Source organism: Beta vulgaris, chromosome 5 (assembly GCF_026745355.1).
Source record: "Beta vulgaris subsp. vulgaris cultivar EL10 chromosome 5, EL10.2, whole genome shotgun sequence".
Lineage (NCBI taxonomy): Eukaryota > Viridiplantae > Streptophyta > Magnoliopsida > Caryophyllales > Amaranthaceae > Beta > Beta vulgaris.
The window spans coordinates 40883763-40955851 of NC_079206.1; the positions used below are offsets into that span (position 1 = coordinate 40883763).

The 72089-nt window shown below is 35.8% G+C and overlaps 6 protein-coding genes across 10 annotated transcripts; 2 read left to right on the forward strand and 4 right to left on the reverse strand.

The window, feature by feature from the left end:
• Nucleotides 1-13118: 13118 nt before the first annotated feature.
• Nucleotides 13119-14072, reverse strand: LOC130591411 (uncharacterized). Its single transcript, XM_057394725.1, has 2 exons — nt 13595-14072; nt 13119-13285 (listed from the first exon to the last, which is right to left on the reverse strand). The coding sequence occupies exons 1-2, from the start codon at nt 14070-14072 to the stop codon at nt 13119-13121; spliced, it is 645 nt and encodes a 214-aa protein (XP_057250708.1).
• A 49-nt stretch (nt 14073-14121) lies between these two features.
• Nucleotides 14122-14910, reverse strand: LOC104893741 (uncharacterized). The gene has a single exon (XM_010679873.2). The coding sequence runs from the start codon at nt 14908-14910 to the stop codon at nt 14122-14124; it is 789 nt and encodes a 262-aa protein (XP_010678175.2).
• A 528-nt stretch (nt 14911-15438) lies between these two features.
• On the reverse strand, nt 15439-25881 carry LOC104893742 (uncharacterized). The gene is made up of 3 exons (XM_048645424.1): nt 25705-25881; nt 24304-25417; nt 15439-15467 (listed from the first exon to the last, which is right to left on the reverse strand). Exons 1-3 carry the CDS (start codon nt 25879-25881, stop codon nt 15439-15441), a joined length of 1320 nt encoding a protein of 439 aa, XP_048501381.1.
• Nucleotides 25882-28814: 2933 nt separating this feature from the next.
• Nucleotides 28815-29890, forward strand: LOC130591412 (disease resistance protein RPS5-like). Its single transcript, XM_057394726.1, has one exon. It carries the CDS (start codon nt 29093-29095, stop codon nt 29888-29890), a length of 798 nt encoding a protein of 265 aa, XP_057250709.1. The 5' UTR covers nt 28815-29092.
• Nucleotides 29891-30067: 177 nt separating this feature from the next.
• Nucleotides 30068-31680, forward strand: LOC104893743 (probable disease resistance protein At4g27220). The gene is made up of 3 exons (XM_048645423.2): nt 30068-30479; nt 30562-31046; nt 31102-31680. The coding sequence occupies exons 1-3, from the start codon at nt 30068-30070 to the stop codon at nt 31678-31680; spliced, it is 1476 nt and encodes a 491-aa protein (XP_048501380.2).
• A 4990-nt stretch (nt 31681-36670) lies between these two features.
• LOC104893693 (hypothetical protein) lies at nt 36671-46387 on the reverse strand. 5 transcript variants are annotated; one of them, XM_048644536.2, is made up of 9 exons: nt 46135-46387; nt 43767-43823; nt 43530-43627; nt 43203-43270; nt 42381-42453; nt 41721-41812; nt 41513-41617; nt 40813-40912; nt 36671-37081 (listed from the first exon to the last, which is right to left on the reverse strand). In XM_048644536.2, the coding sequence occupies exons 3-9, from the start codon at nt 43611-43613 to the stop codon at nt 36923-36925; spliced, it is 681 nt and encodes a 226-aa protein (XP_048500493.1). In that variant the 5' UTR covers nt 43614-43627; nt 43767-43823; nt 46135-46387; the 3' UTR covers nt 36671-36922. The 5 variants fall into 5 exon arrangements, with proteins under 5 accessions (XP_048500493.1, XP_010678129.1, XP_010678130.1 ...); XM_010679827.3 differs by lacking the exon at nt 36671-37081 and adding an exon at nt 38301-38590 and having other exon boundaries at nt 46135-46382; XM_010679828.4 differs by lacking the exon at nt 36671-37081 and adding an exon at nt 38301-38590 and having other exon boundaries at nt 43762-43823; nt 46135-46382.
• Nucleotides 46388-72089: the final 25702 nt, after the last annotated feature.

The window sequence follows — 72089 nt, forward strand, 5'->3', positions numbered from 1 at the left end:
AAATTTTCATTACCATCCCATATCACTTTTAAAGTGGTATTAGATGGTTATTTAAATATATGAAGAAAAAGAGGTATGACTAGCATTAAGATAGACATTGGGATGAGACTATCTTTATTGTTATTATCACTATGTATTATCGCCTTGCAAAAGGGACATAGGAGTTCGAGTATGATGCTATTTGTTTCTTAATTGTCATGTTTTTTTAATTATTATTATTATTATTATTATTATTATTATTATTATTATTATTATTATTATTATTATTATTATTATAATTTAGGGTGGTATTAGATGATGGTAATTGATATTTATGATGAAAAAGAGTTATGACTAGCATTAAGATAGACATCGGGATGAAACTTTCTTTAGACATTCACTTATATATTTATTGCTATTATCACCATGTATTAGCGCCTCGCAAAAGGGTCATAAGAGTTTAGAAATCTAAAAAGGAACTCCTATACATTCATTCATTACAAAAGTAGTTGTTATTACAAATGGTAACCAAGGCTCTATCTATAGAGCTGATCTTAGTGCCTCGAAGCTAAAAGAGTACAAACTGAAACATATCATATTTTGTCTAAGTTACAACTTACAACCAGTATAAAGGTAAAGAACAAATGTGAGGAGGTTGCTCTAAGTGAGCTAGCTGCTGTAGTTTCGCATGCAGCTTGCCACTGTGCTGCTAATTACTGTCATTTGCTACTTTTTCTTTAGTCCGTCATCATCACTCATCACTACTTGTTCTTTAGTCCGTCATCTTCACACTTAATTAAACATAATTGACCTTCTTTATTACTCATTAGCGGCTTATCAAAGTTTAGCTTCAGATCTCACTGGCTAGGCCTCACACTTGATATGCTGAGGCCTTCGATATGAAAGTTATTGGGTGAGACTTGATATCCTAACTCCTTTAGAAGTTATCCTTTGCAAGCATTGTGATTAGGAATCCTAATGCTTTCCGCCCTTGAGAGTCCCCTTGATTCAGCTGTTTTTTCTTGATATGAGTGACGTACCAACTAATGAAAGTTAACAATAATCCTTGAAGGTTCACTGAAGCACTTAGGGTTTATTTCGACCGTAAAAAGAAAAAAAGTACTTAGCTAAAATACTTACTGGTACGACCAATGGTGGTCTGATCTGAATTTGTAGATTAGGCCAATTGATTAGGGTTCGAATGCCTGCATCATTATGGGACTTTTAAGGGGAAAAAATTCATTTAATTCTTACAGAGGCTGTGATTATGATATATCTTAATACAAAAATCAGTGCAACATGATTGTTATATGGAGCATTAATAATTTGCAAGTATGCAGGATACAAGTGTCGGCATCCATGTAGGAATGTCAATGATATGGCATGGGTGCTTGAGGTAAAATGAAGAGGCCAAATAACATAGTCCTTGCGTATGTTTTGGATGTTGTAATTCACACTATGGCATGCTTTTAAATGGAGCCATCACTTTAGTAGAGTATAAGATATTTGAAAAATAAATCTTCTTTGTGTGTGCCTTTATGCTTTTGTTTTTCGGTACATGAGAATGTTTGATTTGTCATGATGTGGAGTTGTTTTTATGTTGGCCTATGGTGCTTGATGTTTGTATTTCACATTATTAATCTGTAAAAACTCTCAGCTATCTATGTCCTCATAGATATAATACTGCTTCTGTGATTCTGCAGCTTTCCCTGCCCATGGTATCAGAAGGTGCCTCTCTCTCTAGCCTTGAGTCCCAGAATAATCTCAGAGGTTGCAGCATTTAAGCCTGATATCATACATGCATCATCTCCTGGAATCATGGTATTTTGGGGTACCAATGAGTGCCTTTTTTCGGACTCTGTGACTCTAGATAATCTCTCTGAATGAGTAATTGCAGAAACCCTTCTATTTTGTAGGTATTTGGTGCGCTTGCCATTGCAAAAATGTTGTCCGTTCCAATAGTGATGTCATATCATACTCATGTCCCTGTGTAAGTTCCTATTTTTTTCCTTAGTCTTTCGACGTCAGAATGCCTCGAATAGTTGGACATTTTCATAATTGGAAATTTTGATACTACTGCACGTGTGAACGGTTTTACTTGATTGTTACTATCGTTCACTCTCCTTGTTTTCCTGCTTTTCCCTTCTAATTCCTTCGTTACAACACACTATTAGCGTTTAGAGTACCAATTTACTCGGTAGGAAATATTGGTTAAAGTGTTCTTTTGTAAGATCTTTTGAACACATTCAATTATGTTATTTTCCTGAAGTGGTGGTTTGTAGTTTATACCCTGAAGTGGCTCATGCTATCAAGCCCTATTGAATTATTCAAGCAGATGATTGTTTTGACCCATGCTTGACCTTAACATTTGCTTGATTCCTATGTTTCCAGCTCGTTCAAAGAGGCTTGTTTTCTCCCATTGAACTACTAAGAAGTGTAATAGCCCTGGTTTTTAAGAGCGTTTATTTAAACGTTAAATATAATTATTAAGTTAATTATGTTTCGAAAATTCTTATTTTATTTGAAATGTGGAATGTGAATTATATTGTCGTGTTTGTAATATATTTATTTTTATGAAATTGTTATTAGTAATTCATATATTAAGTTTTATGTGAATTAGTTTAGTTGTACTCTGCCCAAAATAGAAACCCAAAACCAAACCCTTGGTCCCATTTGTTTTGTCGGTTAAGAGGACTAAACCCCAAACTCATCTCCCTCATTTTCTCTCTCCTCTCGTGTCTTATGTTCAAGGAACCCAAGTTAACAGCTCATGCTTCCTCCTTCCTCCCTCTCTTCGTGTCTTTCTGTACTCAAGCCAACAAAAAGGATGAAACTTGAGGTGCCAAACATCCATTGTTATCAAATTCAAAAACCCCCAAAATCCTCAAACCCTTCCACCTTTATCTCGACATTTCTCTTAAAACTGAAAACCCGAAACACCAAATCCTCAAATTCCTCTCTCTCGTCCTCTGCTTTTTATCTTTGTCGGAATCTGATTGCCTCGCCGGCGTTCTTGTTGCTCGTCGGAGTTTGCTCTCCGTTCGCCAACGCTATAATTCAAGTTTTCTCTCTCCTCCCTCGAAGCTCTCTCTCTCCTCGTCGTACTTTTCGTTCGAGGTTGTGCTGCGCTCGCGACGCTGTTGTTCGGTGGTGCTCCGCCACCATCGCACGTCGTCGTGCTGGTGCTAATTGTGGTCGTGGTGCAATCACTGTTCGGTTTTTCCCTCCCCTGCTCGCGTAGCTGTTGTCGGTTGATTGCTGCTGCCGTTGTTATTTGTCGCCGCTGTTATTGTGGCGGCGTTGGTGCCGTGTTGCTGCTGCACTCCTACCGTCGTGGCGCTGGTGGTTGAGTTCCCCCCCCCCCTGACGGTACTAATCCTTTTAACCTCTATATATGATTGGGTTGATCCTATTTATAATTTAGAATACAATTCCATTAATGATTATGAATTGATGGTTGAGTGTGAGAATGACTGTTGAATCAATCGTTGTAAATTAAAGGTTCAATATGAAAGTGTTGCCTTTGTTCATTCATGGTAAATGTTGTTCGTTGTGATTGAAGCCAAATTGGGTAAGTCTTAGAGATGAGTGATCATCTTAAGTGTGGTTTTGATAATTTGGAGAAAGATGTCAACTTTAAGTCCTTAACTTAATTTAACGGAATCCTTAATTTAGTGGGATTACTGATTAACGTATAATTATTTGTAGATTGTGGCAATTTAGTTATTTATGAGTTGGTTTTATTAACTATGGATTCGATTAATGAAGATGTAGTTAATAAAGTATTTTAGTTTGATAACTTTAAACGGAATAAGATAATAAAGTTGGTTTATTTGACTAGTAATTCACTAAAGTGTATTAGTGTGTGTGTTTGATTACATAATCAAAGTGAGTTAAGAATTACCTTGAAGAAGTCCCACTTAGATAATGACATTGTTTTAATGAGATAAACTCGCTATGTATGACCAGGAGTATGATCTGTACTTGGTTTTATTACTGATTATGTTAATAAGAACTCGGCTAATGGTATAACTTGGATTATATTTTGTTACTTATAATCAACCTAATGATCGATGAAACTTGAGTCGTGTGTTTTTGGTTAACTCTCGTTAGTTAATTCTAACTGAGAGACTTAGTTATTGTTGTGGAATTTGTTGACATGATTAAATTACCATTGTGTTTATGTTGGTAATTCGAATTGAAAAGCATATATGTATCGTTTTGAGATATGTATTTATAAGAGTTAGACGATTATGATTACCTATGGGGGAAATCACTAGGTTGGATACAAGTTGCTAATTACTTTAATAGTCTTGATTATTGGAGGATGATTTTGGAATGGACTATCATTCGGAATTATGAAGGAGATTGTAATGTTAGAATTGTTATACGATTGGTTAAGGATTTGAGTGCAAGATAGAAATCAGTTTATTGAGGTTTATTTACGAGTCGAGCTAGCTTTATATTCTCAATATAATTGTTGGTAGCACAATTAGTGCTTGATTTAGGTAGGTTGTGAGTTATGTTTAGTTTGTTTAGTTATATAATTTGAATTGTGATTATGAATTGGGATGCAAGTCGATGTAGCTAATATCATCGAAGTTATAGATATTAATTAAGGATTAAGGAAATTAGAATGTTAAAGGTTGATCATTTGTGAATTGGAATAAGTTACGATTACGTTTTTATAGTTTAGATTAGTCTAATTTTGGTTATTGATTATCAATGTTATTTTGAGGTGATTGATGGAGGATGGCTATGTAGACGTATAATTCAAGATGATATGGGAAATCAAGTCATAGCTTGGAGGTTTCGCATAATTGTTATAGAGTGGATGTAACCTTTATGTTCAGCAATATATATTTAAATGCTCCTGTGTTTATTGAATATTAATATATATATCTATTTTTAGTAATGCCCATGATTATAGATGATCTCTATGAGTTAGTTGTGAATTGCTATTGGATTATTATAAAAGTATTCTTTTTGTTCAGTCATTGGAGTTTTTCGAAAATACTATGTTTCTTAAAATATGATTTGGTATGATAATGAGGAAATGATTCAAATATGAGTTAAGACCAGATAAGGTCGAATATGGTGTTATGTTATGAGTATTGAGGATTCAAAGTATGAATCATAAATATCTTATTTTATAAATATGAAAGTGAGGCATGAATAGGCACCCCGAGTTAGGGCGGGTAGAGTCCCTACTGTTGCCTTCCAGGAGGGGAATTCCTGGCGTTATAGGACATGTCCGGGTAAGTCTTGCAAGCATAACATAATAAGGCTGGGTGACGACCCTCACTAGTTTGGAGACATGGTACTGCGTGGTACCCCTCTCCACTCGCGTTCATGCCAAACGATCGGATTTTGTGAAAATATAGTAACTGAGTTGAAAGGTTGATTAAATGAGAATATAGAAGTGTCATTGTTGAGAGTCATCTTATTGAATTTTGTTCTATATGATTGATGAAGTATTATGGAACGTGGAATTTGGAAATGTAATATGTTTGTTCAACAAGAATATTGCTGCTAAGTATGCTATGATTGGTGTGATTGTTGAACTTATGTTGATTGTGTGAGAGTCGTTTTCAAGTAAAAACCACCAAAGCATGTGTTACTCTTGTTTACGGGTTAGTACTCAGCTTTGCTGATGTGTATATGTTGTTTTGTCATTTCTGTGGCCTGTCACTTGGTGGGTGGCAGTATCTTAAATGTTTCAGGTTGAAGCCGTGAGTTTCCTTTTGCAAGTTGAAGCTAATACAAGTTGGAGCAGTATTATAGTTGCTATCGAAGTGAGGACGTTGACTTTGTAATGTTAGTTGTTTATATTTACAATATATTTTCACATTTAGAGTCGGTAGTGCTCCTGATTCTCTATTGTTGTTGCTCCGCGAAAGCGTTGAGGTTGTTGAGCTTTGGATTTGGAAATATTTTATAAATTGAATTTGCAACAGGTTTAATATTTTTCGCTTTAGCGTTGTCCTATTTTAAAAGAAACTCTGCCGGATTTTCTGTTGAAATTTATGGGAATAGAGTCTGAGAATCAGAGCATAGTTATAATAGTTAATTTATTTGAATAGAGTTGGGAACTGACTTCCACACTCTCCGATCTAGTTCGATGAGTGTGATGGTAATAGTCCGGGTTACCTCGACTAGAGTCTCTTTCGCTGTGCTTAATCCTTTGTAAGCTGGTCGGGAAATTCGGGCTGTTACAAGAAGTTACCTAATTTTCTAATTAATATTCAACAGAATTTTTCTCTTGTGCCTTTTTAGATTCACATTAGTCTTTCACTTGGTCCTTTGCCACATTGTTCCATTAAAAGTAGCATATTGCTTTATGTCCGAAATCAGGTAAAATTTTGATAACCTGTAGCCCTCCTAGAAAACAGCTGAATTTGTTAATATCTTTATGTCCTTTGTCACATTGGTCCTTTGTATTGTTAATATCTTTAACTACATATTAGTAAAAGTTCTAAAAAGTTTGATTTTCCTAATGTACACAATGAGACGGATCAAACAAGATCCCACATTACTATTTTTTCTCTCATATATCGGACCTTTTTTTTTAGGAGTTTCTTTACCTTTAAATAGTGTCTACATTAGAAATGGAACATCAAATAAGGAACGGAGGGAGTATTAAATAAAGTTTTAAAATGATATTTCTTTCTTTTCAAACAAAATTTTTTTTGATGTTCCTTCAGTTCTCTCCTATCCCAAATTGGTCGCAGTTTTGGTTTGGAGAGTATAAGTAGTTTTGTATATCAAATTCTGTCTGTGGAAAAGTATCTAGGGTTGCTTGTCTTTATCTAAAGTTCTGAGGTCTATGGTTTGGGTATTCTTTCCAATGGGGGTGTTAGAAAAAGCGAAGGGAATCCAAATTAAACAGGATGATACTTTCTGTGACAACCCCCCCCCCCCCTGTAAAGACAAGGACAGAAGATGTTGATTGTGTACTAGTGTTTTGTTTTTTAGTGAAACTGTTTGTGTATGATGATGATGGGTGAAACTGTAGTGGTTTTGCTTTCTATGGGTTTATTGGGTATGCTGATTGCTGACAATTTGTGGAGATTTTTCTCAGTGATGGTTGGGATAGAACAACTCAGTTGGTCTCACTTACAAGTTTGCTACTTGATCCATACTATCGGACAATCAAGGGTTTTCAGGTAAAGTGGGCACACTAAGGTTCCTGATCTTACTCTTGATACATGTGAATTGTTACGTTCTTGTCTTTTGATGTTACCAGTACAGTTCATCTTTCATGCTAACATGCAGATTTGGGAATGAGAATACTGTAGAAATTTTTAAACATGAGATATAGGAATGCCATAGAACAATAACAGCAACTCCAAACAGAAGCGACGGCATTGCAGGTGTAACGCCCCGACCTCTAAGCATCTTTATTAGGTTAATTAATCTTGATTATTAGCAGCGGAAGTCCTAGCTTTTGGTCGGTGCGTTACTGCCGTACTTTCTTGGAAAATACAGGGCAACATACTTGCATAAACATATAATACATGGAACTTAAACGTATTACATTATATTAAAGTAGAACAGAGTTAATGTTAATTAAACTAACTAACTACTTAGTTAAAAAGTTATAAGTGTTTGAGTTATTTTAATAACATTTCCTCACTGCTAAGCCATGGCGTCATCCCCATCGGTACCTAAAACAGAAAAACAAAACGTCATGAGCCGAGGCTCAGTAACATACTACTCTAACAACGTAAATTCATTTCAACTCATTTTATTTGAAAACAGGGAGAAGAGAATATCGCAAACATCATTTCATAAACATATAACTTGGTAATAGAAATCCAGCCATTTTGAGATATTATCCTTTATAATCTTACATCATTTTTAATGGTAACTTGGCAAGTACAACATCATAACATCATAATCATTAATCCGAAGCGGTCACAACAAAGGTGAACTTGCGGTGCCATAACATTAATCCGAAAGGCGGTCACAACGAAGGTGACACTTGCGATGCCATAACATATACATATCCGAAGGCGGTCAAACAAAGGTGACACTTGCGGTGCCCATCACCGAAAGGAGTCACAATAAAGGTGACACTTGCGGTGCCATATCCGAAAGGCGGTCACAACAAAGGTGACACTTGCGGTGCCCATAAAGTACTGCCAAGAACCGTCTTTCACTTTCATTTATCATGTTTCGTTATTTTTATATTTATGTGGTAAAACATGTCTTAAGCATCATGAAAACCAATTCATCATTTAGCAAAACATTTCATATCCCGCAATCCATAAACACATATCATCAAAACATTATGTAAAAGCGTCATAAAACGTAGTTGGAAGGGGAGTGCGGGTGTTAGCAGTAGACGTTACCTCGAGTCGCGATTATTATACTTGACAGCCGGGGGAGGCTTGTAATATCCCTTTTCCATTCTAATCTATTCAAGGATTAATAAAAGACGACTTATTAATATTTTATTCTAGATTTAAACTCTACGATCCATTTCCATCATGTGCCTATGAATTACTAGAGTGTTTATGAAATTAATAGTTATGAAACCTTATTATCACCATTTATTACTTAAACTATACTTGAATTAGTAACTTGATTACTAACTTATGTAAAACTATTTAATTAGTAATAACCATTACTTCTAAGATTCATGAAAATTCATGTTTAATGACTTGAAGGTATGATTATAGAACTTCCATATTTTAATTAGACTTTTAATAGTAAAGTGATATCTAACTCATTGTTAAACTCTGACTTGTATTAGTGATATTTCCTACTAGTTAGTGTCCTTGTATAAGTGACTTACTTAATTTACAACTTAAAAAGTGATACTCATTACATTAAGCTAAAAAGTAGGACTACAAGTACTCATTATTTAGAATAAAATTACTAGCATTATACTTATAGTCCAAGAGTAGTTAATTAGTACTACACTATAATACATAAACTTAAGTTATAACTATGTGAGAATGGAACTATAATCTTACTAACCAAAAACATCATTCATGTAACTAAGGTGTAGTAATAGAGACTATGTCATAATATATTTTAAACTATAATTAGGTTGTAAGATTATTTCATGAAGTGGACTTTATAATATTAAGTTAATTAATTGAGTCCAATCAACTTGATTTATACCAAGTAAGTGTTGGCCCAGTGGTGATGGGGACTGGCTTTGGTAGGACGGACTCGTGTTCGAATCCCCGCAACACCCTTGGGAGAGGAATGGAACCTAACCACCCCGAACTTGGCCTCGATCCGGATGTAGCCCGAAGGGTGAACCGGGTGCAAACACCAAAAAAAAAATAATCAACTTGATTTATTAACCACACTAAGTTTCTATATTTAAACTTGAAAGATTAAAACTACACTTATACATAACTAAGTCTACTACATACCATGTAGATTTCAAAATTTACAAAAACAAGATTATAAATTTAATTAGTTTAGTTAATTAGCCCAATACACTAATGGGTCACATTAATTAATTCATTAAGCCTATTAACTTAAAACTAACATAACTCAAGTTTTACAAAAATAAAAGGAGGGAAAGGTATGTAATATACCTTCACTTAAGTGAACTAACAAGGAGAAGACGGGCAGTGCAGTGGGGGTCGGAGCTCCGGCGAGCAGGTGGCGGTGCAGCAGCGAGACGGACGGCAGGACGGCGGCGCGGACATGGCTGGCGGCAGGTGCGGCACGGCAGCAGCCCAGACGGGGCAGAGGGTGCAGCGAGATGGGGGAGGGGAAGAGAGCAGCGAGCAGGAGAGGTTGGGGGAGTGTCGCGGGCGCGACGGCTGGAAGAGCGGTTCTACTGTGCGGAGTGGCGGCAGACTGGTGGTGGTGGTCGGAAGGTGGCCGGAAAACAGAGACTTTGGGTGGTGGTGTTGAAAGTTTTCTGATTTTTGGGTGGAGATGAATAATAAAATCAGCTTACTATTTATAGTAATTTTAGGAACAAACTCAATTAAAATAATGGTGGATTAATGGTGAAGTATACTTGGGGAGCAAGGTGTTCTAGAAGCCTTGGGGAGCAAGGTCATGGAGCTTGAGGAAGAAGATGATTATGTGGATGGTGAATTTCCTTTTTTGGAAATTTTCTAATTCTTTTACTAATACTAAAATAGTGACTTTTCCTACTTTCTTTTAATGTGTTACCAATCTAACTTAGCTTATTTTATTGAATACTCGATTTTATTTTATTTTCAAATATATTAGAGAAGTGATTAAATAAATAAATAAATTTTAAACAATTTATTTAAGCTAATTATAATGTTAATCAAGTTTGAATTTTCGGGATATTACATCCTCACCCCTTAGAATAAGTTTCGTCCTCGAAACTTGCACATATGATATAAAGATTCAAACATCAAACTTGCTCAATCACATATTTCAAAATCATGCATTTCATTCACATATCAAAACAAAAGTTTACATCAAATCATCTAAGCAAAGGGGGTATCTTGCTTGCATTTGATCTTCTACTTCCCACGTGGCCTCAGACGATGAATGGTTAGCCCACCAAATTTTAACCATATGGATTTTCTTATTCCTGAGCTTCTTTTCTCTACGATCGAGAATTTCAATCGGTTTCTCTTCATAGGACAGATCGTTCCTCAATTGTAAGGGCTCATGCCTAATTACGTGGCTTGGATCAGAAATATACTTCCTCAACATCGATATATGGAAGACGTTATGCACTCGATCCAAGTCTGTGGGTAAAGCTAATCGATAAGCCACTTCATTGACTCACTCCAGGATTTCGTACGGACCAATATACCTCGGGTTCAGCTTACCAGACTGTCCAAATCTCATGACACCCTTGCTAGGTGAAACTTTCAGAAAGACATGATCACCACCATAAATTCTAGTGGCCTTCTTCGACGATCCGCATAGCTCTTTTGTCTACTTTGCGCAGTCTTGACCTAGTTGAATAAGTCGTACTTTTTCTGTCGTTTCTTGTATCAAGTCAGGCCCAATCATTCGTGCTTCGTCGATGTCACTCCAACAAAGAGGTGTTCTACACCTTCTCCCATAAAGTGCTTCATATGGTGCCATCTTGATGCTAGCCTGATAGCTGTTGTTATAGGAAAACTCCACCAATGGCAAGTATTTCTCCCAACTTCCATGGAAATCCAACACACACCCTCTTAGCATATCTTCGAGGGTCTAAATTGTTCGCTCGGTTTGACCATCGATTGCTGGGTGAAAGGCGGTACTGAAATCGAGTTTGGTCCAAAAGCTTTCTGTAACTCCTTCCAAAATTTGCTTGAAACCTCGAGTCTCGATCAGATACAATAGAACTTGGAACACCATGTAATCTGACTATCGTGCTCACATATAACTCTGCTAGCTTGTCTAGGCTCCAATTATTTCTGATCGCCAAGAAATGTGCCGATTTAGTCAACCTGTCCACTATCACCCAAATGCTATTCATACCTCGGGATGATGGTGGTAACCCAACAATAAAATCCATAGAAATCGAATCCCATTTCCATGTTGGAACATCCAAAGGCTGCAATAATCCCGCGGGTCTCTGGTGCTCTATCTTGATCCTCTGGCACGTCAGACACCTTGTCACATATTCAGCAACTTCCTGCTTCATATTACTCCACCAAAAATTCTGTTTCAGATCTTTGTATAACTTATTTCCTCCAGGATGAATGGAAAAAGGACTGTTGTGAGCTTCATCTAGTATCTTCTTCTTTAACACCTCGTTATTAGGAACACATAATCTTCCTTGAAATCTCAGTGTCCCGTCTTCCTGGATCACAAATCCTGGTGATTTCCTTTCTTCACATCACTCTTTATTTTCTCCATCTCCGAATCTCCATTCTGAGCCTCTTTTATTTCTTCCAACCATATCGGTCGTAGCTCCAATGCATTCAGGTATGCGCCTCGATTCCTCTGAATGATTTCCACTTTCATCTTCTCTAAGTCATCGCAGATGGCTTTGGGAAGGGTTAAGGTTGGTTTAGTAGGCTTTTCGGCTTAAGGCATCGGCTACAACGTTAGCCTTTCCAGGGTGATACTGAATGTCGAGATCATAATCTTTCAGGAGCTCTAACCATCTTCGTTGTCTCAAGTTCAACTCTTTTTGGTGAAGATGTATTTAAGGCTTTTGTGGTCGGTAAAAACCTTGCACGGAACACCGTAAAGGTAGTGTCGCCATATTTTGAGAGCAAACACCACTCGCTAATTCGAGATCATGAGTAGGATAATTTTGCTCATGAGGCTTGAGCTGTCGGGAAGCATAAGCTATGACTTTCTCGTTTTGCATCAGAACGCATCCCAATCCATGCTTAGAGGCATCACTGTACACACAAATCCGTCGTTTCGGAAGGAAGTGTAAGAACAGGGGCAGAGGTGAGACGTTTCTTAACTTGGAAGGCTGATTCACATTTATCATTCCATTCAAACTTGACAGACTTCTTCACCAATCGAGTGATGGGCAGAGCTATCTTAGAGAAGTCTTGGACGAATCTTCGATAATATCCTGCTAAGCCCATAAAACTCCGAACCTCGGGGACGTTGGTAGGTCGAGGCCACTCCATTATAGCTTTTATCTTTTAGGATCAACAGAGACTCCATTTTCAGAAATGATGTGACCCAAGAAGGCTACTTCTTTCAACCAGAATTCACACTTCTTCAACTTCGCATACAACTGGTTTTCTCTTAACACCTCCAAAACTTTTCTCAAATGTTCTTCGTGCTCACTCAGGCTCCTTGAAAACACCAAGATGTCATCGATGAACACGACAAGAACTTGTCGAGGTAGGGCTTGAAGACAGGTTCATTAGGTCCATGAAAACAGCGGGGGCATTTGTCAACCCAAATGGCATCACCGACTCATAATGACCATATCGAGTCTTGAATGCGGTCTTTGAGATATCTTCGGGCTTAATACGGAGTTGATGGTATCCAGATCTCAAATCAATCTTTGAAAAAGTAGTTGCACCTCGGAGTTGGTCAAATAGGTCGTCGATGCGAGGGAGCGGGTATCTATTCTTGATGGTGATTTTGTTTAACTCCCGATAGTCGATGCACAATCTCATCGTCCCATCTTTCTTCTTCACGAATAAGACTGGTGCTCCCCATGGTGATACACTTGGCCGAATATACCCCTTCTCGAGCAATTCGTCCAACTACTTCTTCAATTCTTGCAATTCTGCTAGTCCCATACGGTAAGGTGCTTTTGAGATGGGAGCAGATCCTGGAATAAGATCAATGTTGAAGTCTATTTCCCTTTGCGGAGGCATGCCAGGTACCTCTTCTGGGAACACATCGGGATACTCACAGACTATTGGGATGTCTGATAAAGAGAGTTCGGGGGTGGTCACATCAACCACATGGTATAAGAATCCGTAACACCCCTTAGCTAGTAATTTGAAGGCCTTCGCGGTAAGATGGTTTCGGGCTTGGCTTTTCTTCTTTGATAGGAAACTTTACATCCATCTGGTCTTATAAGGAAACCTCATGATCAAGGCAGTTAATGTCGGCTTTATACTTAGACAACCAATCCATCCCAAAATCACATCAAAGTCGGTCAGTCAAACTGGACTAAGTCCACGAGGAATTCACACTTTTCTATGAGGATGGGACAATCCATATAGGATTTTACATGGAACAGATTCACCATTTGGAAGGGTGACAGACATGGATGAGAAATCAGGACATGATTTAGCTTTTAAACTCTTAGCAAATGACGTAGATATAAATGAATGAGAAGCTCCAGAGTCAAATAAAACATAAGCCGGTATAGAGTTAACAGGAAAGGTACCGGTAATGACGGTGTCATCAGCCTCAGCTTCCTCTCTTTGCATCATGAACACTCTTCCAGCTTGAGGAGGTCCTCTGGGAGGGTTTCTGCTGTTGTTGTTGCTTGTGTTGCCACCATAACCAGAATTCTGCATAACCCTTTGATCTCTCACTGGGACACGGTTGGTGACATTTTCAACTCCACGATCACCAAGAGGGCAATTCTTAAATACATGGCCTGGCCTACCACAACGGTAACATTGATCGCTTCCCCGTCGATATTCTCTTGCTAGATGGCCCAACTTATTACACGTGTTAACGAGGAACTTGTTTCTGACCATTGTTGTTCCCCATGTACCCCGTATTCTGCCTCTTGAAACCATTGCTTGGTTAGCTTCCCTGAGAGTTCCCCTTTCTCTTCCCATTCTCATATACCTCCTTTTGCAGCTTCGTTTTCCTTTCGACATTTATAGCTCTATCATATAGCTCTTGGTATGAGCTACTCATGTGTGCTGCCAACTTCACTTGGATATCAAGGTTTAGACCTCCTTCGAAGCGGTTCATCCTCTGTCGATCAGTAGTTACCAAGTCAGGAGCGAATCGAGCCAACTCATTAAACTTTACGGCATACTCCAATACAGACATGCTCCTTTGTTTCAGATGGATAAATTCAGACTCCATTTGCAGTTGCAGGGACGGGGGATAAAACTGTCTTCTCATAGCTTCTTTCAACTTTTCCCAACCAAATCCCGGTTGATCATGCATCTCCTTTGCAGTTTTCCACCATAAATCAGCTTGTCCTTTCAGATAAAAGACTACAAAGTTGACTTTCCACTTTTCAGGGCATTGAGTAGCATCAAACAACTTCTCCATGTTGTTGAGCCATTCCTCGAACTCCGAGGGGTCTGGCTTGCCATCATAGGTTGGCGGCTTGTGAGTGGAGAACTTCTTGAACATGTTAGAGCATTCCTCTTGCTCAGTTTTCGGTCGTTCCCTGTTCCCTTGCAGAATTTCCATCATCATGAGTCCCATCAAGTTCAATTGATTCCCATTTGTTTCTCCGGAGGAATCCTTGAAAATAGGGTCGTTTCGAAGTGCGTCAATTCTTGCTCTCATTTCCTCCAAATCGACGTTGTTCGCGTTTCCTTCGTTAGTGCGTTCGCCTTCACTTGATGCCATCCTCTAAAATATGAAACGTTTAACGTTGTTACGCTTTCATATCAACCAAACTTATTATCCGTCATAAAATAATGCAAAACCATCCCCCGTTCCAGCACTCCCACTCGTATTATTATTACTCATTATCTTATTTCTATTACTTATTGCTACTATCACCTTTTTATTTACAATTTATAGCTTTTCTTATACTTCCTATTTAAAGTGACGTAAAACCGTAAAGGTTTTACTTAGGGCTTCAGAACCGTTGCTCTGATACCACTCTGTAACACCCCGACCTTTAAGCATCTTTATTAGGTTAATTAATCTTGATTATTAGCAGCGGAAGTCCTAGCTTTTGGTCGGTGCGTTACTGCCGTACTTTCCATTAGGAAAATACAAGGCAACATACTTGCATAAACATATAATAACGAAAACTTAAACGTACTACATTATATAAAATAGAACAGAGTTAATGATAATTAAACTAACTAACTACTTAGGTTACAAAAGTTATAATGTTTGAGTTATTTTAATAACATTTCCTCACTGCTAAGCCATGGCGTCATCCCCATCGGTACCTAAAACAGAAAAACAAAACGTCATGAGCCGAGGCTCAGTAACATACTACTCTAACAACGTAAATTCATTTCAACTCATTTTATTTGAAAACAGGGAGAAGAGAATATCGCAAACATCATTTCATAAACATATACTTGATAATAGAAATCCAGCCATTTGAGATATTATCCTTTATAATCTTACATCATTTTTAATGGTAACTTGGCAAGTACAACATCATAACATCATAATCATTAATCCGAAAGGCGGTCACAACAAAGGTGACACTTGCGGTGCCCATAACATTAATCCGAAAGGCGGTCACAACGAAGGTGACACTTGCGATGCCCATAACATATACATATCCGAAAGGCGGTCACAACAAAGGTGACACTTGCGGTGCCCATAACATATACATATCCGAAAGGCGGTCACAACAAAGGTGACACTTGCGGTGCCCATATCCGAAAGGCGGTCACAACAAAGGTGACACTTGCGGTGCCCATATCCGAAAGGTGGTCACAACAAAGGTGACACTTGCGGTGCCCATAAAGTACTGCCAAGAACCGTCTTTCACTTTCATTTATCATGTTTCGTTATATTTATATTTATGTGGTAAAACATGTCTTAAGCATCATGAAAACCAATTCATCATCATAAACATCATTTAGCAAAACATTTCATATCCCATAATCCATAAACACATATCATCAAAACATTATGTAAAAGCGTCATAAAACGTAGTTGGAAGGGGAGTGCGGGTGTTAGCAGTAGACGTTACCTCGAGTCGCGATTATTATACTTGACAGCCGGGTGAGGCTTGTAATATCCCTTTTCCTTTCTAATCTATTCAAGGATTAATAAAAGACGACTTATTAATATTTTATTCTAGTTTTAAACTCTACGATCCATTTCCATCATGTGCCTATGAATTACTAGAGTGTTTATGAAATTAATAGTTAGGAAACCTAATTATCACCATTTATTACTTAAACTATACTTCTTGAATTTAGTAACTTGATTACTAACTTATGTAAAACTATTTAATTAGTAATAACCATTACTTCTAAGATTCATGAAAATTCATGTTTAATGACTTGAAGGTATGATTATAGAACTTCCATATTTTAATTAGACTTTTAATAGTAAAGTGATATCTAACTCATTGTTAAACTCTGACTTGTATTAGTGATATTTCATACTAGTTAGTGTCCTTGTATAAATGACTTACTTAATTTATAACTTAAAAAGTGATACTCATTTCATTAAGCTAAAAAGTAGGACTACAAGTACTCATTATTTAGAATAAACTTACTAGCATTATACTTATAGTCCAAGAGTAGTTAATCAGTACTACACTATAATACATAAACTTAAGTTATAACTATGTGAGCATGAAACTATAATCTTACTAACCAAAAACATCATTCATGTAACTAAGGTGTAGTAATAGAGACTATGTCATAATATATTTTAAACTATAATTAGGTTGTAAGATTATTTCATGAAGTGGACTTTATAATATTAAGTTAATTAATTGAGTCCAATCAACTTGATTTATACCAAGTAAGTGTTGGCCCAGTGGTGATGGGGACTGGCTTTGGTAGGACGGACTCGTGTTCGAATCCCCGCAACACCCTTGGGAGAGGAATGGAACCTAACCACCCCGAACTTGGCCTCGATCCGGATGTAGCCCGAAGGGGTGAACCGGGTGCAAACACCCAAAAAAAAAATCAACTTGATTTATTAACCACACTAAGTTTCTATATTTAAACTTGAAAGATTAAAACTACACTTATACATAACTAAGTCTACTACATACCATGTAGATTTCAAAATTTACAAAAACAAGATTATAAATTTAATTAGTTTAGTTAATTAGCCCAATACACTAATGGGTCACATTAATCATATATAATATTAAAGCAAGAAAAAATTAGCCTATGTGGCAGCTTCATAGAACTTCTGCTCTCACAATTCACCCCACATTCATAGAGCAATGAAATAGATGCCACGTGTCACATCCCATTAAAATGATTTTGTTTGATTATGATATTATTAGTTTCCAAATTTTTTAAAAATCAGTCATTGAATGCTTTAGGAAAACCTCCAATTCCCTTAAGTTGAAGATATTTCGTGATTTTGGGCTGTAAAAGAAAGATTCCTCACTGGAAGGAAATCTCCACTTTAGCAAATCTTTCAAGGTTTTTCCTTTCCTGTCAAATATTCCATTCAACTACTCTTTTTGAAGATGAAAAATATTTACAGGATGGTTTTAGATTTGATACTGAAATTGTTTGAGGAAATTTAGTTACATACAATTGAATGACTGTATTATAAATCCGTGCAAGAATATACACACATTCCTTCCTCTGTTTACTCTTTTACCTTTTTCACAGTGTTCATATATGACATAATCATCCTATTATATATCATACTTTATGAAAGAAGTATAAAACAACTCATGGGTGATGGGTTGAATGAAAAAATTGCAAATGTGAAGTAGTATATGATATCCTGATAATATGTTAGTCAGCTAATTAATTTTCTTTTTTCTTAATTCACTTTTGGTAATGAATATAATGAGATGCTAGCCGTTCAGGAGGAAATGCAAATGCAATAATAATAGTCATGAAATTTATTTTATTACCAAATAAGAAATAAAAAATATTTTGTTAAAAAAAATGTACATACCAGACTATGATCAGAGGTTACATATAACAAAAAACAATAAAAACTCAATCTTTAGTCCAAAGTGGTCTAAGGTGGGCTAATATGAATCATCATAACAAATATATCCACGACCAATACATACTAATTTTTTTTTAAAAAAACAGAGTTAGGCTGTTCTCTTTAGCATAAAACAACTGAACTGAATTAAATTAATAAACTAATAGTAATGATAATAATTTAGGAATTGAACTGAACTGAAAATAAGTTGGGGAAAACAGTCCCTTAAAGTGAGAGAAGTAAGACAAGAGACAATATATGAAACAAGAAATTAAATAAGGTAAAAAAAAGTGAAAACCAACATATAAGGGTCGGTTCACTTCAACTTATTTTGACAAAACTATGACGATATAAGTTCGAAAAAATTTAGATGATTAGGTGATCCAACGGGTTGCCAACCCTCTAATTATTGAAATTTCCTTGGCCAATAGTACATTCAGACATTAATTTTATGATTGTTCTCTCTCCAATTTATTGTATATATATTAATATTATTATTTTATTGTGTCTAAGAGGGTTAACCTTAGGATCACTCAAAATTTTCCCACGCTCTTACATTCAAATGAAACAAAAAATATAAATACATCCACTTATGAACTTAAGCTTGATATTATATATCATTTTTAAAGAAAATTACACTTTGAATTTGGCCCATTCATATAAAATTCTAAAATAAAGGATTAGCAGAGAGAGTGAAACATGGCCCATGTGCTTAAATTATAAAATATAGCTTTCTTTAATGAGCTTGAGACACTAATTGAGAAGGTGAATCAACAAAATGAGTTAATTATATATCAAGTATATACAAAGAGGGATTTATAAGTATTCAATTTTAGTTGGTCTATAAAGAGTAAAACTGTTGTTGAAAGATCAGAAGTTATCGAATTAGAAAATTGTTAATTTGCCTATGCACTTTGTTTTGACACGCTTCTTTTTTCTTTGATGTAAAAATAATATTGAAATGTAAATCATATGGAGAACTTATAAAACACACATACATTATACAAGTACTGTGTATTTATATTTGTTTACTATACAAAATTATCATTTTCTAAATTATTCTTAATATTAAAATTGTGGTGGCTTAATAATATTCTTAAAATTGTTTTTAGGAAGAAACTAATGAGTAAGGATTATTTCAAGCGGAATAAGGTATTTAGGTAAAAAAGTAAAGTGGGAAACCCCGTATGATACTCATTACGTCAGATGGAACGGGGAATAAGGTATGATACAATATACATCGAAATTGTGGTAATTTCAGGTAGCAACGGGGAATAAGGTATTTATACCCATATGGTACTTATTCCGTCAGTTGGAACAAAATTTCTTATGATGTTTCAAAAAACAGTTTTTTCGGCCATGTGTTAAAAGTCAAGGACAATCCCTATCACATGGTAGGTTTGTATCTCCCGAGACCAGTTCTTAGTCATGGCTAATTTTATGTAGCCATTTCTCAGTCACGAGTAAAAATTGCCTAATAGTACTAATTTATGAGAAAGAACATGGGAAGTCTAACACTTTAAGGCCATTTCGAGTAAAAAATGAAGACTGTAATGTGGAGAGGGTTTCTAAGACAATTGACCCCTAAGTGGTTACTGGGATAAGACCAAGTTCGTGCAAATTTTCTCCCTTTTTGAAGCAGTTGAGATCATTAATTTACCTTTGTCATCTCAACCCTTAGATGATGGCTTTGTGGGGCTACACCAAAATTGGTATATTATATTAAATCATGTCATCACTTTATTAATTTTTCAAAGAATTCCATACATAAGTTATTAGCGGTTCAATTGTATCGAAATGTGGAGAAAATATGGAATTCCAAATTTCCTCTTAAGGTTTGTTGGCTTTGCTTATGACTATGTTATACAACCTCCGTTCTTTTTCTACTGCAACAATTGAGTTTTCACGTTTGCCAATGCACTATTTTAACTATTAATATCTTTAATTACTTTTTAGTAAAATTATAAAAATTGATATTCTGAAAGTATATATCGAGACATCTAACAAGACCCCAATGACAATATTTTTCCTTACATAAAAATCATAATATATAGTGAAAGGTTATGATGGTGAATGGATAGTGTAAAAATCTCATTTTGCAATATTATAGAAATAGAACGAGGAAGTAACTTCTTAATAAATTTCGTTTTGCACTAAAAAGAAGTCTTCCAAAACATATGAGTATCATGTATATGTTAAACAACTTTATAATTAATATAAAGGTGTATATCTCTTAAACACAAAGTTTTTTATCAAGTTAACGTAAGAATCGTTTACACGTTTTCATTGTAGCTGATATATAAACATTGTTATTATACTAAATAGTCCCGTACATTATGCACGGGCCTAAAACCTAGTTAATTCATTAAGCCTATTAACTTAAAACTAACATAACTCAAGTTTTTCAAAAATAAAAGGAGGGAAAGGTATGTAATATACCTTCACTTAAGTGAACTAACAAGGAGAAGACGGGGCAGTGCAGTGGGGGTCGGAGCTCCGGCGAGCAGGTGGCGGTGCAGCAGCGAGACGGACGGCAGGACGGCGGCGCGGACGTGGCTGGCGGCAGGTGCGGCGCAGCAGCAGCCCAGGCGGGGCAGAGGGTGCAGCGAGATGGGGGACGGGAAGAGAGCAGCGAGCAGGAGAGGTTGGGGGAGTGTCGCGGGCGCGGCGGCTGGCCGGAGGTGCGGTTCTACCTGCGCAAGAGTGGCGGCAGACCGGTGGTGGTGGTCGGAAGGTGGCCGGAAAACAGAGAGTTTGGGTGGTGGTGTTGAAAGTTTTTCTGATTTTTGGGTGGAGATGAATAGTAAAATCAGCTTACTATTTATAGTAATTTTAGGAGCAAAACTCAATTAAAATAATGGTGGATTAATGGTGAAGTATACTTAGGGAGCAAGGTGTTCTAGAAGCCTTGGGGAGCAAGGTCATGGAGCTTGAGGAAGAAGATGAATTGTGTGGATGGTGAATTTCCTTTTTTTGGAAATTTTATAATTCTTTTACTAATACTAAAATAGTGTCTTTTCCTACTTTCTTTTAATGTGTTACCAATCTAACTTAGCTTATTTTATTGAATACTCGATTTTATTTTATTTTCAAATATATTAGAGAAGTGATTAAATAAATAAATAAATTTTAAACAATTTATTTAAGCTAATTATCAATGTTAATCAAGTTTGAATTTTCGGGATATTACAACAAGACCTCAATTATGAATGAAAGCTCCCACCCCATTAAAGCACATATCGACAAACCTTGCACTTTTAGTCATTAAATCAATAGAATGAATTCTACATCACGACCTATGCTACTCATACCGACTCTTTAGAGATCATAATGGTGCTGATACAACCCAACACTGAATCAGGTATTAAATGGGGGTTTTACACATGAATTGGCACTCTCATAGTCACATACAGCAAAATCTGGAAAGTGAGAAACCAATGGAAGTTCTCAAAATTCTTTCTTGAGATAGTTTTTGCTTGGTAGGTTGAGTCTTATGCAATTATAGGAAATTTTATGTGTCTCCTGTGGCTAATCTCGCCAGCTATTTCTCCAGCGAAGGTATTCAAGTGAGAATTCTAAATGATACGGGAGACTTGATGTTTTGTTCTTTTCTCTTCAAATAGTTTGTTATCGTAGTTAAGGGGTGAAAGTACTGCTTTTGCTTTGATGGGTCTACTTAGAGCGAATGTCATGCCTCATAATTTTTACCTCCATTCTTCTATGGTACAAGTACTTTGCCTCTTGAAGTTATCAAGTAAAACTTATATATGATTTGAGTGTTCCTTCTACGCCTTCATAATTTATATATGATTTTGGTAGGCAAAATTGTGTTATGATGTTTAAAGTTCCGTACATCTCTTAATAACAAATTTAAACTTGAGAAAACTCACAAGATTTTAATGTTCAAGTACTCAACAGATTATGGAATGTTCCGTTTCTGTATAGCAGATACAAAGCATGACTGGAGGGCAGGTAGTGAGCAATACAAGTTCCTTGAAAAATGTCTTGCATTAGCAAATAGACACAAGCAACCTTGGTTGATCTTTGCTAGTCATCGACCTCTCGGATATTCGTCTAATAATTGGTTTGGAGAGGAGGGGTCATTTGAAGAGCCAATGGTAGGGCGTAAATTAAGTTTTGGTGCATGGGATTCTAGAAAATCTGATGTTCTTATAACATTAAGGAATATGTTCATATGGATATATTAGTTTACCTTAATGTTAATTGTTATTTATTTGTACTATATCTTGTATTTATGAACAAAAATATTAGATGAAACTTTTATCTTCATGTAAATGATTGTCCATCAATTTAGGATAAAAAAAAGCAAAAAAAAAAATATATATTTTTTTTAAAAAAAAAAATTTAGGGGCTCAAATGCTCCGGTTTTATCTTAAAAATCGGAGCATTTATAACATAAATGCTCCTGTTTTTAAGATATAACCGGAGCATTTGTAAAAGTCTTAACTGCTCGGGCGACGTCTGCTACACCTCAAATACGGAGTATTTGTGGCCTATAAAATCGGAACATTTGAGGTTTTTTCTACTAGTGTAGTATGTGGTACCCTCATATTAAAAACTTTAATACCCTTATTTTTGTCTTTATCACACAAAAAGACAACTATTTTATGATTTATTGCTTTACTTTTCAATGGTCCCACATGTTTCCTTGATCTGTGTGCTAAAGTGAATGTAGCAACTACAAAAGACGGAGGAAGTATTTCACAGTAATTCCCAAACTAAGCATAATATATAGGAAAATTGGATTTTAATAATCCAACCTTTAACAGGTCTTCTTAAAATAGTCCCACTATTCACTTTTTTTTAACAACTCAAACTTTAGGACCCAGCCACTTTTATTGAACCTCATTAAATGATGACCTGAAACAAAAGGTTACCATTACTTCATAGCAGGTAAAATAACGGTAATATTTAGGCTTTCTCTTTTATTTCTCTTTTCTTTCTCTTTCCTTTATATTATTTTCCTAAAAGAGTCTTATTTCCCCCATTGCTCTCTCTTCTTCTCACATTTTCTTCACAGAAAAATCCCCCATTGCTCTATCTTCTTCTCACATTTTCTTCACAAAAAAAATTTGGAGCATGAAAGGGGTAAATTACTCATGTTCTTCAACAAACTCGATGAGTGAAAGGATGAAGTGAAAATGTGGGGTTGCTGCTGTTGTGCGAATTGTGAAGAAAGGTTCAAATTGTGGGAGGCAGTTCCTTGGATGCCCTAAGTGGTCTGATCAATGTTGTGATTTTTTCAAGTGGGTGACTGAGCCAAATATGGATGACAGAAATGATATTAGGGACCTCCAATTTCAAATTCTAGAGAGGGATACGACCATTGCTGAGTTGGAGTACCAGAAGATATTACTTGATGAAAAAATAAAAAAAATCGCAGATGAAGAAGGAAAGCCTGGAAGAAGATGTGCAGGAGATGAAGACTGAACTTAGTGAATTGCGTGTGGAGGTGCTGAGGTGCAATAGGAATGAGAAGAACTTCTCTATGGCTTTGATGTATTCTTGGATTTTATTTGTCATTTTGATATGTTATTTGAAGTATTTATGTTTGAATAGGCTAGCTAGGTTTGATGCAAAATTATGATTGTGTTAGAATGCAAATTAAGGGTTTGGGTAGAAGTGATGCAAAATTGTAAGTGTGCTAGTGAAGTGTAAGTTGTTAAGTATTGTGGTAATGGAAAAAAATTTGTCTCAAAAACATTTCATTGTTCAACCCCAAATTGGGTATCAAATAGAACCATCACAATTTATTGTATCATTACAAAACAACAACATTTTACTTGTCATTACAAAAAGAGCAACAGTAATTGAACTTGGCAAAAAATGATGTGAAGAAGGAATCCATTTATGCTGCTGTGTTGCTTGGTCAAATGTGGAAGCTTGAGATGCTTCCTTGAGGTCCATTTATGTTACTGTGTTGCTTGGTCAACTGTGGAAGCTTGAGATAGCTTCAAAAAACACATAATACAACAGTTAATTAGTTTAAGTACAATGAAATACATAATACACAAACTGAAAATAAAAGAAAGTGAAAAAATGTAGGACTCAAATTATTGATTGATGCAATCCTAGCATGAGGGACACCTCCCCTGCCTCCATTACCTCCCCTCCTTCCTCCTCTGCCTCTCCCACCCCCTCTAGAACCTCTTCCACCTCTAATCATTCTCCCACCTCTTCCTAATCTTGATGGTTGTGCTGTAGAATCCAAGTGTGCAGCATCTGATGTTGAAGCAGTGCTTGGTCCATCATTTTTTGGTCTCCCCTTAGCCTTTTTTGGTGGACGCACAACACCTGAAGCAGTGTCTCTATTGGGGCACCTTCGTTTGTTATGGCCCTTGGTATGGGAGAGACTGCATGTCATCTCCATACCATGCCTAGTAAGCTTACCAGGCTTTTTAGGGTCTTCAAATGGGTCCTTTCTCTTGTTCAACCTAGGTCTGCCAGGTCCAATTTTAATTGGAGGTGGGCTGATATTGCTTTCTATCCTAGGCCAGTGTTTCTCACCTTCCACAGGAGGTATGGAACCAGCATATTCCCTTAAATAGACCTCTCTCTTGTAACAGCCATGCACAAAGTCCTCAGCTTCTTTGTGAACAAAATAGATGCAAGCTATGGCATGCCTGCAAGGGATGCCTAACATATCCCATTTTCTGCATGTACAAGTCTTGGATTCCAAATCCACATTCAACTTATCAAGGTAATACTGCACATTGAACAAAGTATCTGTTGATGGCAACACATCACAATTAGCAGCCTTAATTTTCTCCACATCTAACTTGGCTTGGATCCTAGAACAAAGCACTGAAGTACACTTGGTCATTTCTTGTCTTTTCAAGACTAATCTTTGCATTAAAGCAACTCTTATATCCTCTAACATATATATGAGATGCTTTGTCCTAGCATTTATGATGTAACCGTTAAAAGTCTCAGCCATATTACTAGTTATGGCATCTGTCTTCACACTAGTATCTAAGAAAGCCCTACAGAAGCATTTAGGGTTGTATGCCTTGAATGCAGTAGTTGCATCTGGGTTTAACTTAGCCAATTCCTCTAGTCCATCATTGTAGTCAGCAACATTATATGCCTTAGCTATTTTCCAAAACAACAGTTTCATCTCATCCCCTCTAAAGGACTTGTGCCATAGAGCAAACATGTGCCTTGCACAATGTCTATGCTCTGCATCTGGCAGTACACTTGCAACTCCATTCAAGATGGCCTTCCAAAAAAAAGAAACAACACTAATTATACACTAAAATAGATTACTAAACATGGTAAGTAATTACAACAACATATAACATCAATAACATCAGTAGAAGCAGTAACCAGCACTAATTAAGTAGCACTACACTATACTAGCACTAATTACAACAACATATAACATCAATAACATCAATAGTAGCACTAACCAGCACTAATTAATTACCACTAACAATATCAGCAGCAACAAAAAAATAAGTAGAAAACTACCACATACCTGATGCTCATCTGAGATTATGGTCAAACCAGTTCCACTTCCAAGTTGAAGATATTGTTGAAGGTTGGTGAAAAACCATTCCCAGGAACTAGGTAGAATAATGTAACTTGGTCAGTGTAATTACCACACTTTCTACCTAACTCAATTAGATCCCAAATACATATTTCATCTGGATCGATGGGGAAAGTCCTACCCATTCCTTCCATATACACTAAATACCCATTTCTATCTTTGACAAAACGCCCACCATGCTAGAATCTCAAAGTACAATCATCCATTTTTTAACCTCAAAACAATGAATTGAAAAGTTCACCTACCACAAATAGTTACATGTCATTGCATCATCAAGGAACAAAAATAAGTTCAAATTCACATTCCAACAAAATTATGCCCTACATTTTTTACAAGTTCAAATTCGTCACTTTTCATGTTCAAATTGCCAGGCTTAACATCATCAAGGATTCAAATTTTCAGGCTAAATATCATCAAGGTTCAAATTTTTAGGTTGAAATTACACCAGCTTCAAATTTTTAGGTTGAAATCATGTTTAGGGTTTCACATTTTCAAGTTCAATCAATAATTTCCTAACTTTACAAATTTCCTAAACTTGCAAAATAAAGATCGAATTTTTAGTTCCAAAAATAAGCGCTTTCAGTACTGCAATAATTAGAGATGAGTTTTTTACCTGTAATTCGTACTTTGTTGGTTCTTGAATTTACTTCACTTGGCACAGTCAGAGAGAAAGAGAGCAGTGCCATGGAAGACGAAGGAGGTGGAAGCATTAATGGCAAGTTTTAGGAGAGAAATTGTTGCTCCCCCCAAAAAATAAAAGTCAATTAAATACATTGACTTTGTTTTCCGGTCACCAGTAACCAGGTTCAATAAAAGTGGCTGGGTCCTAAAGTTTGAGTTGTTAAAAAAAAGTGAATAGCGAGATTGTTTTAAGAAGACCGGTTAAAGGTTGGATTATTAAAATCCAATTTTCCTAATATATATCTTTTACCTGAAAACAAATTCACACAATAGTCGCATATTAGATGGTAGACACGAGTCTACCATCTAAATGGTGCGCATTATTTATACGGCGTCGTTTCATGTTATAATACAATGAACAAAGTAACATCCTAATGAACAAACTAAACAACATGAAGATGAAAGTAGAACAAAAGAACAACTCATGAGACTCAATGAACATCTAAATCAACAATGAACAACAAGAAAAAAAAGATGATAAGAGGAAATATCTTATGAACAACGACTCAACCTAATGAACAGTTTGAAAACACAATGAACAAAGAAATATTTGCAATAAACAAACTATGAAACATAAAGATAAAGGTCAACAAAGGGGAATCGTCGAGATCGATGTTCGTTGAAGAATAGTTGATGTACATTAGTTTCATATGTTCATTAGAAAACAAATAATATACATTAATTTCACGCGTTTTATGTTTTTTGAGCTGTGTTTGTGATAAACACTAGTCCACCATCTACCAATTTCACAACAGTAGAGAAGGGAAAAGAGAAGCTATCAGTTTATAAACATTAGGGTGGAAATTTCTATTCCATGCGTATGAGTCACCGAGTCAGTGTCACAGGGCCCTTCCTAAACTGATCTGAAATAGAAGAATGACCAAGAAAAACAAGAGCTGACTTGAGAGCTTACTGTTGCTAAAGTCTACTCTATTGCAAAGCCTCATAACTCAGATTAAACAAACAGCTGAAAAAACCTATCTTATTCATCATTATGCTGAAATTGAAGTGTAATATTTTTGTTGCTGCAAAAGGTATAATTACTTCTGTGATTCCCTTTCATTTGCTACTCCTATCTTCTTCTTAACTTCTCATATAGTTGGATGATTTCTGACTCTCTTAGTTGTGTGTATATTATGATTTGTACCATGTTTTTTTTAACCATATAATCTGATAATCTCCAAGCAATATTGAAATGCTTATTGTTTGTTGGAACTTGGAATCACATATTGTCCTGTTTGGCAAATAGAGTTTAGAATTTAGCTGTTAGAGTTTCAACTTTTTTATTCAGTAGATTTGACTGTAGATTTGACTGCTGTTTATATAAATGTGTTTGGTAATACTTAGTTGTTTGATAAAAGTTGATAAGTATTTTATGATATAAAATGACAATTATAGACATTGGTCTTTATTATTATTATTATTGATATTGTTGTTGTTGTTATTATTTATTCATTTATTTATTGTTATCTTTAAGTACTATCGTTGAAATGTTCTATACATCCGCCCTTTCTCAACGCATTTCTTTAGACAAAGACTTCGTTTTTTCCTCTTTTCCGATAGTAAATATTTCTCAGGCCGTGGAGTGTAAACAAAACCCATGACACGACTAAAAGTTGATGAAAAAGCTCAATAGGGCCATTATTTGGTTATCTTCTTTCAAGAAAAGGGATGACTAAAAGGAAAGAGAAAAGCAATAATCCTCCAAAAAAGATTTTTTTTTTTTTTTGTCTTTTCATACTTAATATTTTATTAACTATAAAATACTCTCCGTTTTAAATTATAAGGCATGTAAATCACTTTTACACATATCAAGAATTTAGTTAGTTTTAGTTTGATTTGTATAAGTAATGAGAATTGACAATAAATATTGTATTGGTAATACAAAATAACCTACAATCTTAGCTTTACATTGGTCTTATAGAATGCCTTATATTTTGAAACAAATGTATTTTTAGCTAAAATGCCTTATAATTATGAAACGGGAGAATAACTGTTTTCGGAAGGTAAAAAACTTATATGAATCTGGTCTACACTAAATTTAGTGTGAAACTAATTCTAGCATATGTGATCTATAAAAAAAAAAGTTCACTATGTTAAGAAAAACAATATATATAAAAGGAGTAGATATAAATTATATGGATAAAAGTTACTATGTTGAAAAGTGTAACTTTCATTATGATATATAATGTGATGAAGAGTCATTGTATGGGAATAAACTGTCACTATGTTAGATAATGATAGACTAGTGTAACTTTAAATTGTAAAAAATAATAATAAGAATAAAGAGAGATCATTATGTCAAATAAGTGATTTTGGTCCACAGTAATTATGTTAGTGTGGATCAAGTCCACACTGACACAAGACTACCTCTTTGGGAAGATGCTATAGAGGTAGGAATTCCGATATAATCATTAGTTGGGACTACTCAAAGAAGGTGAGTTATAATTTTGTTTGCTTGTGTGAATTTTCAGCAAAAAAAAAAAAAAAAAGGAACGTAATTGTGGAATGACGTAATATATATTGTACAATCCTCATCTACCTTGTACAAGCATAGTTGTAAGTTTAAGACTTGAGATAGAAATCCTTATCATGGGTATTTAAACCTTTTGTTTTCTTGTTATAATATATTTCTGTTGTTATCAGGTTGTTCTATACACCATAATGGATTGGTTGAAAGGTAATTCGGTGCAAGATCATAAGCCGCAGCAGCTAAAGCGTAAAGCTAGGGCATTACATGCAAGAGCAGCAGATGTAAACAATGAAATAGAACAAGAGGAGCTTCAACCAGGAAAGCGACGAAAGAGGGAGGTTGATAACTGGTTGAAAGAGGTGGTGGATCAACTACAACGTCTTGAGCTACGAGGCAAAAATTTGAGTGCATCAAAATGGGGTGGTAACAGTACAAATCAGACTGCTTGGTTGACTGAACATATAGGAGAGCTGACTAAGCAGGGAAGTTTTCCTCAAGGATTTACATTCTATGATCATGGAAGTTCTAGTGTCGCACTAGTAACAACCGACATTAAGATAAATGATAACACATTACATGATAATAAGAGGAAAGTCATGTCATGGCTGATGGAGGATAATGATAATGCGGAAGTCATATCCATAATAGGCATTTATGGTTCAGGTGGTGTTGGGAAAACTATGCTGCTTAAAGAAACTCACAACGAGCTACTTGAGCTGTTTGAATGTTCTAGGCGCATATACTGGGTATCAGTGTCACATGGCATCACATTGCCGATGTTGCAGGACAAAATTGCTGAAGCAATGGATTTGAACTATCTTATAACAGAGAAGAATGCAATCAGGAAGGCAGCATCTTTATCTTACGAGTTGAAGCAGAGAAAGAATGTTTTCCTTTTCTTGGATGACGTATGGGAATATTTCCCATTAGAGGAAGTTGGTATTCCTGTAGGAGAGGAGAATGGTTGCAAGTTGATCCTGACAAGTTGATCTTTAGATGTGTGCAGAAGGATGAAATGTGAGGAAGTTATCAAGGTGAATCCGCTTTCAAAGGAAAAAGCTTGGGAGCTCTTTGCCAAGGTGTTTGACAGGAGAGATAAGATTCCATCAGAACTTGCAGAGCTAGTTGCGGCTGAATGAGTTGGTCTTCCTCTTAGTTTGATTCTTATGGCAGGAAGCATGCGAGCAGTAAATAACATTCAAGAGTGGCGCAATACTCTAGAGGAGTTGCAAAATTCAACTGAAGGACAAGCTGTGATAGAAACAGATATATTTCCAGTTTTGAAGCTTAGTTATGACTGTTTGAAAGATCCAAAGCTGAGGCAATGTTTCGCATTGTATCCTAAATATGGTGAAATAACACGAGATGAGCTGATTGTGCTTTTCCGTTCCGAAGGCCTTTTGGATACAATACAAAATTGGCAAAAGCAGTTTGATAAGGGACACAGCATGCTGAATAAACTCGAGAATGTGTGCTTATTGGAGAGATATGATAGTAAATGCGTGAAGATGCACAATTTCATCAGAGATATGGCAATTCGAATCACCAATGTAATGCCACGATTCATGATAGCAGCCGGTGCAAAGCTAAGAAGAATTCCTAGCGGACGAAGATGGACACTGGATCTTGATAAGGCTTCTTTAATGTAATTCCTTGTCAGAGATTCAACCTGGAACATTACCAATGTGCCCATGCCTCACAACCTTATTGCTCCAGGAAAACCCGTTTACCAAACTCCCGGATTCTTTCTTTCTACATATGAAGTCCATGAAGGTGCTTAACTTATCCAGAACCAGCATCAAGAAGCTGCCGAACTCAATTTCAGAACTCGAGAACCTGAGGACTCTTCTACTTGAATTCTGCAGGCGTCTGCATTTTGTGCCTTCACTAAAGAAGCTTACCAAATTAAGGGAGTTAGACTTCAGCTTTTGCTGGGCAATGAAAGATGTACCCCATGGGATAGAGCAGCTATTTGACCTTAGATTTCTTGATTTAGAAGGGAGCAAGGACTTGTGTCAGTTACTCAGTAGTTCGTTATCTGCATTCTCTCATATCCAATGCCTTATACTTGATCCAGATGTGCAGAGTATCTCAGGTGATGATATTATACAACTGGGTTATTTGGAGAGACTAGAAGGATGTAGGGTATCTGATGTCAGCAGCTTTAAGAGATACGTCAAAACTCCACATTTTTCGACAGCTAGACTACTATGAGTTTGTCATTGGAGAAGGTGAATACAAAAGAGTCGACTATTGCACAAGTGAAGAACGAATAGTGATACTATGCAGCGGTAGTGATAGAAAAGGGGATGTTTTTGTTCTTCCTGAAAATATTCAAAATTTACAGATTCATAACTCAGAGCTGGATGCAAAAAGCTTGATCGATGCCCTTCCATCATTAACTTGTTTAACAGAATTGAGGAAGATTTTGATTAGGCGTTGCAGAGTGATACAAGTCACATGGTCACCAAAATCATACTCTGACGATGCTGCTTCTGTAGTACTGCTTCAACACATTAACGAGTTATTTCTGACTGATCTGCAGGATTTCACGAGTCTAGTAAAGGAAGGAGTTGCTCTTCAACGAGGTGCCTTTTCCAATCTTAAGATACTGGTGATCAAATATTGTCCCAAAATCAAGAAGTTATTCACACCAAACTTGTTACATGGCAACCTTGATAACCTCCAAGAGCTCGAAGTTGAAGGATGCGAAGAATTAGGATTATTGAAGATAATGATGATAATGTCAAAAAAGAAAGTGATTGGTTTCCTAACTTGAGAGCTCTGCGATTGAGACACCTTCCAAAGTTGACGGGCATTTGTCGTGGAGGATTACTCGGAAAAGATTTTGTTGAACAAATTGTTGTTGAATATTGTCCAGAAATCAAGCAGATATTCATGAGTAGCTGCATACCACATCATCATCTGAGAAACTTAAGAGAAGTTAAAGTAGCAGGTTGCCAGAACTTACGGGAGATGATGATAGCATCACCCCACTCTCAGTCTCAGTCTCTCTGAGGGACAAGAGAGTACCATATATGAACTTCCCAACTTAAGGGCATTCGAGTTGGATGATCTACCATGTCTCACAAGTTTCTTTCATGGAGACACACTACCAACTTCTGGTTCTATTGAACAGATCACTATTAAGGACTGTCCGAGAGTGAAGAGACTGCCTCTCTCCATATCCGTACACAAGAATGGAGAAAGATTTGCACCGGCTTTACTTCAAGAGATTACAGCAGATCGAGAATGGTGGGAATCTCTAGAGTGGGATGATCCTCTTATTGGGCACATCCTTCTACCATTCACTAAGCTGAGTGAGGCTGGCGGATCCAGCTTCAATATCTCTAAAGGTTCCTCTTTTCACCTAACACTAAATACTTTCTTATTTTAACGGCCATGTTTGGTACCCAATAATAAATAGGGTAACGGTAATGAATGTACAAATAATGTAAAGAAACTTCGTCCTCAAATATATGTTTTTGTTCATAAAATTTCATTACCACTTAATACCACCTCTAAAGTTTGTCATCTCTGGTAATGGAAATTTATGAAGAATAGAGATATTTTGAGGATGGACAAGTATTACCATGGACATTGAATTAAGGCTTCATTTACCGTTACCACCATTAAATATCACCTACCAAGTACATCATAAAATTGAATAATATCTAAAATGTTTTGGCCTTTTTGCAAAACTTGTTTCTCCAGGGGGAATTCAACAAGTCGAAAAAGGTTCTGGTAAAACAGAAGTGGATAGTGTAGACATCAGCTCCTACATTACAGATTTAAGGTCATTCCTCTATTTATTCGCTCTTGTCTTTTCCGTTTTCTATATGCTGGATTGCTAATGTTCTCACTTATAAACTAGTCTAAAGCTTTACCTCTGTTTGTTATTCTAGTGATCCTCAGCTTTAAGGTATACAGTGGTTGTATTCTCTTTGAGAAACAGGTAAGAATTCCTCTGATACACCATATAAGCTTTAAACTTATATTATCTCCTACAAGATCACTTTGCTCATGATCAAAGATCAAACAACTAACATACACCAATACACCATTCAGGTGTACAGGAGCTCAGACCTTTGCTGCTCCGGCACTGTCCGGAGATCAAACGATATTCCATCATTCCCCTCAAAAAGAAAAACGATATTTCATCATTAGCTTTACAGGAGATTGGGGTTATTGGGCCTTGTTTTAAAGCTCTCATTGATAAACCAGGTCACCTAATTTGTGGTATAAGAGTGAATACAAGCATGCAACTTGCTACCTAATTTTGTTAAATTGGCATTGAAGTATGCCACTTTTACATACCAATTCGCATTGTTGGGGATTGCAGTTCACAAACTGTTGAGCGAATCAGGAAAAATTGTGATCCCCCCTCCCCCGCATACAATCTCAAGAAATTAGCGATTTAGCGAATTAGGTTAAATTTTCCAATATCAAGAAATTGAGCATACTATGTTGTCTCTAATATCAAGAGCTTGAATGGTTTTAGCTTGAATTTGGACAGCTCAAAATCAAAGAATGCTGCATGAACCACAGCAACTAATAGCATCTACTGTCTCCCAAAATTACAACCGACATGGCGACACCACATTTACAGCCCATTTGACTTTCAATATATTTTTATAAGAAATAAGTCATGTCAATGTCCATGGAGATGAAATACTACCTCCGATTTTTTTTGGATTCGTTGAATTTTTTGAAAATTTTATTTTTAGTTGATCCATTTCCTTTTTTAGCCACTTCTTAAGGAAAAATGACACTTTTGAAAGGTGATTCATTTGGTTAACCTATATTTTACCCATTTGATTTGTATTTCTCTCTCCTCTCCTTAATATATGTTCAAAAAGCAAATGAGACAACTAAAAAAACTGAGGAAGTATCATGCTCAAACATGTGTTGTTCTTCATAAATTTGTATTAACATCCCTTACCACTTTTAGATGTGGTATTAAGAGGAAACATAAAATTGAGAAGAAAATCACAATGAGATCTTATTATCATGATAACTAGGTTTTAGGCCCGTGCATAATGCACGGGAACTATTTAGTATAATAACAATGTTTATATATCAGCTACAATGAAAACATGTAAATGATTCTTACGTTAACTTGATAAAAAAAAAACTTTGTGTTTAAGAGATATACACCTTTATATTAATTATAAAGTTGTTTAACATATACATGATACTCATATGTTTTGGAAGACTTCTTTTTAATGCAAAACGAAATTTATTAAGAAGTTACTTCCTCCGTTCTATTTCTATAATATTGCAAAATGAGATTTTTACACTATCCATTCACCATCATAACCTTTCACTATTTATTACGATTTTTATGTAAGGAAAAATATTGTCATGTGGGGTCTTGTTAGATTCGTCTCGATATATACTTTCATAATATCGATTTTGTATAATTTTACTAAAAAGTAATTAAAGATATTGATAGTTAAAATAGTGTATTGGCAAACGTGAAAGCTCAATTGTTGCAGTAGAAAAAGAACGGAATAACATAGTCATAAGCAAAGTCAACAACACCTTAAGAGGAACTTTGGAATTCCATATTTTCTCCACACTTTCGATGTAATTGAACCGCTAACAACTTATGCATGGGAATTCTTTGAAAAATTAATAAAGTGATGACATGATTTAATATAATATACCAATTTTGGAGTAGCCCCACAAAGCCATCATCTAAGGGTTGAGATGACAAAGGTAAATTAATGATCTCAACTGCTTCAAAAAGGAAGAGAACTTGCACGAACTTGGTCTTATCCCAGTAACCACTTAGGGGTCAATTGTCTTAGAAACCCTCTCCACATTACAATCTTCATTTTTTACTCGAAATGGCCTTAAAGTGTTGGACTTTCCATGTTCTTTCTCATAAATTAGTACTGTTAGGCAATTTTTACTCGTGATTGAGAAATGGCTACGTAAAATTATCCATGACTAAGAACTGGTTTCGGGAGATAAACCTACCATGTAATAGGGATTGTCCTTGACTTTTAACACAGGGCCGAAAAAACTGTCTTTTTTGAAACATCATACGAAATTTTGTTCCAACTGACATAATAAGTATCATATGGGGTATAAATACCTTATTCCCCATTGCTACATGAAATACCACAATTTCGATGATATATTGTATCATACCTAATTCCGAGTTGTGTGTATTTTTTGAAACATCATAAGAAATTTTTTGTTCCAACTGACGAAATAAGTACCATATGGGGTATAAATACCTTATTCCCCGTTGCTATCTAAAATTGCCACAATTTCGATGATATATTGTATCATACCTTATTCCCCGTTCCATCTGACATAATGAGTATCATACGGGGTTTCCCATTTTACTATTTTACCTAAATACCTTATTCCCCGTTGCTACTTGAAATAATCCTTACTCATTAGCTTCTTCCTAAAAACAATTTTAGAATATATTAAGCCACCACAATTTAATTAATATTAAGAATAATTTAGAAAATGATAATTTTGTATAGTAAACAATTATAAATACACAGTACTTGTATAATGTATGTGTGTTTTATAAGTTCTCCATATGATTTACATTTCAAGATTATCTTTTACATCAAAGAAAAAAGAAGCTGTGAAAACAAAGTGCATAGACAAATTAACAACTTTTCTAATTCAATAACTTCTAATCTATCAACAACAATTTTACTCTCTTATAGACCATCTAAAAGTGAATACTTATAAATTCCTCTTTTGATATATAATTAACTCATTTTGTTGATTCACCTCTCAATTAGTGTAGTAAAAAGGACTAATTGACTGTAGCAAAAAGGACTAATTGATAACACAATTGCTAACACATGCAGTATCATTGTTTATTTTTCGAAAAAAGATTCAAAACACAACCTAAAGGAATTATAGGTATGATGATGCACAAACTAAATGTAAATCAATAGTTGCTTTTTTCTGCCTCATATTTGTAGTTAGGATTTTTTAATATTGCATGTATAGTAGCAACTCTGGTTTGCCTAGTTAATTCCGTCCATCTTCTTTTTTCTATCATTTCATGAGCCTTTTCCCCATTTGTCTTCTCTTCTTCCCTCTCCTCAAGCCCTCAGCTCACTTGAAGTAAAATCTCGTTTGAAGTAAAAACTTCTCATCATCTCCCCTAGAAAATTCTCTAATATCTAACCCTCTTTTTTGTGGTGAAAATTTCTATCATCTCTCCAAATATTAACAAAAATATTTCTATGACATGAAGAAAATCAGTTACTTTCGGTTTGAATGTCTTGATAGAAATACAAAGAAAAATGAGTTATTGAGTCTTGACTATTAAGTTCATTCTAAAAGATCAAAAGGTAAGCTTTGATCACAGGTTTCCAATGCATTTTAGGTTTCTAATCTAAAACTTGTATTTCAATCACTAATCCTATTTGCATGTGTAATTGTATAAATATCCAATGGATATTCAGTACCCAAATTTTTGATTCTCATAGGTCATTTGATCAATGTTTTTCCTTGACTATATTGCCATAAATACCTACAAATTTGTCTAATTTCATCATATAATAAGAATAGTTGGTCTTAATAGGAACACAGTGGTAGTTTGTTTCGTTGCATTTATTCTAAGCTGCATGTTGATATAAATTAAGCATATGATGAATCATGGAGTTTTTTTTATGGCCTTTTCTACAAAACGGGCCTAAAAATACCTCTAGTATGTTTCTTAAGAAATTACAAATAAGAGATTATATGATTGTATTTATTAATAAGAAATAAGAAAAAAAAACTAAATTGTAAATTTAGATTTTTAATTGATCTGAAATATCTTCAAGACAACTACTATAAGCAAAAGAAAGAAAAAACATTCAAATACATGATTATTAATTATTTAGTGAACCCCCATTTTACTGGATCAATTCTTTCTTGCTCCTCTGACTTTCCGGCGCTGCTGCCATGTTCCGTCGTTGCTACTGTCGTTGTGTCGTCGTCGCAGCTGCTATAGTGTTGAGGTTGTTAATTGTTGCGTTGTTGATCGTGACTCAAAGTTGATTCCTTTGTTGTCTTGGTGGTTGTCTCGGTGGCTCGCTGCTCCTCGTTGTTGGGCTCCTTCCTCCGATTTTTTTGTCATTATGATCCATGAAGAATACAGTCGCCATTGTTACGTTATTGCGTTGTTGATTGTGATGCAAATATTTATACTACAAAGGTATAAAGTTATTGCCCTTAAATTAGGGTTTGTATTATGGAAAGAATTCATTATGCAATTAACTTGCCAATCGGTTTATAATACAGATAGAAATATATGGTGCTGAAATTAGGGGATAGTTATTATTAGAAACAATTGATTTACAAATCAGCATAGATTATTATTTTTAACTTTTAAGAATGTGTGAGATGTATATCAATATCCACTTTGCTATAATTACGGATTAGCTTGTAGAAGTCAATGATTTACTTCCTTAAATTTCATTGCAATATATACGGTTGCCCTACATAATTCAATCACCACGATTTGCTATTTTGTCACTTCAATCAATGACACGTGGCAAGTAAATGAGAGTGGTTGAAAAACCTTGGAGCACTGAGAGGCTTGAGAGAATAAGAGGCTTCCACGTAAGCTAATTTTTTCTTGCTTTAATATTATATATGATGAGGAGAGTACCTAGGGGATTTTCCTTACAAATTACAATATGCTTTCTTTACCATTATCGATATTTAATACCACCTACCAAATATATCGCTAAGATAGATGTAATAATGAATAACGATCTCATTCAAGGGAACATCTATATGAACTTATTACTAGAATACCTCATTCTTCTAAATTGCAGTATTTTTGTATCGAAATTCTTTTTAGATAATGCACTACCTTCATTTTTCCAGTTGTAACACTTCCCTATTTGGATGATAAATGAGTTCTCTTTTTCTCTCTCCTAATCACGTGGGTACGTAATCATATTACATCTTTCTTTGTCTCTATCCAAATCTATTAAAATACCGTGCGACCCCATATGTTCCAACTTTAAAAATTAAAAAAAAAAATAAAAAAAAAAGAGGAAGTATCTCTTACCCCAATATGTAGATCTTCTATACCTTTGAATTCTTTGTATCTTTTCTATTTTTTGATCTTGTAGTTCTTAGCTTTATTTACTCTTGATTAGAAACTATTAAGGAAAAAAAAGATCATCTAAATCCTGAAGATGTAAATGTCACTGGGTCTCCTCCTACATCAATTGCTGAATACTTTTAAGGAAAAAATTGAATAAACAACCTAAAACAGAGCGAAGGATGAAAGAGTTTGGGATGGAATTTCTTTCACAATATTTCACTTAAGACGGAACTGAAACCAGAAAACATTGTGGCATGTTCAATCGTAATTTACCAGCAACCGAAAAGTAAATGATGAGCAAGTGAATGTACAAGAGCAAGAAATGGTTTTAGCATACAAGCAAATCAACGGTCAATTTTACAAAGATTATATTTACAGATTGCATCTACAGCAGCATCTTTTTTAACAGGTAGCGTAATATTCAAGTAATATGAACAAGGAAAACCACCATCATGAAGATCAATAACATAGAAAACATAAGAAGCCATGTAAAACATGAAGTCTTTGAGCTCTGTGAAAATACGTTCATAGCCCTTACATTGGCGTGACTGGTACTTGCTAAGCTATGTTCAACTGCTTTCTCAGTTGAATCAAGGATCTGTAGCCAGCAAAACCATGATCAAACAGCATAATTTAACCTTAAAAAAAATTTAAAATTAAAGGAGCTCCACAATAATGCTGGAAGCAAAAGCATAGCATTAAGATTATGGTTTTGTTTGCGTACAAGGAAAAGGCTTTATTCTGCAAAAGCAAGCAAAACATAGTTCTCTGCACAAAGACTTCTAAACTCATCTAACAAATAGATTAGGAAAAATTGATTTTAATAATCCGATCTTTAGGCGGTCCACTTAAAATAGTCCGACCTTTTGATTAACAAAAAAAATAATCCCACCTTTAGGAGTTATCTTCTCAAAATGGTCCTTTGACCTGTTATAGTTGTTAGTAACCGGGAATCCGGGATAATAAGTAAAATGTGATAAGTGTCTCTCTAATTGGGCTAGCCTTTTTAATTTTGATTAAAATCCTTATCTCCTCCCCTCTACAAAAGCCCCTCTCTCTTGCTCCACTTGCCTTGCCTCTTAAAGTCTTAACTGCTGCCATCTCAGAACACCACAGCAGTGGAGCACTCACTGTCGCTTGGCGCCTGCAGCACCTCCATGCACCACCATAGAAGGTTGCAGCTAGATTTGTAAGGGGGTGCAAACGAGATGAAAAGTCCTCCAGAGGAACATCGAGAAGCAATGATAGTCATTGAGTTTAAATGTTTTTATTTTTTTGATCCTTTTTTGTTTCTCATCTTTTTCGAAGTTCTATTCTGTATGTTAAATACACCGGTTTTTTTCACTTTCATATTTAAGTTCAATGAACAAAGTTTCTCTAAATTTGAAATTTTTGAGGAGATACCCAATCCTAATTTGCTCTAATGGAAGTTGTTTATGCTTATAACAATGCTTAATTGTCTTCGTTGATCAAATTTTCTGCAATTCATCCAATTTTGCATAGTGGGGGCTGGTTCACTCATGGTGGCAATAAGAGTGTGGGTGGTGCTTGGTTTTGGTAATGGTAGTAGTCAGGGCGGATTGGTGGACTACGATTTTCAGTAGGGATGGTGGTTGGTTCAACTGGTGAAGGATTGGGCGTGCAGTATAATCAAAATCTGAAAAGAAAACACTATCGGCTATTTAGGTTGACGGACACAAGGATCATTTTGAGAAGATAACCCCTAAAGGTTGGATTATTCTTAGTTAATCAAAAAGGTGGGACTGTTTTAAACAGACCACCAAAAGGTTGGATTATTAGAATCAATTTTTCCAATATATTAAGGATTCCATCTGAAATTTTCTCATAATTCATTCTAATTTCCGTGGAAAAGCTCTCAAAGGGGATAAACTCACACGATAATAACCAAATTCCTAGATGCAACTGCTAGACAAAATAACATATTGTCCCAACTACCTCAACCCAAACCCCGAATCAACAGCCCTAACAAGAGTCAATTTTGTTGATCTAATCTGGGCTCCTTCCTGTCACGCACAACACACAGCAAAACATGCAACTTCCCTAGTCAATGAACTTGGATAGGGGTTCACCTAATGTCCACTCTTTCTACAAATATGATGCTACTGAACTTCCATATCCTATTTTACCATTTTCTTCTTTTGTTTCGTTTTCTTTTTTGGGTTATCTAGAAAAAGGCCATAAAATGTGACTGGCAATCAGACAAGACTTCATGTGGTGACTGGTGAGAGATGTAAAAAAGTCATCTCCACTATACCCAATCAGAAGAGTGGGGCATATAAATGTAACCTGGTTGAAGATAGTTCACCTAGACTCCTCAACCACACATATACAAGTTGCCTAAAAAGCTTCAGTTTGAACTTACCTGCTACACAATTTGACTTGACTCTTGCAACATAGCCCAATTTAGTATTTAGCAGATTGGGTTCCATTTTTAACCAAGTCCAAAACCAAACGAAAACAAGTTCAAACTTCTAAGTCTCAAAAGCTTAAACCCAAACCAAGTTTGTCATTAATCCTGTTCCAGATAGGAGAGAAGAAGGATGGCATATAAGTAAATGACATTTTGAGAAAATTTCATGGTTTCATTCAAGCGATGATAGAAAGATGATTTCTGTAGCCAAGTAAATCATCTTTGGAGGGTGATAAATTGTAAAACTATTTCGATACGCCAACGGAAGCATCACATAATGGTCCCTTAAAACAACAATGTTGTACCATTCCTTTTGGAGATACTTCAAATTGGGGAAGAACTATGTTGTTCAATGCAGGCCTATAAAAAGCAAAGAAAAGAATGCATACCTTCTCAGCATTTTGTAGTGACTGACTCATGAGGAGACTGCTATGTTTTAGTTGCTTTGCCATTCCCACCATCTCATCTGTTAAGTCTTCTTGAAGCTTTCTGGAATAAAACAAAGAAGATAAGCTTTATTTGCACAAGTTTTGTGTAACTAAAAACACGAAACATGTTGTCTTTAGTGCTTAATGCCTTAATTGAATGATAATTGATTTAGCAATTTCTGCATGTTTTCCTTACAAAAAGAAAAGGGAAAAAAAAACTAAAAAAGCATATGCTCGCCCAAGATCGATAGCAGAATAAAATAAATTAAAGATATTTAGGCAAGTTGCAAGACCCCTCAAATGTTCTCCAGAATTTTGCAACTATAATAGGAAAAGGCTAGTAGGTTTTCCTTTTGCATTGCAAATGAGGATAAGCTATCCCTTCATCAAACTAAAGAAACTAGAGAAGTGTTCTCTTTCCAATGGATCTAAAGCAAAAGTTGCCGAATGTTACAAGTTCTAACCCCCTTGCCCTCTTGCTTCTAACCAATGGAAGAGGCGTATAGTAAATTTTCCATTTTGCAACACTCCATAGAAACAGTAGATGCGCCCCTTTAAACAAACTGTAAAAGCATATACTAAGGTAAACAGTAATAACTTTCTAAGAAGGTCATCAACATAATTAAGCACGGCTATGACATACAGTTCTGAATGTAAATACCTGTGCTTGTCAATATGCGAATGAGCAGCATCATCTAATTGGACAAGGGGTGATGAATTAGTTCCAACACTATCACGTGATCTGTCTTCAACATATGAGGATGGCCTATACACGCCAAAATTCTTTCAGCTCAGTTTGAATTTTCCTAGAAGGAACTTGGGAATAAGCACATGAAATGTCATTCAAATCAACAAAGTTGTTTACATACACTGGTCTCTTTCTAAGTCCTGGCGGGGATGCAACTTTTACTTCTTCAATTCTTTGACGGCTTGCCTCAGTGGAAGTTTCTACAAAGATTTCCTGCATTACTCATAGTCCAAATAGTCATGGACATACCAATGTACCTCCTTTCTCAACTAAATAGGTCTAAATAGCAAGCCTCTCTCTTTTGGAACTCTGAAAGAATAAAAATCATATAAACCAGCTCTAGGGATTATTCCCGTGGCATTAGAAATTATATTCTATATTGGAACTTTTATTGCTTTTGCTGTCAAATTACCGATTATACCTTTACATACATGGTTAACAAATACCCAAGGAGAAGCCGTCCAAAAGGAAAGAGGTCCTAACTCCTAAGTACTAGCTATCCATTCACTGATTTCATTTTCAGGGAAGAGAACGAATAAAGATTTTGAATCCCCTATAATCTATATAAATAGCCACCTTGTCAACCAAAATCACACGAAATTTCATGAGCATGAACAGCTACAAGTAAAGTACACTTACAGACATTTTATCATCATATGCTCGTAGAGCACAAGAGTCTCTAATGGTGTTATGCAGTCTAAGGGAATAATATGTTATACAACCACAACCGCTAAAACTAAGCATAGCAAAACAATAAATATCAAGAGGCCATCAAGCATACCTCTGTTGAAACTAATTTGCATGCAATAGATTCAATCTTCTCAGAGTAATCATTCACTTTAGCTTTTGAGACCCTACAAGAACAGTCCAGAATCAGAGTGCATTAGTTAAGATTGATAGCTGGTAAAATCATACATATATTGATAGATTTACAAGTTATTGTTATAGACAACAAAAACAATCTAGTACAAAACAGAATAACACTAGAACTATGTGTAAGGATAGTCATTATGGGTGGATCGATAATTACCGGCCTACCATTACAGCTAAGAATCAATTCCGTAAGAAATAAAGCCTAAGAAATATCACATTATTCAACTTGTAAATGAACGGATAAACTTGTAAAGCTGCGCTCTTGACAACTCATGATTTTAACCCGTTCAAGAGATTAATCCCAATTCTAATTCATAGTCATCCACAATAATACAAATGCTCAAGAAGTCAGTTTTCAACAAATAAAGCAATTCAATGATTTGTAAATGCAACAAACCAGAATTGCATTTCTCAAAACCTAGTACTATTTTCTTGGGCGTCAATGAAGCAACCAATTCCCTCCTTATCTACTGTGCTCCCAACCCTTTTCTCACATTTGGCGTAAAGCAAGTCTTGTGTTTAATTTTGATCAGACCATATTTAACTAATTTTACTTAACATTTCGGTATTATTTTGTAACTATTTAAATTTTAGTAAATTCTAAAATTTTCACTAGAACTCTGACCACATGTAACCAACACTTGCTTCTTCGTTTTCGACAAAGTTTTATGACATTGCACAAACAATCACTTTGGACTACACAAAAGAACCAGAAACATTATAAATTGACCTGGGCAAGCCTTCTGGAGTTGTTTCTTCAGTTAGCTGTTCCAACAATTCGGGAAGCATAGCAACATACTGCATAATTATAATCCAAAGTAAATATGACACCAACAGAATAACAAACAACTAAAGATGCATTTTTAACTACAACAAGATCCGACATGATTTGCATCCTCCATTCGTTCCTTACTAATGTTCCTACTTGGAATTTGATACTATTTAGAATTACATAAAATCTTTAAGAATTGATTCATTTCAATTAGTACATTAATTCTTAAATAACATATATTAACATTTAAAGATGTGCATCAGCAAGTGTGATCGAAGGGAGTACATGAACTAGTTTTGCCTGATTTTGCTGTCGAGGAGCCGCAGCAATTAACCTTCTCAAATTTATCTCAGTTTTGCTGAGCCCCATTATAATTCTCCTCACTGCATAAACACGAAAACCAGAAAGTTCAATAACCTCGAATCAATGGCGTATCTCCATTATTTTTCAGCAAAACATTGAATTAATTCTGAATTCTTACAACAAAATTGAAGTGTTAAAACTAATGATAGTAAACCTTACAATATTTTTGAAATCGTCGAGAAAATCCTTCAATTAATTACCTCGCACTCTTCTTATCTGCGAAAAGTAAGTAGAATTGATGGTGGAAATACGAAATTGAACTTTTTACATAATAGAGAAGTCGAAAGTGGATTGGATGAATGTAAGAAATAAGAATGTATAGAGAGTCAGAGAGATGATATAATGACGCCCAATTAGTTTTATAATGTTTACTTTCAAAAGAGAGATATTTTACAGATTTGCAATTATTTATTGCATTTTTTTTAGGGTAATTTAATGTCTTTAGTGCTTTTTTATGATGTTCTTTTAATTTTTTAAAAATTTCTTGGTTGTGGTGTTTTTTTCATAGATATTGTATATATATATATTTTTTATATATAAGGTAAGAAAAAAGGATTTTAAGAGACCCTTCTTACGAAAAGAACTCCTAAAAAGTCATTTACAAGAATGGAATGAAGAGCTGAATTGATACAAAGGTAATATCAAAACTAGACTGAACTAAATATCCTACGTTAACTATTCAATATGCAGCTTTGTTGACTTCTCTATGGTCTGAATAGGGATGGCAAATGGGCGGGGCGGATGCGGATACCCCTATATACACACCCGCCTCCACCTAAATTTTCCATACCCGCCAACCATGGCGGGTACAAGTTTCCATATCCACCTCCGCCCACGTGGGTATAAGGCTATACCCACATCCGCTCCACCACCCAAGTGGATATCCATTACCCACTTATACCCGCCCATCACCTAGGTGGAATTTCCACCCGCCCACCTTTTCTATATATACCTATTATATAAATTAGGATTTTTTGTCCCAAACTACCTTTAACGTTCAAGTTTTTGCGAGAAACTACCTTATAAAAAAATTGTTGTCCTAAACCACCTTACTTTACAATTTTGTTGTTGACAACTACCTTATGCCGGTTTCCAGCATTGACTTTTGTTTTTTCAGTTCAAAATTGTGGGAAAAACAAAATTACCTTTGTGGGAATTGAGGAGGGTGATTGTTTCAATTTTAGGTTAAGTAGAAGAGGAATTTAATGGTGGATTGGTGGTACAAAGTGCCACATAGATATGAGGGAGAGAGCGCGCGCACACCGGAAAATGAGGAAACTAGGGTGGGGAAAATTAAAAAAAGGGTTTGAAGAGGTCAAGTGATATAACGTGACATTGAAAAAGCGGAAAGAACAAAAGTCAACGTCGGAAACCGGCCTAAGGTAGTTGTCAACAACAAAATGGTAAAAGTAAGGTAGTTTGGGACAACAATTTTTTTATAAGGTAGTTTCTCGCAAAAACATGAAAGTTAAAGGTAGTTTGGGACAAAAAACCCTATAAATTAATTATTAGAAACACCCATTTCAAAGAAAAAAAGGTACACCTTTCCTTTGACTTTTTTCTTGAGCATTTTTTAACCTTTTTGACATTTTCCTAATTTTTTTTCAACTTTATAACTTTTTCAAAATTTTTCTTAATGATCTAAATTTTTCTTATTTTCCAAAAAAAAAAAAAACTAAGTTAAAGAAACATACCCTAATTGATTTCAACCTATATTCACAAGACTCCAAAATTATATAGTAGAAGATCAAATGTTAGATTATAATTAAGTATAGTTTTTCCATCATGGAAAATTTTTTTTTTTTAAGAGGACTCCTAATCTTAGAAGGAGATGACTCTGCAAGTGCCGAATCATTTGATGAACTAACACTATTATGCAAAAGAGATGACTATAAATTGGGTGTTATTAACTTATTATCACTTTTTCATCCAGTGGCGTATCCAGGATTCCAACCCTATGGGTTCGGAGCCGGTAAAAAAAAAGAAATACATTCAATCAAAGTTCAATACATTAATTCAAATATCAAACTACAATACAATCTAAACCCTTCATAGTCACAATACAATCTTTCCAAAAAAAATTCTAAACCCTTACTTCAAATATCAAACTATGGGTTCCCGCACGATCTTTCCAAAAAAAATTTAAACCCTTCATAGTCACAATACAATCTACACAATAACACAAGCAAGAAATTTCAACTCCATGAGTCTAAACACAACAAAGTTCAATCACATTAATCATTCATTCATCCACAATCAACAATGCACAATCCCCAATCCACAATCTACAATCCACAATACATTCATTCATTGAAAATTTATTCAACATTCACAAATCACAATCCAAACTCCAAAGTATACATTCATTCATTCAAGTAATCATTATTCAACAAGACAACAATCAACATTTAAATGATTAACAAAATTAAATAACTACAATTACATTTAATCATCTAATGTGTAAAAGACTAAAATCTGAAACAGTAAAATTCATATTTAAAATTGGAGAATTGGATTTGGGCTTTACCTTTCAATTTTCAAGCGGCCGGAATTCGGAAAGGTTGCTGGCTTGCTGCCGGCTGGTTCGCCGGCGGTGTGGAAGACGGAAGAGACGGTATCACGCCGTCACGGTGGCCGACTGGCCGTGGGCCGTCGATGGTCAGATCTGCTTTGGGTCGTTGCTAGGGAGTTACTTTAGGGTTTTGGCTTTGTTTCATTGTTTGGGAGGAAAAAAAAATGTTGGCTGGGTTGTTGGGGAGAAGTCGAAAAGAAATGAGGAGGCTTAGGAAAAAAAAAGGTTTGTCTGAGGTTTCGAACCCCAGACCTTTTGGTCCCGCTGCCCGCGTGTGTGAAGATACAAAACCACTGAGACACAAGCTTCTTTCATATTTTTTTTACACGCATACGGTATATATCTAATATCTAAAATATTTTTTAATTTTAAAAAAAAAACGGGCAAATTTTTGCCAAAAATCAGGTGAACCCATAGTAAATCCACCCCTGTTTTCATCAAAACTTAGATAATAAAATCAAGAACTCAGAGTCTCAGATTAAACATGGAATAACTTACAAAATTTTGTAATAGGGAAAAATAGATGGAAAAATACCTAATTTGAAGTAGCCTGGAGCTTGCGGTTATCGGTTGTCGGAGCTTGCTGTTGTCGGTTGTCGGAGCTTGCATGGTCGGAAAGATCAAGAACCCAAAACTTTTGTATGTTTATCAAACTGATAATGGAAGATCTTGAAGAGAGAGAAGAAGAAAAAGGAGGAAGAAGAACTGAGAGTGTTGAACTGTTGTAGTATTAAGTAGAGGCGTTTAAGAATTTAGGGTTTCTATATTACATGATACATACCTAGGGATGGCAATGGGGCGGGTCTGGGTCGGGTCCACCTGGACCCAGACCCAGACCCATTTATTTTTTATAGACCCAGACCCGCCCCAGACCCGTTGGGTCTAGATTTTTCAGACCCAGACCCAGATCCGCTGGGTCTAGCGGGTCCATGGGTCCTTACTGGGTCCTAAATGGGTCCTTCTTAGTTTTAAGTTTTCATCACATTTTTGAATATATGTAATAAAACAATTTCGCCGTAATATATATAGGTTCTTGTATCCATGGTTAAAGCATTCTCCAATTATTTTTTAAGAATTAACTCGTAAAATCACAAAATCACAACTCACAAAATTTTAGAGTTTAGGTAAAAAAAAAATTATAATATGTAAATGGGTCCATGGGGTGGGTCTGGGTCTAGCATATGTGGACCCGGACCCAGGCCCGACCCATGGTCTTTGGGACCCAGACCCGACCCGGACCCATTGGGTCTAAATTTTTTGGACCCAGACCCTTATAAATGGGTCGGGTCCTAGCGGGTCTGGGTCGGGTCCAGGACCCATTGCCATAACATACCCATCAGATGATGAGATGAGTATTCCTTCGTAGGCTAAAATGCTTAATGTGACTTATTGGACTATTGGACTTAGTATTCATATTTCTTAATTTTATTTTTTACAATTTTTTAGATTTATGAACATAATTCTTTATTTTATAAAGGGTAAATTAGTAAATATTATACGGGACGGATGGATATGGGGCGGGGCGGGGCGGGCGAATATGGGGCGGGGCGGGCGGATTTGGGGCGGATGTGACCTCATATCCACCACCTACCCACTATCCATGGCGGATTTGACTTTTCGTATCCATACCCCCCCCACTACCCACCAAAGTCATATCCATACCCGCCCCAACTGGGGCGAATGCGGTGCGAAACCCGCCTAATTATACCCACCTGCCATCCCTATCTATGGACATGATGGATCTGATAGGACTGAAAATGTTAAAGTAAAGCGTGAAATGAATATCCTCTATGATCAGTTGTATTTGCCAAGGAGTCTTCCATAGTTTTTTAACCGCGTTAATAACAAGGAGATTATCACCTCCGATGTGGATATTCTGGATGTCATGTTTCGAAACCAAAAGGAGGCCCTTCTGAAGAACGGTAGCCTCGGCCACGAACACATGATTCATTCCTAGATTGTAAGAGGTGGCATTAATGAGCTTACTGTTATTATTGCGAATAATAACCACCGCAACAGTTGGGTTTTTTGAGACCGAACCGTCGAAATTGAGTTTGAAGTGGGATGGAGGTGGAGGCGCCCAAGCAACTTGAATGATAGAATTGTGATGAGAGGTGGGGGGTGGTTGATTGTGAGTGGAGAATGGAGTACCTACAAGATAGCAAGAATAAAGCGATGTTCGAAGGGTCCATTCGTCAAAAAGGAATTTTGCTTTATGGAGTATTCTGTGATTGTTGAAGCTGGCATTATAAAAAATAATGTTTTTTTTTTCTTTTCATATAAACCAAAGTAGAAAAATGAATTTGGTTATGACCGTTTTATCAAATTTAAGGGGTTGTAGGACTTTTAAAAGAGAGGTTTCTTTGTGGTGGAAGTTTAGCCATGTACGAGTTTCTTGGAGAACCCAAACTTTCCTGACATAAGTGCATTAATTAAATAGATGATTAATTGTTTCAGGATGGGAATGACATTGGGGGGAATAAATTGGACGGAGCAATTTTTCTTTTAAAGAGTATATCCCTAACACTTATACTGTTATGACAAAGTTGCCATAAGAAAATATGTAATTTAGGTGGTATGTCAAGTTTCCAAATCCATTTAAAGATTCAATGTTCCTCAGTAGGATCGAGATCATGAGTTATCCAAGTAGCTGATGTGACGGTAAAGTCACCTGAGAGGGTACAACCCTAAATAGCACTATAGGAGTGTCAGTTGTGGCCTTGTAGGCGAGGAGGGAAGAGGGATCCCTTTGACCAGACTAATGAGATGGATTGGTAAATAGGGTTGTAACTTTAGTAAGTCCCATTCCATGGATGGTAGAGTAAAGTCGTAGACTTTTAGTTTGAGATCCACTTGGCAACAAGGAATTTTGAGCATCTGATACAAGGGGGCATGGGATAGCCAATTATCACACCGGAAGGAGATAGACTTTTCATTTCCAATTTTTCATCGGATCCCTTTCCTAATTATGTCTTGTTGGAGTAAAATTTATCTCCACATTTGAAGATTACTTGACTTAGGTTTACGTTGGAAAAAGCTTGAGTTTGATAAATATTTCTATTTGATGATTTTTACCTAAAAGTTATCTTTTTCAGTGAGAATTTTCCATCCCAATTTTGCTAGGAAGGTTTTATTATGTAGGAGGGTTTTACGAAGACCGAGCACACCTTTAGATTTTGGCTTACAAATTTTACTCCATGCAATTACAGGAATTACATCTTTTATCTTTTTATTGTCGTCAAAAAAATGAACAATGCATATTGTCAATACATTTGGCAATGGATTGAGGGAGAAGAGAAGTATTATGGTATAAAGCTTCTAGATTTTTTTTTTAAAATAGAAATATTATGTTATCTTTTAATATTTTTTTCATAAAGACCAATAAAATATTTAGGAATTGATCTCATAAAAAATATTAACAATGTGTAGATACTAAGAGCTGAACCCATGACCTTTGAAATGATATGTGAGAGTTCAACCACCAATCTACTAAAATTTCTATATTTAATGTGTCAAAATAAAACATAATAAAGTCTTATTGTTATTTTTATCCCTAATTCTTTAGAAGTTTTTTTTAAAAAAAAAAAAACAACTTATCATACCATAACATCCATTATCCAATTCTACACTAGGTAGAAAATTAGAAAAAGTTAATAAAATTAAGGGAAATTCTACATGGTGCCCTTCTACTTTGAGTTTTTCTACTCGGTGGCGGACCAAGAAATTTTTATTACCAAGTGACCTCCTAATTTGGTTAATTATACTAGAGGGCCCTAATCCACTTAAAACGTAACTAACCCATCATTTAAAGTAGATTTACTAACCTACCCCTAGTTATTTATCCTTATTCAAAATCCCCATCCTTCTTCCCTGAGAAAAACTCCATCCCTCGTGAGTTATGATCATCATAACTCTTCAACTCCCATGTCATATTTTTCGGTCTTTTTCACAACACATCAGGTATATTTTGTGCAATTTCAAGAATTTCTCTGTTTATATTCTATAAGAATTTCTTGCAAGAATTTCGTTTTACATGATCATCAACAATTTTGTCCAACACGTCATAAGTATATTTTTCATTTTATTCTCTTACTTATCTAGGGGGGTGCTATTCCAATATTATTGCAGCCCTTCCAATATTTCTCGATAGTTCAATCATAACATACGGTGCTATTCTGCTATCTAAGACACTAATACTCTTGTTTGGTGGGTGGGATCCCTGTAAAATTTAAGCTCGCTTAACAAAAAAAAAATCGATGTTGCAATGCACAAAAATCGACTCAGATTTAATCAAATGTGTTTGAATATACAAATAATCCCACAAGTTGTTTGCTCCTGGCCTGGTATGGCTTGGCCATTGGTGTTGCTGTAACCCCTCTTGCAAGACCTCTTGTCTGGATTTGTTTTCCCGTTGCATATCCAATAAGCAAGGTGATAAACTTCAATGCATTATCTACATTTTGCTATCATTTTCCCAATTACCAGTCAACAGATATTGATAAGTATATTTCATAATTTCATCCCTTAAAATTGTTGAAGCGCTAATTGCACGAATAAAACATTGTAGAGGTGTCAAAAACTGGACCGACCCACGGGTGAACCCGCATGCGACCCAGACCCAACCTTTTCCGAGCCGAGAGTGGTCGGTTAGGAAGCTGACCCATTCCGACCAAGCGTACCCATGCCCAATTTAACCCGTGGAATTGGTAACCCAACCTGAATTGGGCTGACCCAGTTTGACCCGCGCCCAGTTGCACCCGTGAACAATGACCCAAACCCAACCTGTTTCCGACCCAAAATAACCCGCACCCAACTTCACCCGCCAATGACCCAGTTAAGCCCACCCAGTTATCACCTAACCCAGTTGTGACCCAACCAAGTTAGCAGCCGACCTAGTTGTGACCCAACCCAACTATCACCGACCCAGTTGTGACCCAACCTAGTTATGACCCAGCCTAATTTCGACCCAGCCCAATTTCGACCCAACTAAACCCGACCCAGTTGTGACCCGACCCAGTTACCACCCGACCCAACTAAGCCCGACACAATACCATTCCGACCCAATTAATACAACCCGACAATGAGTGAATGGGTACTTTTTTTTTTGTTCAATTTATAAAAATTTTGAACAGAAAATATTTCGTCACTATTTTTGGTCAACCCCCAATATTCAACCCCCAAAATCCTTTGTTATACATAACTTTAGTTTACAAAACTGATACATTGGCGTTATATTAATAGTTAAAAACTGATACATTGGAGTCATATTAATAGTTGTTCAAAACATTAAGATTTAGGTTAAGTTAGCATGTTGATAGATTTCAAAATAGTTGTATTAGCACGAAAGTTTCCAAAAACCAAGTACAACAAGCTCGTACCCTTGTAACTTACTGTCCATTGAATTAAGTCCCTTTATTGAATCAAATCGGTATATGTTAACTATGCTTAACCAGATTAATGCAAAGCACATTGGGAAATCCTTTTTGTCCAAGATCACATCAGGAAACTACTTCCTTTGATCCTAACAATTATTACAATCATTAGTAGTACTTTATAAACTCTATACTATAATAATATTACAATCATGATACAAAGAATGTGATGATAACTCAAACAGACAACAATTTTCATCTCCTAATTTTCATCAAAGTAATTAGGGATTAATTTGCGCCAAGTTGCTTTAAACTCGCTACCAAATCCCCAATGGGTCGCTCCCTCATTCTCGACACTCCATCAAGAACATAGCTGCAAAAACCAAGATCAGGAGAAATCAAATTCTAAAGCAACAAGGATGTTGATGACTAATTGTAAATACCTATTGAAAGAGCATGCATATTGTCTCCTACTCAGCTACTTTACTTCATTCTTAAGCCTCTTCATGTCTAGCATCTAATCAATATATACTCATGTCATGCAATAGCAATCTTGGCACCCACATTCCAAAGAGAAGTAAAAGCTTATGCGCTTGTTCTACAGTTAATCTATTTGGTTTAGAAGCTTTTATATTCATGCAAGCAAGTCAGATAGAGCGGCAACTTATTTGCCTTCAGAGTGATGAAGGATTTTAGCAAACTTGTTGGATCAGAAAGATCCTTACTTCCTTAGAAATAGTGCGATCTTTACACTACCTAAAGACAATTAAAAAAAACTTGAAAAATCCCTTCTATCTTCTTGAGAGCTCTTACAACTCAGGATTTAATAGTGCAATTATCAAAGGTGTTCTCTACTAATGGATAACAAATTCCCAATACACAAGCATACATGGAGGAACAATTAATAAAGCTCATCCAATTTCAGACATTCAATCAGACGATATATGCTATCCACCATTAAAGTATCTCCATTCAGTATCCACTCATCAACAATTACTTTCACTCTGTACAACGTCTCTACACCAATTCAATATATACCATATGAAAAAGCAACCAGCATATAACAAAATATTCCCAATTGCTAAATCAATTTATAAAAAGATAATTAAGAGTAGGATAGTAAATCAATTAACATCACATCAGTAGGATTAAATAGGCAGATGAATATTAAAAAAAATGATAAACAAGATAATAAAGCGTGGGTATAACAAAAAAACGGATATCAACCCAAAATCAGAATCTTTAGAAATCATTGAGCTAATCAAAGCACAGATAAAATAAAAAAATTAAGGTATAAGAAATTGAATTGAGTATGGTACCAGATTTGAAGTTTCCTCCTATTCAAGTGAACCGAAAAGATCGCCACCAGTATCGCCAGAAGATTGCGAGCTTGTAGAACCGGCCATGGCCGAATCTAAGAACTTAAGACAGAAAAAAGAAAGGAAAAAACGAATTTATAAAAAGAAGATAAAAGAGGGTAATATTATGATTTGAATAAAATTTGGGATATTTTTTTGAGAAGAAACCCACAAAATATCAAGACTCACATCACATTTAGATGAATTTCAACTAAGGAAACTCTAGCTTAGAAAAGTCGAATTCCATGAAACCCAAACCCTAATTAGCTATAACAATTAGCATAATTAGATCGTTTAATAATTCAAACCAACAAGCATAATTAGAAAAGTCTAGCCTTCATCTTCACCATTTAACAAAACAAAAGGTTGCCAATTAGAACACTAATCGACTAAATGCAGAAAAATGAAGTGAAAATCAAGTTAGAAAACAGAGAGAATTTTGATTTACTGGTAAATCAAGCCGTCATCTTCGTTCGGAGTGAGAGGGCAAGTGAAGGGTGAGGACTGAGGAGAAGATGACAAGTTATTAGGGCTTGAGGGCGGTAAAAAAAAGGGGTTTCTATAATAGAGCTTGGGTTGGTCTTCTAGGGTGTTTTCATCCGTCGGATGAAAGATTGAAGAGATGAGATTTGCTCTTATAGATTTAGGGTTAATTTTTTTTAATTTTTAGAAGAGTAAATGATAAATGAAGGGCTTAGATTTGGTCTTTTTTTAATGAAGGATTAAGATTTGCTCATTCAAGTAGGAATCCATCACTAACTCTTTTTAACCAATGAGCATTGTGTTAGCCCAAGCACATGGATTGCTATTTTGATCAATGGTTGGATTTTGTCCATTTTGATATACTCACAAATCAATGGTTATAATTTAATTCTGTCATTTTGATTAAATCGATATTATTTTTATTTGTGAATTCTAAGTTAATCATTCTAGTATTATTGGTTTTTTTTTAACTTTAAAAATTAGTTTATTGACTTATTATTAGGAATTAATATAAATTATAAACTTTAAAATTCAATTAGTTATTAGTATTATTAATTTTAATGAACTTAGTTCATGTCCTAATCCTAAATCATAGGCCTACTATTGTTATAATATTTAATCATTTTTTTAATAATGTAATTCTTGATAGGACTATGTGGGTCACTAAGTAGATTAAATTGGTCACTAAAAAGATTAAACTACACATTATATTAAAAAAGGTGATGTGTTCTCTTCGTAATACTAAGCTTGTGGACGTTGCCTAATCTTAAATTAAAAGTAGGTGCGTGGTCTCATACAAGACCAACTCAGTAGATTAGTGATTACTCGCTTACATTATTGACTTTGATCATGGTATACTCGTATATTTTTGTACTTATCAACTTTGATCATCATCGACTCCAATTCATCATTATCAGTCATCATCACCTTTAATCTTTGATCACTTATGAACTATACTTCTTGTTCTTAAAATATTAATTATACAACTGTTACTAGCTCAATTAAATGTTTTAATTATAGTCATTTATGTGAACTACAGTATAACAATATACTTTTATTGATGTGTTATTGTATCAATGAGGTGTAAGCCATAGGTTCTTTTGATCGATACTTATAGGCTTTGTATCAATATCTTGTTAATAAGCAATAAGGTTTAGTCAATTAAGATCTTATTAATATGCAAAATGATACAATAATTTAACAAACCTTCCTATTGTTGTTGTTGTTGTTAACCTAGAGACGATTAACTTATGTGGAACATTGTTATGTTGAACCAATAAACTGAGTTATACTGTTCTACGTATGTTGCAACTAAATTAGATGCTTTTCTATTCCGAAATGAATTCAACTTGAAGTGATTAACTTAAATAGAATATTTTTATTATCTTGAATTAAACTTAGGATACTGTTGAAGTAGCTGTTTTGAGTTTTAATATGAAGTCAACTTAGAGACGATTAACTTAATGAAGTACTTTTGTATTGAACCAATCTACTGAGTTACATTGTTCTATATTTGTTGCAACTGAATAAGATGCTATCGGTTTAGAAATGAATGCAACTTAAAGATGATTAACTTAAGTAGAGTACTAATTATCTTGAATTAGTTTATCGAATTCATTAATACACTCATTCCAATAACAACATGTTTTAATGTAAGTAAACATTTTGAGTTTCAATTACTTTACCGACTCTTTGTAAACATTAGGCTCTCCAAGAGTCCGAATCCGCCCGAAACACGACTACAACCAAATAAACTCCATCTAAGTTATTCTGAAAGGAAGCTTAAGGCCTTATGTCGACCCAATCGCACCCGATTTTGCCTTGTTCTAAGAGACGATTCATTCCGACTCAAGTCATTTCGAGACCCGATTTGTTCCGATCCAAGTCAATACGCCGCCTGCTTAAGGCTTCAGCCGCCCAAGTCCTACCGAGAGTCGATTTCTTCCGACCTAAGTCATTTCGACAACCAATTTATTTCGACCCAAGTCATTCCGAAACCCGATTTATTCCGACCCAAGTCATTCCGATACCGATTTCTTCCGACCCAAGTCATTTCGAAAGCCGATTTATTCCGACCTAAGTCATTTCGAAATCCGATTTCTTCCGACCCAAGTCATTCCAAAATCTGATTTCGTCCGACCCAAGTTATTCCGAAAGCCGATTTGGGCCGACTTCACCATATTCCATTCCGACCCAAATTCACCCAACCCAGATACTTGTCGACCCAGTCTCAGCCGACCTAGTTCGGGGAGACCCTCACCCAGTTGAACCCGACTCAAGTTCACCCGACCCACCCAGTTCTGATCCATGACACACTCTACCCTAGATTATTCCGACCCAAATCATTCCGACCCAGCTTGGGTCAACCCAAACCCAGCCAGTGACCAAGATTGACACCTCTAAGACATTGTAAGTATATAATTTTAACGGAGAAGAGGGAAAAGAACAGAGAACTGGAGAAGATGAGAAGGAAAGAAAGGCGGGTGTTTTGATCTAAAATGGGAGGGGTTTTGTCCCTTAAAATATAATTAATTAGAGGGGGTAGATTAGTAAATTTACTTTATATGATGGGTTAGCTAGGTTTTAAATGGATTAAGGCTACTACGTATAATTAGCCAAAGTAGGACGTCACTTGGTATAAATTTTTTTTTGACCTGCCACCAAGTAGAAAAATCCAAAATAGGAGGCCACCATGTAGAATTTTCTCTAAAATTAATTATGAAATTTATAAATAGTAACATATTTGATAATTGTAACTGACACGGGAAATCGTCTGGCAAAATACTAGTTTGTATATTAAATGATAGGTCGTGGGTGCAAGTATTAGCACAGAATGACATGATAAAGAGTGGGTGATAGCTAAATGGTTAAAAAATATTTCTGGCTCCAACATATCTAAAATAAATATGTTTTTTTATGGATGAAATACATCTAGAGAAGTATTATGCAATGCTTAGATGATGCACACGCTAGTACATAGAGTATGGTGCGTAAATGTATATAGATAATAAGTCAAATGTACATGGATACCAAGCCTAATGAGCATGTACATAAATAACAAACCAAATGAACATGTACATGAATAACAAACCAAATGAACATATGTGTATCTCTAGTTGGTACATATTCATTGATATTAGTCTCGTGTGCTGCTGCATGATACCGAGCATATGGGGGTAGTCCTTAGTCTTTGAACTCTATAGTGTTTTGATAAAGTATTATAAGATTATTATGATTTACTTAATTAGTGTGTGGTTTGAATAGAAGGGGTCGTCGATGATTCCCGAGTTATAGTTACATTTTTATTTCCACTGCATTGATGATTCCCGAGTTATAGTTACATTTTTATTTCCGCTGCATTTCAGTTTTCGAGACAATGATTTGAGTTAACATTTCTTTAATAAGCCTTGTGTTTCATCGCGGCGGTAACACTCCCTAAGTCGATGCGACGTAGTCATAGACGTGTATGGATTTTGGGGGCGTTACACGTCGGACCACCACTCACCTCAATACGTCGCCGATATAAGCCCTTGAACCAATCCACTAAAAATACACAGCCCAAGCAAGCCTCAAGTATCCCCTCTCTCTCCTCTATTTTGGGTTACTGCCCACTGTACCACCACCACCTACCACCTTGCGAACCACCTGCTGTAACACCCCCCAAACTTCTCTCTTTTTGAAAAACAATATAAAACTCCTTGAGAAACTTGAGAGTATTACAGCCACGTGAGAACGTTAAAGGCTTAATACAAACTACTAACTGAAATTTAACTAATGCAGCGGAATAACTGAACTAACTTCTCTTTATTGAAATAACTTTATTGTACAACTATATAAAGAAAATAAAATAATAACTCCTTGACTAATGATTCCTCGCTAGCTCCCCCACATGAAGTATGCATCCAATCAACCTGTAAATTTTGCTCGCCAAAATAGGGTCATCACAAGGACAAAGCCATAAACAAAACAAAAAAAAATGTGTCAGTAAAAAATACTAGTACATGTATATGCGGAATATTAAACACTTTATTTAATTATACATTTGAAATATTTAATTTCGAAAAACCTTTCTGGATACTTGATAATACCTGTATAATATAAAGTATATTTTGATAAAAATTCTTTTTCCTTGCCTAGGTACCTTTCCTAAAGTGTGCACACCCCCTAGTTAGTTTTCTTTACTGAGTCTATTACAGGGGTTACTACCTTGTCCACATGACTTATACAAAAAGTACATGGGTATATAATATAATAGCTACTGTTCTGGCTAATATATAAAAAGCCGTTTGTGATCATAAAAGATCATGTATCCAATAAAAATCCTTTGAAGATAATCCTCCTTTAAAAAGAATAATAATTCTTATAAAGTTAGCCATATAAAGGCAAAAATAAAATAACTCGCTAAAGGGGTAACCTTTGAAAAATAATAATAGTTTCAAAAACACTCCTTTTTAAATATTTAAATATCCAACTCCATGTAAAATATATGAATATAGATTCAAAGATCAAACTTTATAATAATATTGAACTAAAGGCATGATTCAAAGTGCACAATAAAGTTAATAAACATTCAAACATGTTCATACAGAACACATGTAGTTCATAATAAAACTTATAAAAACATGGACTTCAATCTAAAATATTTTCCTAAAAACATGATACTAAGGTTGCAAAAATAATTATTAAGATCTACATATACACGCACCTTGAAAATTAATAACTACTACCTCCGTCCCATAATATAGTGTTCACTTCTCATTTTTCACAAAAATTAAGGAAAATGGAAGGAGTTTTAGGATTTCACAAAAATATATATTTAAGTAAATGTTTATTGGGTATTTTGTCTTGGAACTAGTTTTTTTCTTCTTTTTCCTTTAAAATTAAATGAAAGAGCAATAAATATTCCTTGGAATGGTGTAAAACAATAAATAGGGCACATATTTTTAAAAGAAAGTAGGGGTATTTTGGAAAATTTTATGTAGAAATGAAGGATAATTTAGTCCAAACAAATTGATAAAAAAGAAATAGGCACAACATCTTGGGACACCCAAAGAGGAATGCAAGCACTATATTATGGGACGGAGGGAGTACTAAGGGAGAAGAGAAATGGTAGGCTAAGAGAGAGAGAGAGTTAAACTTGAGAAAAGAGATGTATGTCTCAAATTTGGTGTGAAGAATGTGAGGGAAGGAGACCCCTATTTATACTATTTGGATAGATAGAGTTAAAATAGGATTAGAAAACTAAAAGATACATTAAAAGGAAAAGATAAACAAAGTTAGCTAAGATCTAACTAATTTTTACGATTATCCAACTAAGATTTAAAAAGATATAAATTATCCCATAATACATAATTATAGAAGGTAAAATAATTAAAAGATAAGCAAAAAGGGAAAAGTAACCAAAACTATATCAAACACGCTTAACTGCGTGAGATGTTGTGTGCCGGAATTATATATATATTTTTTCTTTTTTAAAAAAAAATAATTTTTGGATTTTTCTTTAAGACATTTTGAAATTTATTTTGAATAAAGTACTTGGGATTAAAATTAGTAAACTTAGGCCCACAAACCATTTGGGCTTAGAATTTTATTTTTAGCACCCAACATCTTTTATAAAAGCCTATTTTAAAAATCTTTTAGTAAAAGATAAGCCTTTTTAGTGAATAACAAGTCTTTTTAATAACTATAAAATTTCTAAAATTATAAACATTAATTTACCAAAAATACGGAGTCTTACAGACTACCCAAACTCTCAACTAGAATAGTCTCTAAACTATATGTAGTTTTAGATGATAAGTTGTTGTTTAATTATCAATTGTTATCTTATTGAAAAATAGATGTGATAGGAATTACTACCTCCGTTTCCTAAAGATCTTCCTTATTACTATTCCTACAGATACCAAGGAGGATTCATTTGTGTGGGGTATGGGGTGGGTAAAGTAGGAGAGAGTAAGGGGTTAAGATAAATAAACAAATAAAAAGGGATTAAAGTAGGAGAGAGAAAGGGAGTAAAATTGAATTGATAATATAATGGTGGACCATACGATAGGGACATGAGAGGGTAAAAAGGGAAAAAATTCTAAATAAGGAATAAAGTAAAAGAGGGAAGATCTTTTGGAAACGCACTTAAACAGAAAGAGGGGAGATCTTTAGGAAACGAAGGGAGTAGTAGTTAGTAAAACTGTAAAAGTAATATTATTTTAGGAGAGAGAATGTGGGTCCTGGTTAGAGTTGATAGGTAATAAGAGTGGTATTATTTTATTTGGAGGAGAGAGTGTGTGGGCCAATAGTTAAAAGGTAGAATGATTTAAATAATAGTGTGTCATATCCCAAAATAGAAGTGTAAAGAGTACTATGAGACAGATAACAAAGGAAAGTGTAAAGAGTATTTTGGGACGACTGAGGAAGCAATGATTACTCATAAAACATAATATGATAAAAAAATTGGCAAAAATTATACAGAGTCGCTTCAACATAATCCATCTGTAGTATCCATGTCATAACTAACCTTGAGTTATCTTCATAATACCTAAATAATTACATAAAATAGGAAAAAAGGAAAATCACATAAAAGTAGGGGTGTTCGCGGTTTGGGTTGGGTTATACAGTTTGACATTTTTCCAAGCCAAACCCGCACCACACTTTTGCCCAAACCAACCCAAACTGAACCGCACGAAACGGTTTGGTGCGGTTTGGTTTGCGGTTTAATCATTTTTTCCTCCGTGACATTAATTTTGTAAACTAAGACTAAAAAAAATTGTTAATAAATATAAAGAGTCTAAATAAATATGAAGTTGACTTTATAATCAAACCTAAATAATAATTTATCAAAAGTGTCCTAATTCTTTACCTCAAACTTCTTTTTTCAGTTGTATACTTGTATGCCACCTTGTCAAGTGTATTTTAAAAAAAATCAAAATAGATCAAAAAAATTATAAAAAATATATAAAAAATTGCGGGTTTACTGTGCGATTTCGGTTTAAAAAAATTAAAACCCAACCCAAACCACAAACTGCGATTTGCTTGAAATCATGACCCAACCTGCAATTTTGAAACCGCAAACCAACCCAAACCGCGAAAAAAAGGTTTGAGTTGCGGTTTGGTGCGGTCCAGACCGCACTCTGAACAGCCCTACATAAAAGTACCTAAAATGAGTGTAAAACTCAGTAACTTTACTCTAACCCGTAAATATGTTTTAGTTAGTAAACATTTTCATACACATGCATATACTACATCATTTAGGTAATTGTTCAGAAATAGTGTCAAAAAACATAACGTCGAATAGTCTACCGGTACGGACCATTTACGTGAGCTTAGGTTATTGCACTAGTGGAAAAAAACAGAAGGGCTGCGCAAGAAGGGCTGCGCTTTTGATAAAAGCGCAACCCTATTTTTGAAGGGCTGCGCTTTTCTGGAAAAGCGCAGCCCTACAAAGGTGAAGGGCTGCGCTTTTTTAAAAAGCGCAGCCCTTCTCAAGGTAGGGCTGCGCTTTTTTCAAACTCGCGCAACCCTACTAGCTGCTATTTTTTTTTTCGATATTTCCTATGCATGCGCGCCTATTCTCTTTCATTCCCACTTTCCCTCTTTCACTTCTTACCCCAAGTTGTGCGAAAATAGCGAGCACCACACCACCACTACTTTCCTCTTTCTCTTCGAGTGTTGCACCACCACCACCACCACCACTACTTTGCCGTAATTCGAGCACCACCACCACCACTACTTTGCTCCACCACAATTCGCACCACCACTACTTTTGCGCACCACCACAATTCGCACCACCACCTTGCGCAGCACCCCCCACATTGTGCCCACCACCTTGCGCACCACCACCTTGTGCACCACCACCCTTCTTAGTTTCTTCTCTTTTCTTCTCTTCTCCATCATTTGAGTGGTTAATTAGGTATGGATTAATTTTGTTTTTAAGTTACTTTTGTTTTTGTAATTGAATTAAATGTTAATGTGCAATGTGGGTTTTGTCAATTGTAGGAAGAAGAGGCTAAGGAAGGCAAGTAAAGTTCCAAGTATCTCTTTTCTCTTCATTGCTCGTCGTTGGTGTTAAGAGGTAACTACTTTAACATGTAGACAAAGTTGATAATAATTTATTGTATATATGTATTTTTTATAATGTATATATATTATTTGTTGATATGAGATTGTATGAAAACGCAATGTGATTTAGCAATATATATGAAAATAACTAGTTGTTTGAATCATCATCATATATGCCTAGATACCCGTTCAAGACTTACTCATTAGGAGTAAGTCTTGAATAGTCCCCGGTTTGGGACTGTTCTTGGACGTTTGATCTCACTTAGGTGGTGAATGTGTGTCTTCTTTTCAATTCTGAGGAAAATCTTGGCTTATCGTTTCGCTACATTGTTCTCTGGGTACATATGTAGATAAGCAATTATCTACATTGTGTACTTGGAGAACTGTAGGGAAATGCTGCCGGATTTTCCTTAGAATTGAAAAGTTGGCATATATTCACTAGTGAGATTAGACGTCCAAGGATGGGTTAGGTTGGAGTGATAAGGACCTTTGACTGCATGCATACAATTGAACATGTGACTATCTTAGCTTGTTGTATACGTGTGTGATTTGAATATGTGAGTGTGTGTACTTTAATAATGATTGATGCATTATAATGAATGTTGTGTTTAATTATTAGAGGTGGTCTTCTTGAATGAGATGGATCGTACTTGGATGTATGGTAGTCGTGAATCGATTGAGTTTGTGAATGGGGTCTGGAATTCTGTAGAAGTGCATTAGAATATCAAACATCCTCTGGAGCAGTCGACTTTTATTGTCCTTGTTTGGATTGTAGAAATGTGAGCAAGGTTAGTAGTATACATGTGGTTAGGGAGCATGTCTTCGCCGTGGGTTTAGGCCTCAATACCACGTATGGATTTGGCATGGTGAGCAGGGGAGGTATATGGGAAGCTCTGGAGTAAAGAATGATGTATGTGAAGAAAAAAGAAGGATGATGATGAGTTAGGGGATGAGAATTTGGATGATGAATTTGGAGATGATGATAGGGATCGGGTAGACGAGATGATACACGAGGTTGAAGATCAGTCGTGTAGACGACCTCGTATTTTTGAGTCTAGGTCAGGCTGCTGAAAAGCCGTTGTATCCAGGTTGTACAAAGTACACCAAACTTTCCGCGGTGGTAACACTGTTCAACATTAAGTCGAACGCTGGTTGGACGGACTCTAGTTTCACATCGTTGTTGGAAGTTTTAGCTGAGATGCTCCCTGATGGAAATGAACTGCCAAAGTCGTACTATTATGCGAAGAAGCTGATGTGTCCTTTGGGTTTAGAGTACGAGCGGATACATGCTTGTCCTAACGATTGTGTGCTTTATCGTAATGAGTATGAGCATTTACATGAGTGTCCACTTGTGGATTGTCGAGGTACAAGCGTGAAGGAGCTGGAGGTAGTGAAGGACCACCAGCCAAGGTGTTGTGGTATCTACCCATAATACCTAGATTTAAGCGCATGTTCTCAATTAAAGGAGATGCGAAGAATTTGAGGTGGCATGCAGATCGTAGGAAGAAAGACGGTCTGCTCAAGCATCCGGCTGATTCGCCTGAGTGGAAAACTATCGACAGGGTGCATAAGTCATTTGGTAATGAGGATAGGAATCTGAGGCTTGGATTATGTACGGATGGCATGAACCCTTTTGGCAATCTCAGCTCGCAGCATAGTACATGGCCAGTAGTTTTAGTGGTTTACAACTTGCCTCCTTGGTTGTGCATGAAACGCAAGTACATGATGTTGTCGCTTCTTATATCGGGGCCCAAACAACCTGGAAATGACATAGATGTATACCTTCAGCCGCTTGTTGAAGATTTACAGAAGATGTGGAACGAAGGAGTGTTAGTATTTGATGCGTATGCTAATGAGATGTTCACTCTGCGTGCCATGCTTTTTTGTACTATGAACGATTATCCAGCTTATGGGAACTTATCTGGGTATAAGACTAAAGGAAAACAACCTTGCCCGATTTGTTTAGATGACATGAAATCTACACACCTTAAGGGCTGCAAACATGTGTATATGCGCACACGAAGGCTCCTCAGCGCGACCATCCCTATCGGTTTAAGAAGAAGGCATTCGATGGGACGGTTGAAGAAGAAGTTGCTCATAGACCATTAACTGGTACTGAAGTTTATAATCAGGTGAAGGGCATTGAAACAGTCTTTGGTAAACCTGCTAGTGAGGTTGATAGACCTACAGGATTATGGAAAAAACAGTCCATTTTTTGGAAACTCCCATATTGGAAAGATCTAAAGGTCAGACATTGTTTGGATGTCATGCACATAGAGAAGAATGTTTGTGAAGCTATTATCGCGACACTTATGAATATTCCGGGCAAGACAAAAGATGTTAAGGCGTCACGACTTTACTTGGAAAAAGAGGGGATTCGACCAGAGTTGTGGGCTCAGAAAAGGGACGGAAGAGAAGAAAAAAGAGGGGAGGAAAGGGTTGATGATGAAACTCAGAAAAGTAAAAAGGTGGAGGATTCGGAAAAGAATTATTTGCCACCAGCTTGCTACACGATGTCGCGTGCAGAGAAACGGATTTTTTGCGAGTCATTGTATGGCATTAAGGTCCCTACTGGCTACTCATCGAATATGAAGCGCTTTGTTACCTTAAATGGTGAGTTGAAGTTATCGAGTATGAAATCGCACGATTGTCATGTCATGATGCAAGTATTCTTACCGATTGCAATTCGTGGGATACTTCCAAAGCATGTGAGGCACACCATTACAGAACTGTGTTCATTTTTTCATTCAATCTGCAGCAAAGTCCTAGACCCGTCGACCCTCGATTCCTTCGCCAGAGTAGTTGAAACTCTATGCAAATTTGAGATGTATTTCCCCCCCCCCCGCATTCTTTGACATTATGGTCCATCTCATTGTCCATCTAGTTCGAGAAATTAAGCTGTGTGGTCCAGTGTTTTTGAGGTGGTGCTATCCTTTTGAGAGATATATGGGAACTTTGAAGGATAAAGTTCGGAATCCTGCACAACCAGAAGGTAGTATAATTCAAGGGATTGTGGGTGAAGAGATCAGTAATTTTGTGGCTGAGTATTTTGCTAGTGTTGATCCTGTTGGACTTCCGACATCCCGACACGAGGGCAGACTTGAGGGCAAGGGTACAATTGGTTCAAAATTGATCAACCTTCCGTAGAAAAGCGTAAACAAGCTCACTTATTTGTATTGCATCACGTACCAGATGTCCATCCTTATTTAAGTGAACATATGGAGGAATTACGTGTTAGCAATCCTGGAAAAGGAGTGAGGGCATTGACGCAAATGCATAACAAGACTTTCATTGATTGGTTTCATAAACGAGTACTCAATGATTTGGATGAAAGTGTTCCTGAAACAGTCAAGTGGTTAGCATTTGGTCCTCGTGAAGCTGTACGCTCTTATGAGGGTTATGATATTAATGGGTATACGTTTTGGACTGAACGTCAAGATCTCAAGTCAAGATCGCAACAAAATAGTGGTGTTTCACTTGTGGCGTCGTCTACACAATATGCAAGCTCGAAAGATAAGTCGCTGTACATGCTGAAAGCAACTATTATGGGCGAATACAAGAAATTGGGAGCTGGACTACTGTACTTTTAATATTTGCCTCTTGTGTTGCAGTGGGTTGACAATAATCGACGTTGTGTAAGAAACGATGATCCTTGCGGTTTCACTCTTGTTGACCTTAGTCGTCTACGTGAAACTGAGGAGCCATTTGTAATTGCATCACAAGTAAGCAAGTATTTTTTGTAACTGATCCTGCTGATCATAAGTGGTCAATTGTTGTACCTGGTAAAAGGATATCCTCGGTATTGGTGATGTTGATAATAAGGAGGAATATGATGCATTTGAAGACCTTCCCCCTTTTACCTATCCTGAAATTTGTGTGGAAGATGATGTAAATATGTCGGAGAACTATATGCGTGTAGATCACATGGAAGGGATAAATGTACTTGAGGATCCTGTGAAACGGCGGAAGGTCAATAAATCATGAGACATAAACTCAGGTGTGTAATTTCTCCATTTCCGGCCTATTTTGGCCTTTTCGCTCCCAAATCGTACTTATCGAGTGATTTAACCCCAAATTTTCTTTGAACATGATTATATGATGTATAATGTAACTAGTATGTAGATTGTTAGGCGTTAATGTGTTGTTGGTTGCATTTCGGGAACGAAAGGCCATTTCCGGCCTATTTCGGCCTATTTTGGCCTTTTCGCTCCCAAATCGTACTTATCGAGTGATTTAACCTCAAATTCTCTTTGAACATGATAATATGATGTATAATGTAACTAGTATGTAGATTCTTAGGCTTGCGTATGTTGTTGGTTGCATTTCGGGAACGAAAAGGCCATTTCCGGCCTATTTTGGCCTATTTTGGCCTTTTCGCTCCCAAAATGTACTTATGAAGTGATTTAACCCCAAATTCTCTTTGAACATGATTATATGAGGCATAATATAACTAGTATGTGGATTCTTAGGCTTGCATTTGTTGTTGGTTACACTTTGGGAACGAAAAGGTCATTTCCGGCCTATTTTGGCCTTTTCGCTCCCAAAATGTACTTATGGAGTGATTTAACCCCAAATTCTCTTTGAACATGATTATATGAGGCATAATATAACTAGTATGTAGATTCTTAGGCTTGCATATGTTGTTGGTTGCATTTCGGGAACGAAAAGGCCATTTCCGGCCTATTTTGGCCTTTTCGCTCCCAAAATGTACTTATGAAGTGATTTAACCCCAAATTCTCTTTGAACATGATTATATGAGGCATAATATAACTAGTATGTGGATTCTTAGGCTTGCATTTGTTGTTGGTTGCATTTTGGGAACGAAAAGGCCATTTCCGGCCTATTTTGGCCTTTTCACTCCCAAAATGTACTTATGGAGTGATTTAACACCAAATTCTCTTTGAACATGATTATATGAGATATATTATAACTAGTGTGTAGACTTTTAGGCTTGCATTTGATTTTGATTGAATTTCGGGAAGGTATATGTCATTTTAAGAAGTACTAACTACAGTAAAATGATGAATTCTTATATGTGTGTTTATTCCTTGGTTGTTTTGCAAGGTTTATGCGAATTCCACACCACGTTTGAGGAACTTCACCAAAGAAGAAATTGATGAAGTTCGGGATAAGTTGGCGTCCCACATTACCGATGATTGTATAGGATGAGATTTAGCCCGAATGTAAAAGTTTCTATCAATCCTATGTACACTTTTTACATTATTAAATATATATGAAGTTAATTATTACCTTTCTCCACTTGTCATATATTATCGTATTTTAATTTGCGCTTTTTTTTTTCCAAGGGAGGTTTTGGGTGGGGGTGGGGGGGGGGTGGGCTGTGGATGGGGGTGCAGGGGTGGGCTGGTGGGTGGGCAGTGGGTGGGGGCTGGGCAGAGGCAGTGGGGTGGGCTGGTGGGTGGGGGCTGGGGGTGGGCAGTGGGTGGGGAGTGGGTGGGCAGTGGGTGGGCTGGTGGGGTGGGCTGGTGGGTGGGGGCTGGGGGTGGGGGCTGAGGGTGGGGGTTGTGTGTGCAGGTCTGGAACAGCATGCAGGTGCAGAATTATAAAAAAAAAAAAAAAATAGGAGAAGGGCTGCGCTAGTTTGAACTAGCGCAACCCTTCTATGTTAGAAGGGCTGCGCTAGTTCAAAAAGCGCAGCCCTTCTTTCATAGAAGGGCTGCCCTTTTATGATAGAAGGGCTGCGCTAGTTCAAAAAGCGCAGCCCTTCTTTCATAGAAGGGCTGCCCTTTTATGAAAGAAGGGCTGCGCTAGTTCTAAAAAGCGCAGCCCTTCTTTCATAAAAGGGTTGCGCTTTTTAGAACTAGCGCAGCCCTTCTTACTTGAAGGGCTGCGCTTTTTGTCAACTAGCGCAGCCCTTCTTACTTGAAGGGCTGCGCTGGACTTGCGCAGCCCTACTTGAAAAGTGAAAGGCTGCTATGGAAAGGGTTGCCCTCAACAAGCGCAGCCCTACATGCCATTTTCAGCGCAGCCCTACTGCTTTTTTCCACTAGTGTTGGCAAGTACAAGTTTTGGACTGAACATTAACATTGACATTCGGCCATTTTTTTCCTTTTCTTACATCTTAAACAAAATTCCTCCACCTATAACTTACCTATTTATCAGTTCAGTTCATAACTCCAAGCCAGCAGAACCATTCACATTTTATAAAACTTGCATATATTCAAAGAACAACACCCATAAATTTTAAATAATATACATAGGATACACATGACTTTCATAATTCACATATAACATTCATGATATCATATACATCACACTTTATAGCAGCATAACATCACATGATTAGTATCACATAGTAATACATCATATGCACACGATCATGCACATATTCGTTGGATATAAAATGTTAAACATTATATATTCGAGCAATCACATGTAATTTTAGACATAAAGGTTACCTTACACGCTAATTCATTTCCTTTACTCCTTAAGTATCGAAATTTCTTAAACTTCATAAACTCTATCTCATCTTCTATTGCAGCGAGTCATTGAGCAGACTCACTACCTAAAACAACTTCTTTGTAGGTGGATGGCTTATGAGTATCCATCTCTTCAGCAACTTGCGTTGCATAAGCAACCATACCTCAAAAGCATACCTCCTTGGAGGTCCAACACTAACATCCCGTCCGATACAAAGAAGGAGAGAGATAAAAAAATTGAAATAAATGCAACTAGTGGCAGCGGAATTACCACTAAGATGGAGATGCTACTTTAAGGAGTAGAATTTAAACTATTGTATGATTAAAAACTAGTACCGCAAGTGCACGGTGTACTTAAGTAGTATACGAGCAAATACGGGTCGAACCCACAAGGATGTTAATATTAAATCGTATTACCCAATTAATATTATGAATTTAGCCATTTAGAGTCAACTACAATTACTATAGCAAGAAATCATCTATTAGAAATGAAGCAAGAAAATTAACTAAGACTAATTAACTAAGATTAGAACCAAAATAAAAATATAGGAAATACTAAAGAAACTACTAAATCAAAACTACAGATAGACCAAATAAAACTAATAATAGAACACCACTATGAACTAAAATAGCAAAGAAATAAATATACTTACTCGTAAGAACTAAGAATCATCAACATCAAGTAATATGATATAATTTGATCTAAGACAAACAATAGAATAATTTAATGGTCATAAATAATTTAATATATGAAAAACAAAACTAAAACTAAGCCTAACTCTACTGAAATTCTAAATCTAGCAAAATAGTAAACAGAAACACTATAGCACGCATAAAAGACGAAAGCTTTAATTTGTAATCATCATTGAAAACTAGATAACAAAGGAAACTAGAAAATCCCACTACTATATGCACGTAATTGATTATAGCATTGAGAATGGAAAATAGATTGAGGACATAACTACAATTATATGTGAGAATTCAAACTGCAAGTCTACAAATTTAAAGAACGACAATTCGTGAAATAAAACAACCAATAAGATAACATAACTACTCTAGATCAGGTTAAGCAAAGAAAATATGGAATTGACAAAACAATTGAATATAAAATCAAGGAAAAGGAACGAAATTACCAAAGTCGATTAATAAAATAGATAGAAAATACTGAAATTGAACAAAGCTTCGCCGCCGTCGTCACCCCGTCGGCAATAACAAGTTCTACCAAACAAATATCTTTGCAATTGAACTGAATAACAACGAAGAACAGTAAACCGAACCACTTGTAATTCCGCCGCTGTCACCGACGAAAAACCAAGACTGACTTGAAAAACTAAACCTAAAACTAGTGTGTGTGTTGTGTTTTTGTGGCTGCTCCGATGCAGCTCTCGCTGCCTCTCCTCCTGTCCTCCTCTTGCTTGTCTTTATTCTAGGATAGATATAAGGGAAACAATATTCCCAAAATTCCATAGGTTATAAGATAGAAGGAGATATAATATTCTATTTCCTAATATAATATGCTTGCTCTGTTTTTGAGATTTTTGCTCCGTTTAGATGCTAGCTTCCTTCTAGATATCTTGCTATTTGACTTGTGTATTAAGAGAAGACTCGAGCTCAATTTAATCCAACTTGAATTGCTCGGGTTACGTAGCTTGTAAAATTGCTCTTGAAATTGACTGTATTATCTTGGGCCAAACACCTATAATAAAATAAAATAAACACTAATTAATCCCAATATAAGATATATATAATAAATACGAGAAGTTCACGTGAACTAGTAAAAGTCATATTAAAAACTCGTATATAAATATAATATATATTCAAATGACTATAATATAGGGGTAAAACTAATCAATAAAATGAACTAATCAAACTCCCCCAGACTAAGTCTTTGATCGTCCTCGAGCAAAATATAAAATTTAACCAAGTGCAACTTATATATAAACAATAATTATCCACCAAACCTGAGAAGTGACTAAACTAACAATAATTCAACAATAGACTAAAACATATATTTTTTTTTTTCAAAACACTAGCTTGCAAGTCATGAAAATCATTTTGTTAGTGTTAGGTTAGCAAGCTATGAACATAAAAGAACATTTATGCTCCAACAACCTTGAGAATTAATTAGTTTGATCTCATAAGTAATCTAGGTGCTCAAGTGAAAGTGCATTGGCGTTCGAATACGAGGTACTTTAGTCAGACTTGATTAGTGTTTCAGTTGATTCTCCCTTACCTTCCTGTACATTAGCACTTAGTACCCGTACAAGGATCGTTCCTTTTCATATGACATTGCAGTTGCCACCCATTGGTCTCAAAGGAGTACTCGATACTTTGCTTTTTGCTTTGCTTTTTAGGCTTTTCAATTTGCTTTTCCAAGTTCTTTTATTTCAAGAACTGATTAATATCACTCTGGTTTTACAATGGTTCAACGCTCACCTTTAGGGATTACTAATCCGTTTTTTTTTTTTAAACCATTGTTCTCTCATTTCTTTAACAAAGTCAAGTAATTCTCCAGTAACCAAGAGCAGTGAAAAAGTCACCAAGGAAAGTAAGAGGTACTAGTTAAGTAGATTAAATTATAAAAGTCTTTCCTCCATACCCCGCATCTAAGCCAGTAAAAATAGTGTGCTAGATTAAATATGAGCATAGCATTATTAAGGTATATTTAGGAGTTGCTAGAGATAAAGTCTTCGAGGTTTATAACTTCAAAAAAAACCTTTTCTTTTTTTTGATTGATAATTTAAGTAAACAGAATTTAAGAAATTTTTTGTAAGGTTAGAGTCTATTGTCAACTATCTTATTAGTTAGTCCTTTAAAGAGGTGGAGAGGTGGCTAACTTGCTATTTGCACTCATATTTCTAATGGTAAAGTATAATGAAATTGCATAACACTAGTAATAAAAGACAGCAACACCAAGGCATCCATAAGTACATGTTAAATTATGCTAAGACAAAGTAATATGGAGGCCTATTTTGCAGAAATTTCGACAGCACTTCCCCATAAAATTGACAAATCATAATTTATATAACCTGTAGATCATCTATATAATTTCCAGCAAGCATAACCAACAAATCCAAGATGATCCCAGATATGATATTATCAAAACAGAGCAAAAATTTCTATCTTCCAGCATATCCAGTCATATTAAGCAAAAATTTCAAAATTTGGTAAATAGTGGCCACTCCCCCACACTTATTTCTTACATTGGCCTCAATGAAGCCATAAATGTAGAGCGAAAAACAGAACATAGAACACAAAACACACAAAGTAGTCATAGACTTTATTCATAGTAGAACATAAATAACAAAAAAACTTAAGCAAAGAACGAATATACCCGTTTTGATGCTGAGATGTATCAAGCAACTACACATGAAGAATCAGTCATGATATTGAGCAAACATGCTATGTTTTCGTCTATGTTCCCTTCAGGAAACTCAAAATATTCTTTAATTAAACTGTTGCCCCTGTAATGATTCACTCTGAAACTTCTTACTAAATCGTCATATTCTTGCTAGGTGATTATGACCTCAGATCCCAAATATTATGCCAACTCATACGCTGTTAACGCTCGAAGAAGCTTATCAAAAGCCTGTGAACATAACTCAGAAAAGTGACAATAAGAACATGATATAACAGACATAGAATCACAGCAATGTTCTGATCAGTTTATCAAAGGCTTTGAATAATCATATAATAATTATGAAGATGAGTTCTCCTGATTATCATAAGATAGTCATAGTGGTTAGTAACATTCTGGACAGCAGGATGATTAGTAGGCGTTGAACATTCAAAATTACCTAGAGCACGTATATAATCTTTATTATCATGCATTAGTCTCTCAAATGATCTAAATGCAGGTTCTTTCTTTGAGCTAAATTTATGTTCTAGGAGTTTAAGAACATCAAGTCTGAACATACAATACTTGAGAGGCTTAAAGGAATATTGGAGGGGGCTAAAATAAGATGGAGGAATCATCACAGAATGTTGAGCAGGCATTAGCTTAGCTTCTTGTACAGAATTTGGTTCAGCATACTTTAAATCACTAGCTTTAAACTTAGGGGTATTCTTCAAAGTGGAAGATTTAGGAGGTTCACCCAAATTCCAATCATCCCTACTACTTAAATCATCACGCTCAGAGTCAATCAACTCATTCTGCTCAACATCTTCTATAGCATCACCAATATTATCCTCTTTATCGTCAAGAGTGA

Bases quoted from the DNA above. Each gene is read 5' to 3' on its own strand.
- LOC130591411 (XM_057394725.1), bottom strand. From the start codon at position 14,072: ATGGTCAGAAACAAGTTCCTCGTTAACACGTGTAATAAGTTGGGCCAT. The intron at 13,286-13,594 runs GTAAAATCCTAT...TCTCTTTATCAG, and splicing joins AAATGGTGAATCTGTTCCAT to ACATCCCAATAGTCTGTGAG.
- LOC104893741 (XM_010679873.2), bottom strand. From the start codon at position 14,910: ATGGCATCAAGTGAAGGCGAACGCACTAACGAAGGAAACGCGAACAAC.
- LOC104893742 (XM_048645424.1), bottom strand. From the start codon at position 25,881: ATGGAAGGAATGGGTAGGACTTTCCCCATCGATCCAGATGAAATATGT. The intron at 25,418-25,704 runs GTTTGACCATAA...TTTTTTTGGAAG, and splicing joins TCAACTTGGAAGTGGAACTG to GCCATCTTGAATGGAGTTGC. The intron at 15,468-24,303 runs GTAATGGAGGCA...TTTCTGTTTTAG, and splicing joins CAGAGGAGGAAGGAGGGGAG to GTACCGATGGGGATGACGCC.
- LOC130591412 (XM_057394726.1), top strand. From the start codon at position 29,093: ATGGATTGGTTGAAAGGTAATTCGGTGCAAGATCATAAGCCGCAGCAG.
- LOC104893743 (XM_048645423.2), top strand. From the start codon at position 30,068: ATGGCAGGAAGCATGCGAGCAGTAAATAACATTCAAGAGTGGCGCAAT. The intron at 30,480-30,561 runs GTGCAAAGCTAA...ATTCCTTGTCAG, and splicing joins ACGATTCATGATAGCAGCCG to AGATTCAACCTGGAACATTA. The intron at 31,047-31,101 runs GTATCTGATGTC...ATTTTTCGACAG, and splicing joins AGAGACTAGAAGGATGTAGG to CTAGACTACTATGAGTTTGT.
- LOC104893693 (XM_010679829.4), bottom strand. From the start codon at position 43,613: ATGGGGCTCAGCAAAACTGAGATAAATTTGAGAAGGTTAATTGCTGCG. The intron at 41,813-42,380 runs GTATGCTTGATG...TGAGTAATGCAG, and splicing joins GCAAATTAGTTTCAACAGAG to GAAATCTTTGTAGAAACTTC. The intron at 41,618-41,720 runs GTATGTAAACAA...TGGCGTGTATAG, and splicing joins GGACTTAGAAAGAGACCAGT to GCCATCCTCATATGTTGAAG.